General features: G+C 35.9%; 5 protein-coding genes and 1 non-coding gene across 12 annotated transcripts in view; 2 read left to right on the plus strand and 4 right to left on the minus strand.

The window, feature by feature from the left end:
• Positions 1-317, minus strand: part of LOC140871664 (arabinogalactan O-methyltransferase 1-like) — a 1600-nt gene extending 1283 nt beyond the window's left edge. Inside the window, exon 1 of the mRNA XM_073274278.1 lies at positions 1-317. This exon is cut by the window's left edge and continues 319 nt beyond it. Within this exon, the coding sequence (XP_073130379.1) occupies positions 1-220 (220 nt within the window). The 5' untranslated portion in view covers positions 221-317.
• A 5141-nt stretch (positions 318-5458) lies between these two features.
• Positions 5459-7718, minus strand: LOC140871836 (arabinogalactan O-methyltransferase 1-like). The gene is made up of 2 exons (XM_073274574.1): positions 6966-7718; positions 5459-6082 (listed from the first exon to the last, which is right to left on the minus strand). The coding sequence occupies exons 1-2, from the start codon at positions 7511-7513 to the stop codon at positions 5779-5781; spliced, it is 852 nt and encodes a 283-aa protein (XP_073130675.1). The 5' UTR covers positions 7514-7718; the 3' UTR covers positions 5459-5778.
• A 10516-nt stretch (positions 7719-18234) lies between these two features.
• On the plus strand, positions 18235-22362 carry LOC140871473 (ranBP2-type zinc finger protein At1g67325). Of its 3 annotated transcripts, none has more exons than XM_073274003.1 (10): positions 18235-18367; positions 18636-18681; positions 19755-19870; positions 20341-20611; positions 20770-20837; positions 21107-21158; positions 21247-21353; positions 21544-21568; positions 21681-21857; positions 22081-22362. In XM_073274003.1, the coding sequence occupies exons 1-10, from the start codon at positions 18359-18361 to the stop codon at positions 22143-22145; spliced, it is 936 nt and encodes a 311-aa protein (XP_073130104.1). In that variant the 5' UTR covers positions 18235-18358; the 3' UTR covers positions 22146-22362. The 3 variants fall into 3 exon arrangements, with proteins under 3 accessions (XP_073130104.1, XP_073130105.1, XP_073130103.1); XM_073274004.1 differs by having other exon boundaries at positions 21681-21832; XM_073274002.1 differs by lacking the exon at positions 22081-22362 and having other exon boundaries at positions 21681-22074.
• Positions 22363-23682: 1320 nt separating this feature from the next.
• LOC140871472 (squamosa promoter-binding-like protein 3) lies at positions 23683-26849 on the minus strand. Of its 5 annotated transcripts, none has more exons than XM_073273999.1 (5): positions 26732-26849; positions 24794-25511; positions 24546-24682; positions 24260-24460; positions 23683-24185 (listed from the first exon to the last, which is right to left on the minus strand). In XM_073273999.1, the coding sequence occupies exons 2-5, from the start codon at positions 25471-25473 to the stop codon at positions 23959-23961; spliced, it is 1245 nt and encodes a 414-aa protein (XP_073130100.1). In that variant the 5' UTR covers positions 25474-25511; positions 26732-26849; the 3' UTR covers positions 23683-23958. The 5 variants fall into 5 exon arrangements, with proteins under 5 accessions (XP_073130100.1, XP_073130101.1, XP_073130102.1 ...); XM_073274000.1 differs by lacking the exon at positions 26732-26849 and adding an exon at positions 26310-26707; XM_073274001.1 differs by lacking the exon at positions 26732-26849 and adding an exon at positions 26000-26226.
• A 15694-nt stretch (positions 26850-42543) lies between these two features.
• On the plus strand, positions 42544-43160 carry LOC140871954 (uncharacterized). The gene is made up of 2 exons (XM_073274694.1): positions 42544-42744; positions 42786-43160. Exons 1-2 carry the CDS (start codon positions 42544-42546, stop codon positions 43158-43160), a joined length of 576 nt encoding a protein of 191 aa, XP_073130795.1.
• An 11887-nt stretch (positions 43161-55047) lies between these two features.
• LOC140872378 (small nucleolar RNA R71) lies at positions 55048-55152 on the minus strand. Its single transcript, XR_012147798.1, has one exon. It is a non-coding gene; the product is annotated as a small nucleolar RNA R71 (small nucleolar RNA).
• Between the last annotated feature and the right edge of the window lie 16937 nt (positions 55153-72089).

The raw sequence follows: 72089 nt of genomic DNA on the forward strand, positions 1-72089 counted from the left end.
CGTGCTGCGTCGCGTAGTAGCGAATCGCTTCCATCTGGAGCGACGTCGCTTCGCCGGGATCCTTTGTTTCCCACGCGCCGCCCCCTGATCTGCTACTTGAGGTTACCTGCAGATAAGAAAAAACCAGAAACACGCCGCCGACCAATCCAACCACCAGAAGGAATGTCCTTTCAGGGATGAATTTCTTGTATTGCTGCTTTGGATGACTGATTTTATGCATACTTAAAGCCGAAATCAATGGCTTCTGACTTATAAGTTCAAGTTTGGAAAGAATGAGTTTGAATTGAATTGGAGTGGAAGATAGGGGTTTAGTCAAGGTCAACGCTGGCGCATTTCCCCACGTGTGCCACAATGTGTGGATCGATGCTTGACGATAAATATTTTTCATAATGTTGTTTTGAAATATTATCTTTTTAGAGATAATATGAAATTTTTCCTATGGGGCCATTTTTTAAAATAAAATACTTTCTAGGAATAATTAGAAGCTTTAGGATAAAACTATTGATTTCAAACTCGTTTTTGATTTATTTAAACTTTGGAGCTACTGATCGTGTATCTCAGCTTATTTGTTACAAGTACAAATAATACTTATATAACTTGTCATATTTAATCATTCGTTTTTTCTCGTCATACTATTTATTCATTTATTAATTATTTATTTTGCATCAATCAAATCATTAATCATTTATTTTATATCAATCAAATTATTGAATTTAAATTACTATATTACCTTATAAATAATATTATTCATATTTTATTTATTTTTAAAAATAACAAATGATAATTTATCATTTTTATATAAAATTCAATCAATCAAATCACATAAATTATAATCTATCAATCAAATCAAATAATATATTAACTATTATTTTTTATTTATTTTATATTATATTATATTATATTAGTTACTCAAACCAAACGATATCTTATGGTAGTTATCGATTCACATATTTGATCGTCACATATTTGATCGTGATAGTGAAAGTTGACCAAGTTTTCATTACCACTTACGCATTCGTACGGACCACTTTTCTCCTAGTTGCATGATGTTGGGTTTCATTCTTTTTATTAACATTTTCTTTTCTTTTTTTGAAAGGTAATATTTGCAATATATATATATATAAAACAAGACAAGTATTCCAAAAAGAAAAATATTCAATTTTTCCGCCCAAAGCTTACTTTAATTAGAATATTCATCCATTAATATAAAATAATTTAAGTACAAAATTATTCACCTTTCCAATATTATATAATATAAAATTTAAATTTAAATATTTTAAAAATATATGGATGTATGGTTGAATCATTAAGGCTCTTCGATTCCATCCACTAACAAATTTAAATTCAAATTTTCAGCAAAAGTACACCAATATATTATTATTTTTTTCTCATCTAATGATTTGAATTCTTTATATGTTACATCAAATACGAATTTAACGTATATCAAAATTAAAAATTATAAAAAAAATAATAATATATATTAAAAATATATTTAAAAATCTGGGCATGTTCTGATAACCTCATTATTAAACCTCTCGATTGTTGTGATAATGCATACCCAATCAAAGGTAAAATTTTTTTAAAATAAATCTTATTGATTTTTCTCTTAAAATACAATTTCAATATAATTTAGATTTAAATAATTTATAAAAATGAAAGAGACTTATTTATCTATGCACGCATTTGTATGTAAAAAAATTACACGTATTATCTACATTTTTACAGAATTTGATCAGGCAATTTTGGGAATTAAAAGTCCTTAAAATTAAAACTAATAATTATATAATTTCGAGAATCAAAATTATTAAAATTCATAATTAAACTGATAAATGCTATTTGACTCTTCGTTTTCTATATAATGAATCCATAAAAATATTTCTATTAAAATGTCATGGCAAAAGGAACATCACTTCGTGTTTCAAAATCTCCATGATCACATTCAACATCTCCACCCACTAAGTTTTTTTATCCTACAGTGAATTTTTCTCCTAACCATGACACCAATATTCAGTTTGATAAGAGAAGTTTCAGCAACCAAAAGAGAATGGTCACTCAAACTTCGTCTGATTCGATGCTACCAGTTGCCTACATTTAATGGCAAACAGAATTTCAGCTTGGAATGCATTTTTCATGATCAAAAAGTATATTTATTAATTTTTTTTTATCTCCGTACCTACAAAGCCACTTCTAACTCTCTATGTTTTCACTTTATCAAGGGTTCAAAAATTCATGGGTCAATTAAGAACAATCTATATCAATATATATATATATATACATATATATATATACATATATATATATATATATATAAACAAAAAAAGTCCCCCAAATAGAAATAAACAACGTTTCCCACCCAAAAGACATTTTCAAAAATAGTAAAGATATCATAAAATTAAAAAATACAAATAATATATGATTTAATTAGATAAAGATAATATTTAATATTCAAAAAATAAGATGTTATTATAAATGATAAAATATTTGATCTAAAAATTTTAAAATATAGATAAAAATATTATTTAATTTTTAAAAATTAAAATATATATTATTGTGATCAAACAAAATTTATTTTTTATTTTTTGTGTTGGTTGTTTTGCTTAATACAACGAAATTTGTACACCAAATTTTACAACGCAAAAAATTCAATACAAGAATTTAATATATCTAAACATCATGGTAAATTAATAAAAAAATATCGCGATAAAATATCATGATATTATTGTTGTAAATATCATTTTACATGATATTTTTTATACATTTAGCATTTTTATATATAAAAACAAAAAACTCAGCTACAAATAGTTAAACTTAAATTTTGAAAATATAAATAAAAAATATGATTGAATTAAAAATAAAAATAAAAATAGTCTTTATACAACATTTATTTTTTAATTTTTCATAAAAATACGATATAATTTTGTTTAAAAAAATTTCATTATGAATCAAAATTTAATTTAAATGTGTATATATAAAACTCAACAAATATTCAAAAAAATAATAATATTATTAGTGATATGTTATTTAATCCAAAATTTTTAAATATACATAAAATAAGATTGTAAAAAATTTAAAAAATAGTCTTTTTTATCAAATAAAATTTAACATTTACTTTTAATATGATGATTCATTTGTTTATATGCATATATAGATACACGGAACAAATATTCAAAATACAATGATGTTACGAGTAATATATTATTTAATGTAAAAATTTAATAATGTAGATAAAAATATAATTGAAGTTAACCTATTTATATATATATATATATATATATATATATATAATATTGAATATTCAACAAAATATAATATTTTTTTATCCAAAAAATTATAAGATATGATTGAATTCAAAACTATATATAAATATAATATAGGATATTCCAGAAATATAATATTATGATTTGAGTGATATAATTTTTTATCTAAAAATTATTAAAATATAGATAAATATACGTTTTAATTTTTAAATTGTTTTTCATTATCATACTTATAATTTTTTTGTTTATTTAACTTTATATACTTTATGTATTATTTTTTGTTAATATAAAGAATATTTTATACTAATTGTACAGAGTTTAATATAACTTATATTATCAAAAAATTATGTATCTATATTTTATTTTTATTTTTTTTTATATTTTGCTATTTCAACTTTAAAAATTTTAAATTTTAAAAAAATTATATTTTGTTTTTGTATAGAATACAAATATTTCATGCATCAAATTTATAATTATTGGATAAATAAATTCCTTATGAAATAATAAAATTTTAAATATACAAAGATAATATGAAGCAGTAAAATATTAAAATAAGACATTTTTAAAAAAAATAGGGGTGTAACAACTTTTTTTATATAAAAACATCTTAAGAGATGTCAAATAGCTTATTTCAACTGTTTAAAACTGTTTTCTAATAGTTTTCCAAACAAATTTACAAAACTTATAAACTTTGTCAAACACTCCTCCAACCACAATGAATTTAAATTGATTTCAATACTATAAGATTTGAAATCCGTTGTGATGACCTTAATTGTAGTGTAATAAATATCAAGATGAATTTTATTTTATTTTTTAAAGTTAGCTAAACAATGAAGATACATTTATATTGGTAGATTTCAAATCATTTAATCCAACTCAATTTTAATTTATTTGTATTTTAATTATTTATTCATGCACTCATGTTCTAATAATTTTGCCAAAAATTACGTAAAAATAATACTATGTGCATCGCACGGGTGAAATACTAGTATTATTAAATAATAACATTGTCTGATATTATAAGATTGACCAATCAATTCAAAAAATTAGCTAATTATATTCCCAGAAAATTGAAGAACATAAAGAAATAACAAAATGAGCAATAGTATGAGCTACAACGTACATTTGCAGATTTTCGATTATGAAACAACTTCACATTACGATTTAAACTCGGTAATTGTCGAACTTGAGCAACAACGGAACTAATATAGCTAAGATCTTCCTCCTGATTTGTGACTGATTGCACCGTCAAACTAGAGTCTGATGAGATCTGATGATTTGAAATCCCTATTCGATAACAATCTTCAATCCTTCACTAATGGCTACTAATGGAGATTGGATTGGAAATCGACTTTCCAAATGCAAATAACATCTGCCCTTCAGAATTACGAACTACTCCCCCTAGCAAACATATTATACATTGTTCGTTATGCTTTGTAGACTACTACATTGAAGTCAAATGTTTAATCTATGCACGCACTCAAAGGGAAACAATTAAATATGCTTTGTCAAGAACAAATTATTAATGTGATGGCCAACATAATTTGGCCCAAAACTAATCTTCAACCCCACCCAATAATCAGTATCTTGTTGTTGTCTGGCCCATTTATACCCACCCCCTGTCTAATTTTTTGTTAGATCGTGTTACATGTACAATAAAGTTTATACATTAAGTTACAAATTTGAAATTAAAAAACTAAAATGAATACACGTTTGAAAAAAAAAATTCAAATAAAATTCAAGAATAATGTTATAATTTCAAATACACCTTACTCAATATTATACGTGTAACATTTTACTTTTTGTAGTTTTTGAGGAACCCACACGACTTAATGTTGTCCCAGTCGATGTGATAACTGGATGAATAAATAATTATTTACGTGGTATGCATGTCACATCTAATGATAATAAATAATATCTTGAATTCCCCGCCACATGTTATGTCATTAGGTGACCATTTGTTTGAATTTGGAAGAGGCTGATATTCAGTGGCCCCTCATTTCATATTTACCTTTCAAAATCAGAAAAATCTAGTGCATTTCTGTCTCCATGTCTAATTGTAGCCCAAAACTGATGAATTTATTCAAACATATAGGAACAAACTTATTTCGTAGCTACAAACTCATAAAGTTATACCACTCACTTGACAAAACTTTTGCATTTATAAGTGGATTATATATTTGAAATAAACAAACATGAAACATGTATACCATATATATTCCAAAACGTAAGTTGAGATTCAGCAATGAAAACAGTAAAAGTAAACTAGCTCGATTGGTCCACGTTTCCTCATATGTTTACACAACCACTATAAACCACGAGTTGACATTTGTTACCTATTTCCCTGTAAAAAAAAGTATGTTTTTCCCCCCAAGAAAAGTGAAAAAAAAGAAACCCGCTTTCCTTTCGCCAAAAGGTGTACCAAAAGCGAGTTGCAATAAGGCAACTCCATCGCGAGGCCAAAAAAAAGAAAAGAAAAAGAAAAAGAAAAAACCATTCGAGGCACACGCATTGCGCATTTTTAGCAGAAGTCACCGCCCGCGGCCGCGGGCGGAATCTCAAAATGCCACAACCTCCCCGTGCCTTTCACCAAATACTTCTTACACAGAAACTTTTCGGCGTACTGCTTCTCCACCTTGCGATCCACGTCGTGCAAAAACACGTGGGTCACGCCAGGTTTCTTCCTGTTCCTCGCCATCACCGCCGCCGAATAAATCGCGGCCATCCTCCCCGGCGCCTCCGCGAAGTACCCGCGCGGCGCATCCACCATTATCAAGTCCCATTCCGTTTCGTACACCTTGTCTGATAACATGTTCAATGCTAATCTGCAAACGTACTTACGAATCTTAGATAACTAGTAGTTTCAATAGATCTCGTGAAATCCATGGAAAAGATAATCCATTCATTTAATGAGCCACAAAAAACAACAAATGCGTCAGCAATTTGCACTACAAATTAATGATTTCGCAAACGTAGATCTACTGCGAGCTCGTACCAGACATTTTATTCGAAGGTTAGAACTTAGATGTACTAAAGTTAATGTATCCAACAATTTAAAATGAGCAAAATGTACACGAAAGATTACACGTTGAGTTACACGTTGCACTTGAAATTAAATGAATATCTTTAATTTATTTTGAAAATATTTTTTTCAAATAAAATGGAAAGACAATTTTGTTATTTCACGTGCATTGTGTAACTAAATCAATATATACACGTCGCATTTCCATTTAAAATTTTGTACTGGTTGGAGTACATATTTAATAATAATATAATAATAAATAAACTATAAATCAACCAACACATGCAACGCATCTATTATATCGATTATTTAGAATATAATTGAAATTGATATTATTTTATCGATCACAATTTCCAAATAGAGTTATAGTTGTAATTACTGCATTAAGTAATTCCATTATGTTTGCCAAATTCACATGTAGAACCGTAGGAGCCGACCTTTCCCTTCATAAATTCTAACACAAAAACTCTTACCTAAAATTCTTATATGAGACATTGTTAATTTTGTGACGAACATATCTTTTGTGAATAAGTCGGGTCGAACAATTTCAAAATCATTTCGAAATGTAAATTGTACATAAAAATTATATATCGGATCTTCTTTTTTATATATATATATATATCACATTTGAGAAAAATAATGAAAATTATTTCGAAAATCGAAGAACTTTAATTTGTTGGTGTTACCTGCATTTCTCGTTGCCGCGCAGGAACGATTTCTTGACGGAGCAGTCGGGCTCCTGCCGGTAATGGCGGAGAAGCTCGTCCGCCTCCGACAGCTGAGTTCTGTACTTGACGGTATCCGCCCTCAGCGCCGGCGCGTCTTTCAACACAGTCTGAACCCACTTGGGATCCTCCTCCAGGAACAACGTGGTTCCGCGTGGATTCAACGACGCCCACATGAGCGAATCGTGGCCCAGCCCGAATACCAGGAAGTTGCAAGGCGCCGCCGTGCTCAGAACGTCGAACGACAGCGTGATCTCGTCGAAAGATTGCTGGGGGACCACGCGCGACGTCGCGTAGTGCCGAATCGCTTCCATCTGAAGCGACGTCGCGTTGCCGGCTCCCCACGCGCCGCCGCGGCCACATGAGAGCAGGGAGGAGCTGGACGTCCCCAGGCGTAAGGAAATCAGAATCACGCCGCCGATCAATCCAACCACCGCAAGAGCCAGAGACCACGTTTTCTCAGGGATGAACTTCTTGTATTGCAGCTGTTGATGATTGGTTTTATCCATTTCTATCCGGCGTCGGGAAAGCCCAAATCAACGGCGTTTGAAATAGGATCCCATGGATGGGTGTTCAGATTAAGAAAATGAAAGACTCCGAGATAGAGTGGACTTTGTGATAATAATGAAAATGGATTTCAAAATCTTTTCTTTAAACTAAAAAAGATGAGGTTTAATTTACAGAAGATGTTAATTGGGTTCACGTTCAAGAATGAAATGACTTTGGGATCCTAGCTTTAAATATATGGTGGGTCTACGAAAGATCCGTGTGAACCAATCCAAGGATTATGCTCACAAATACGTACAAAATATCATTTTTTAAAAAAAATAAAATAAAAATAAAAAGACTGGTGAATTTCAAATGTAATATTCAATTCCATTCTACCAAACTGGATGTAAATTGTTACTTTTTTCCGTGACATGCACCTCAAATGGGTCACGAGGGCTCTACAATGTAGATGCTAGTTGTGCTGTAAATAAAACAAAATAAAAGGTAGAAAAAACGTTAGATATACAGTAATACTCACACATCGTAACACATCGCTGAATATATAGAGTTGTATTTTGAAGTTATGAGAAAAAAAATCTCCGAGTAATTCTCTAGCTAGTAATATATTTTAGTAGCACAGTGTACATACATTAATTACGGCTGCATTACTTTACTTGCAGTATTAATTAAAACCAGTTACTGATCTATTTTAGATCAGTGCTAATCAAGTTGTTGCTCGCATGCCCAGATATATATCATCCCCTTGCTACGGTAGAGAAGCATTGGGAATTAGAGATTCTCTCCACTAACTAAAATGATTGTCATTTCGTAATGAAATCATTGCATCCTATACACAAAGTCAAGTGATTGTTGGTGCTCTCAATGGTGTCAATAGCAATTAGCATATATATATATATATATATATTTGGGAACTAAATCATTAAATCAAAAACGAAAAAAGGAATGACAAATGTTTTACATAGACACAAAACTCTATTACGATTTCACAGATCGATTTTATGAGATTGATATTTGACATGATGCGAATCGTAAAAAAAAAAAAAAAAAAAAAAATTTACTATAAATATGGATCAAAACAATTCATCTCATTATTAATGACAATTGACATAACCTAGTTCGTCTCACCAAAGAATTACATATAATCATAATGATCATGGGCGGATCTATTAAGGGGCAATGGAGGGCAGATGCTCCTCTTTGACTTTTGATATCAAAGTACTAGTATGTTTTTAGATTTTAAAATTAAAATTATGCACATAAAATTAAGCCAATGATTTAGAAGCCAAAGGTTACCACTCCTTATGTCATTTAAGAATCGTCTTCGTAATGCAATGATAAATAAATATTTGAATTATAGTTCAATTACGTGTATTGAAAATGAGATATTACTTATTTTGTTTGTGTCTCGATTATATAGGTCACATTTTTCTCAAATATATAGGCTTATATAATATATTTAGTGATCTTGTTTCTACTCTTTTACTAGTATATATACTCCTATTAAATAAGTTCTGAAAAAAGTGTAACCATTTTTGAATTAATTGAGTAGGATAAAATATGAATTTTGTGTGTAAATTTATTTTTTCAATGATTTTTCTTAATTTGTGAGTTTGAAAATTAAACATGTTGTCTATATAATTGAAACATATGAACTATTTTTTTTTCTTTGGTTCTTTGTCCTCCCTCAACAAAATTCCTGGATTCGCCCCTGTTAATGATACATATAATTTATTACTATATATGTTACTTGATCATTCTATCTAAATATAAAAATAATGTTGTCAGCCAAGACTAATAATTTTTCGCCAAACTTTATAAAAGAAAATACTTATAAGTATTAATGTATTCAATATTTTCACTGATCGCATTAAAATATTTGAAAACAATATAAAATAAATACATAATTAAACGAAAAATATTTTTGATTTCTTTTTTTAAAATTACATTTTGAAGATTGACCGCTTAATTCGGTTATCTAGCAAGTGCACTAGGTCAAGTAATAGTAAAATGGACAGAGAGTCCAAGTATCTATCCCACAGGGACTGCAGTCAATTCTCAAGATTTAATTATTTTACTTAATCTAGACAAAATCATAAAGAGCAATTTGATTTTAATAAAATAAAAATTTAAAATAAAAAACTGCTTAAGAAATAAGAATTAAAATAGTTGAAGAAAAAATTAATTAAATTGAGACAACCAAGACACACACAGGTACCAAAAAAATTATGCAAATAAGTGGCAAATCTAAGATCCAGATTTAATCTTTAATCACGGTGAATTCTTCTAATTTATTTAACAGTCTATTTTTAGAACAGTGAAACCTATTCAAATATTGACGGATCAATCTTTCGTAATTCAAATCAAATTCGAATGCATTGAGAATCGTGAGAATTCAGTTTTCACATAAAACCACATACTGAAACCGAATACTATTTCTAGTCGGTTTAACCATATGTCAATTATTGAAGTGATCGAAATCAATTCCTAACCTTTCGACTCGGAATCAATTAACATGCAAGTAAATAATTGACCAGGTTATTCACAAGAACAAAATATAAATCCAGCAATCAATAATTTGAAGAAAGATCCAAAAATCATAAATAAACATTCAAATATTCAACAAAAAATTGTTGGCTCAATCTCGTGGTATTAGTTGAATAAAAATTACTCAAATAATAAAATATAATTCAAACAAAAGTGTTATAACCTAGGGGGGGATTTAGGTTCTATTGACAACTTTAGCAATTTAAAGCAATTATGCTAGTACGCAAGCGGAAGACTTAAAGCAATCAAATATAAGTGCGGTAAATAAATGCGTAATGTAAATAAAGCAGTAAAAATGATAAGAGATGTTTATGGAAGTTCGATGAAAAATCGTCTACGTCTCCCCTTCTTGGTTAAGATCGATTAACCAAGGATCCACTAGCACTTCAACGTCTTGACCTTGATGGCTCCAAAGATAGCCGTATAACTCAACACGATCACCGCGCCGATACAACTCGAACACTTGGCCTTAAGGGCTCCAAGGATAGCCTCAACACAATACACTTGGATTCACACTCAAGTGTTTACAAATATAACACAACACACTTGACTTCACACTCAAGTATTTACAACAATAGCACAACCAACTCACAAACTATTTTTACAAACACTCTCAAATATTTGAATATATCACACACACACTTTGATAGAGAAGATAGCTTGCAAATGAGAGAGGAAATGAGTTGGGATGTCTCCAAATGACCTTGGATAACCTCTATTTATAGTTGGCGAAGATTTGAATCTGATTTGAGTGTATGGAGCATGTGTTGAGAAGTCAAGGAGTTACAAAAAGTGTTCGGCGCCGCTGCCTACTTTTTCCTAGCACTGAGCGGATTTTGTGGAAAAATCATATCTCACAATCTAACCGTTGGATTTATATAAAATTTAAACCGAAGCTTTAAAACACCTGGATCTTCATTCGGAACGGTGAAGATTTGATTTAAACAAATCAATCATGCCCAATATTTTTCGGAAGTCGCTTCATCATGTTTTCAAACTTGTTCTATGCAATAAATTTGAAAAATTCATATCTCCCAATCCATCCGTTGGATTGATTTGAAATTTGGACAGAGGTTGTAAAACATCCTAAATCTAAATTGGATTGGTGGAAATTTGATTTGTATAACTCAATCATTCCCAGTTACTTTTTGAATTTGATTCTTCATCATTTGCTTCATATTCTGCAGAAATAGGTATTGTGCAACTTTTGTGGAAAAATCATAACTCCATATCTAGCCGTTGAATTGATATGAAATTTTGATATAAGTTTGAAAACATCCTGATCTTGATGTTGATCGGTGGAGATTTTATTTGGTTGTCTCAAGCACGTCCAGTAATTTTCATAAGTTGATTCTTCATCCTTCGCTTCAAGTTCTGCAGAAATAGGTACTGCACAACTTTTGTGGAAAAATCATAACTCCCTATCTAGCCGTTGGATTTCTCTCATATTTTGACAGTACATGTAAAAATTCCTCATAAATATTATGACTGGTGAAGATTGGATTTCAATGCCTAGAAAATGCCCAGTAATTTTCGGAAGTTGTTGCTCCATACTTTGGCTTCTTCTTGTCTTTTTCTTCATATCTCTTAACATTGTTTCATCCATTCAATGAGCAATACAAGACTTTATAAATACATGTATAGCTTCAAAATAGCTTCCAAGAATTTAATCATCAATAAATCTAATCTGTAAAATCTCACTTTATATGGTTAGTAACAATTAACCGAGTTTTGTAATCATCAAAACATAATATTATTAGACTTGTTAATGCATTAAAAACATTAATCTCATATCACAAGATTTTGTATGCGTTTAAGGCGTAACAAAAAGTTTAATAATAAAAAGAATAAAGAAAGAAAAACTCGAATGGATCGTTCTTCAATCTCCAAGCCTCCTAGTCATCGCCTCTCTAATGCGATTCGAACCCAAATCTGCTTTTTTATCTTCTATTTATATGGCTTGAAAAGCCCATGAAATAAAGCCCGGCAAATCAAAAATTTTAATTTTCAAAAATTCTATATTTTCTGATTCTGCGACATGCACGAACCCTGAACATGGGTTCGTGCATAGGTTCGTGCATTAAACTGGAACGCCGATATTTTTACGAAGATGCACGGACCCTTATCAAGACCCATACACGGGGTCCGTGCATACCTCCCTGCAGTGCAAATCATATCTCGAGTTCTAGCCGTCGGATTGAGCTGAAATTTGGAGAGCAGATTCAAAACATCTTGAATTTAATTTGTACGGTGGAGATCGGATTTGGGCCTATCTATCATTAAAAATAAATTTTTGACCATTTTTGCTTCGTAATTCATTCTTGTGGCTCTACTCTTGTTCCAAATTCTTGATTTCTACAATATTTCCTTCAAATAAAACCTCGAGAGTGAAATGCACATGCATGAGATTATTTATAAATAAAATATATAAAAACACACATGAATAAATATGAATGCATGCCAAATATACATGAAAATAACACAAAATAATGCAGACAAAATGCACTTATCAAACATACTGTCTATTGAGAATACAAATTACATTTAAATATCTGCATTAATATCATCATTTCATTTAATTTCAATAAAATTTTGGAACTGTGTTAATTTTATATATTTAGTTTCCACTAATTTTTAAAATATTAAATAATTTTTTTAGTTAATATTATGTTTTACAACTTTTTAGCGAAGAGCCGTGAATTTATGGTATATTGACTATCTATGAATTGATAATATTGTTATGTATCTTAATCAAAATTTAATATAAAATATTTTATTTTAAATGTTCTCAAATTTAATTAAATTTTAATAAAAATATATTCATCTTGATGATTGACCGCTTAATTCGGTATTAAAAATAATTACTGACAAACGTATCGGGTCAAGTTATAGTAAGTGAACAATGAGTCAAAGTATCGATCCCACATGGACTGTTGTCAATTTCCAAGATTTGATTATTTTACTTAATCTAGACAAAATAATAGAAAGGATTTTGAATTAAAAAAACAAGAATTTAAAAATAAAAACTGCTTAAAAATAATAATTAAAATAACCGAAGATAAAATTAATTAAAACGAGACAATCAAGACACATGCAGGTACCAAACAAATTATGCAAACAAGTGGCAAATCTAGGATTCAGATTTAATCTTAAATCACGGCGAATTCTCATAATTTATTTAAAAGTCTGTTTCTAGAACAGTTAAACCTATTCAAATATTAACGAATTATTTTTTATAATTCTAATCAAATTCAAATGCATTATGAATTATGAGAATTCAGTTTTTACCTAAAGCCGCATACTGAAACCGAATATTATTTCTATCGGTTTAACCATGTGTCAATTGTTGGAGCGATCGAAATCAATTCCTCTTCTGTCGACTTGGAATCAATTAACAAGCAAGTAAATAGTTGATCAATTCCTCCTCTGTCGACTTGAATGCAAATTCAAATGCATTATGAATTATGAGAATTCAGTTTTTACCTAAAGCCGCATACTGAAACCGAATATTATTTCTAGTCGGTTTAATCATATGTCAATTGTTGGAGCGATCGAAATCAATTCCTCCTCTGTCGACTTGAAATCAATTAACAAACAAGTAAATAGTTGATCAGGTTATTCACAAGACATAATTTAAATATAACAATCAATAATATTAACAAAAATCCTAAATCCTAAATAAACATCCAAACATTCAACATAAAATTGTTTGACCCAATCTCGCGGTCTTGGTTGAAGAAAAACTACTCAATAGTTGAAAACAAAATTCAAACAAGTTTAATAATCAGAATGGAAGAAAGGAAGAAAAACTCGATTGGAGCGTTCTTCAATCTCCAATCTTCCTAGCCGCCATCCACTCTCTCTGATGTCGTGCGATTCGAACCCCAAATCTGTTCTTTTATCTTCTATTTATATGGCTTGTAAAGCCCATGAAATAAAGCCCGAAAAATCAAGGACTTTAATTTTCGAAAATTCTATTTTTATGATTCTGCGACATGCACGAGCCCTGGAGCCGAAATTTTCTTTTATTTATATACCTCTCTGCCAGGGCACAATTTTTTTGAAAAAATAATATCCCGAGTTCTAGTCGTCGGATGGAGCCAAAATTTGGACAGCAACTTCAAAACATCTTGAACTTGATTTTGAACGGTGGAGATTGAATTTGATTCTCTCTAGCATTAAAATAGATTTTTGACTAGTGTTGCTCCGTAATTCATGCTTGCGGCTCTTCTCTTGCTCAAAAAATCATGATTTCTTCAATATTTCTACAAAAATAAATCCGAAGAGTGAAATGCACACACATGCAATAAATCATAAATAAAAATTATAAAAAAACTATGAATGAATGCAAAATAAATATAAAAACAACACCAAAATATGCACACAAAATGCATTTATCAATGATTGACAAGAATTTTGAATTTTTAAAAAATATTTATTCATTTTTATAAATTTGATAGATAAAAATAATATATGATTGATTAAATATATCTTTCTATTGTTTTATTATTATCAGCTGCAACGGTAAGAAATATATTTAACAACAAAATATTGTTACCTTCATTTGAAAATTATCTTAAATAATATAAATAATTTCAATATAATAATTTTTAAAATCTGAATATATTCATGAATAATAATAATTATAAATAATGATGCAAACACTTATAGTTATTTGATGGGTATCACACATTTAATTATTTTAATTTTAATATAATTCTAATTAAAAATTAATAGAAAAGTTAAGTGACACAAATGGGTTCCCCCTAAAAGGGCTGAATGATAAAAATTAGTCCTATAGAGGTTTCACGTGATTTTAAATCCATCTCAATTTGTATATACATGACACTCAAATTCTCAATTTGAGGTAAGTGATTTTTTTAATATTCAAAAGCTTCGTACATCTGTTTATTTCAAGAGCTGATCGTTGACTTTAGCGTCACGAGATTTTGTCGGAGGATTAACCGACGTTTTTAATGTTCATTTGTGAAGCAAATGACATCCTTAAAGAGATCAAATATTGAATTTCAAATCTCGTAGATGATCCATTAAAAAAGAAAATCATTCGAATTCCGGACCTTCTGATTCAATGCACCACCCGAATTCCAATGATATTCGAGGAGTTAATTTATTGCCCTCGTCATTATTAAATATACCATCAATAAAATAATACTTCATGTACACAGATCAAATATCAAGTATTATTATTATTATTATTATTATTATTATTATTATTATATAGAGGTTGATATGATTTGCAATGTCAAGTCACTCAAGCTGTGTGGGCGGGATCTATTATTATTGCCATTTGAGAAGACAGCTGGAGTATAAGAAAACAATACTCGATACAATGACTGAGTAATTCCATATGCAGTCGTCACATCTGGGGCTCCATAATTTTTTTCAACTATTATCGTACATAATCCATGGTTAATAAGACAGTACTGTATTAATAATAATAATAATAATAACAATAATTAATATAATAATAATTATTATAAAATAAAACATGGTTTGGCGTGGATGATCATAAGGATGTGATTGTTTTTCTTGTCATCCATTTGATACAATTCTTGCGAATTATTTTGAAAACCAATTCTTATGAATTTGGATAGTCTAGAAAGCGCAAACAAGATCCTCATCGTTGATGTAATAATTGATTTTCCCGTCAACTTGTCTCGTTTTGACTAGGGCTGACATATCGTACAAAAATATCAAATTATATCAATATCGTACCGAATTTTTTTCGATGTACTTACATTTTTTCGGTATATCGACTTTTTTGATATTTATACGATATCAATATGGATTTTTTTTCATACCAAAATTTCAAAATTTTGATATCGATACTAATATAAATATTTTTGATATCGATACTTTTGTTACGATATAGCGAAAAATCACCCTAATCTTGAATATATGATAACGAATAGTACTGTAATTGATAAATCCCTATTGTTACCCCATCTCCGATTAAGTAAAATTTTCGGATCAATGGATGTTGGCCAACATCAATGGCCCAAATCATATTTGCAGATCAAATCAATTGATCTGCAAAGAAATCCGGTCCAGTTAATTGCTCTTCGGGTGGTATTAGATCGCCTTTGGGGCAGCCATCCGAAAGGCAACATGAACTTATCCCAAATTTTCTTCAACATTACATCTCATATTAAATACGGGGAGAAAATAAAGCAAAACCCATTTCTTTTAGAGTCGATGTGTTGAAATATAAGAGTATATATTATATTTATTACAATGTTATGTTAATTTTAAGTTAAAACTGCACTAAATAGTACAATGAGTTTGGAGGTGACCTAATATAACTATTGCAATAAAATATATTTGTATGTATATTTTATTATTTTGTACTATAATTTAAATTAAAATCAATAACTTTTTTTTAAATTAAGAATTATTTAAAATTTTCGTAAGTTGCAAAACTTTTCTTCTTCATTTTGAAGTTCGAAATTCTAAGTCATCCTATATTTTGCCAGCTCTTAAAATTTGAACAATTAACTTTGGTTAATAATTTTCATTTGATGCTATGTAGTTTCCTACATGTAATTTTGATTATATCGTTCAATTTTTTTGATAATTTAAATCATTTATATTTCAAAACTAGTATTGACGTGATACTACATATTATTATCGCATAATCGGAGGTGATTCTATGCTACATCGGGTGAAATACTCTCTAATTTTTTTGAGATGTTCGCGCGAACATCTCTCTAAATGACAAAAAATATCATGCTAAATGACAAAAAAGTACAGGCGGGGTCCACATGATTTTTTTTCAGCAAGATATTCGCGCGAACATCTTAATAAAAAACATAAAAGGAGTGTATCTCACCCGATGTAGCATAGAATCACCCCATAACCGTCACACTGGCACATATTGGAAAAGGATATATAAGTATATATATATATATATATATATATATTCACTGATGGTTCTTTGTGAACCCATGTCCGGTCTAGCAGTGTGGAATATATATAATATTAATATGTGAAAATTCATGCAAATAAAGTTTTGATGGAAGCGACAAAGATTAACGATAACCAACGTCGTAGATTCAATAGCCGAGGCGGACCTAACAATACTACACCATTATGCCTCATCTATGCGACAGTTTCAAAGCTTCACCAAATAAAATATGTCTTTTGTATTTGTAGCTGCAAGAGCTGTGGGTTTCCATTTCAGTTATTGCCACCAATTATTATTCCCAACTCTCAACTTTTCCATGTAATTCGATCTTCAAACTAAAATTAAATGTGATTTAATTCGATTTTGCAAAATATATGAGATTATCCAATTTCATAGCATCTGGGTAATCAGTCGATCTGGATAGACAAACTGCATGTTACTCCAACAACTTTTGAGGAATAAATTTTGTGACTCGTCACTTGCATCATGAATAACTATTAGATGATTCAAAAGTTTACCCAACAAAAACCTTTCGACAATCAAGTCAATGTCACACACAATGAAGTTCAAGTTTTAAAAAAATCTTGAAATATAATTTACGCCGAAAATATCCTATTTGTATGATTACCAAGGGCTTAATGGGCTTTGGACGTACATAGATGGATCACTAAATCTCGCTGCTTGACGTGTATATTAAAATTTTGATTGATTATTCATTTTTACTTGTTAAATATTTGGTTCAAGATCTACAAAATATTAATGTCATGCACATTTTTTTTCCCCAAAATATGTTATTTTATCATGTATCTATCATCATTTCATGCACGATCAAGCCGTATCTAAATATAACCAAGTCCAATTTAATTTGTTTGAATAGACTTAAATAATTTATACTATAGCCAATCAAATCTCAATTTTCAATAGAAAAAAAAATTTCATTTTAAATTCAAATTTTGATTCGAACCTAGCCCATTTTAGGAAAGGTAATTTTCAATACTGGTGATTTGTTTTTTTTGAGAGGATGATTTTTTTTTAAATTTTCCCTTTCTTTATAGAAATATAGACACATGTCATCGCCACGGTGTCATTTTTCGAAGTCATTACTCCGTTCATGGGCCGGCCTGTCCTATTTGACATGTCTAGATATATTACTTTTAGCAAAACCAAATAATAAGGGCCTCGAGGCCCATCTTGTTAGGGCCCGTTTTAATAGTGGGGATATCGTATATCATATTAGAAACGTTGTTAACTGGGGTGCTTGCGTTGCGTCACTTTCTTACCCTAACGTCGGGCTCGCTCGATCCCGTGGCAAAACCCTCGATACAAAGCAAGAAAATTTTCTCGTCTTCTTTAATTATTCAGATTTATTCATACAATGTCTCAGGTGATTCGATTTTTTTCTCACTTTGATTTTTTTTTCTCCCGAATCAATTTCGTTTAGTAACATTTTGTTTTGTAGAAACTGTTCGTTTAATCTATTGGTTTTGTGCTAGTTTTCGCCACTAGTTCTGATGAGTTGATTTGGTGTTTCGAATTGTTTAAATTTTTTTTTTGTGTGGATAAAATGGCTACGAGAATCTGTGTTGCGAAATTTGCCCATGGCTGCGTTGATTTCTGATAAAAAATAATAATTTTTTTGGTTATATTTACAGGTTGATAACAGAAATCCTTCAGCATCTAAGCGAGCCCGAACTGATGGTATAAGTTTTATGTCTTTGATTTGTCATGATTTTGTTTAAGGTTGTATTGGCGGACCAAAAGTGCCTGTGGAAATCCAAACAAGGCATTTCCAATATGTAGATTAGTCATTAGAGCACCTGAAGTAATTTGAACGGCGTTTATAATCTATTTTATTTTTGCATATCATACATGCACATGTTATGTTTATGCTCAGGCAGTGAGCAATTGTCTATGGTGTCTGGAAATTTGGTTCCCTTGTTATTAGTTGATATTGTTGTCAAAGAGGAGAAGTCATTATTGGATGGTTTCTCTTGTAGCGAAGTTTCATATGTTATGAATCTCCAATTGTATGTGAGTCGTGACATATTTGTTTAGAAATACAATGTTCTAAAAGGCGGTAGGTGGTAGGTGGGCAGTCACCCACCGCCTAATTATCTAATTCTTTTTGTTCATTTCGATATTTCTCCAATAATTCCTTTTTGTCGAATTCAAACTCAAAGTCCACCTGCGCACGGGTTAATATGTCAAATAATCTTTAATAAAACTTCAAAATTTTGGAAAAATAAAAATATGCTATGCATTAATCTAGGCAGCCGATTAATATAGCAACACTCAGAGGCATCAACGGTCTCAAAGGCGAAGCGGTGGGCAACCGCCTAGCCGGTTCCTTTTAGAATACTAAGAAATCTCAAAACAATTGTGAGCTGTCTGGCCAGCGTTGTCTTTTGTACAATTGAGACTCTAATGTTTGAATATATGCATGTGAGCGAGCGTAATTACTTTCTTATTCTTTGGTGGCTAACATCTACCTGTCTGAAATTTACCTTGGTTTTTTAAATGGTATCGATATAATATTCTTTGGTGGCTAATCTACCTGTCTGAAATTTACCTTGGTTTTTTAAATGGTATCGATTTAAACCCATGTAAGATTATTACCTTTAGGATAGTGTTGTGTCAATTACAACTAAATTATCTCAAAATCTATTTTTGTATCTCTGATGTGTAGTATTAGCCTTGTTGAGTAGCTGGACTAAATTTTCAGGAATGTTACAAATGATTCTGGTACTCATCAGAGCCTGTTGTGTTTTTAGGTGGCCGGAGGGAAGATGATTGGACCTGTCCTAGCTGTGGCAATGTGAATTTCTCGTTCAGAACAACTTGTAATATGCGTAACTGCACCCAGCCTAGGCCAGCTGATCACCACGCTGTAAGAACTGCATATCTGAAAGGAATCTGTGATCATATGTGTGCAGGAAGAAGAGATGATTGTCTTAGTACCATAAATTTTAGTTGATTTTTCCGTCTGGTGCACTACTTCGTACTGTTTTCTTCTTGTATCACAGCTGTATTTGGCCTTGAATTTTTTTTATTACAAAAACGTGAACACCTTCATGTTACCCCCCTCCTTTTTACCAAGAGAATAAATTCTCGTCAAATCTTTCAGTACTCTACTTCTCCGCCTGAAACAGGGTGTGCATGCAAAATAACATCGATTATTTTAGATATTCTTTCAGGCCCACATAATATCATGAACAAAATAGCTTTTTCACTATGGATTCGGTCTATGTATCTGTTGTTGCGGGGGCCAGTTTTACTCTTTTGAATTTGATTGCTTTCACTGTATCTGTAAACTTTTGTTGCCTTTATATTATTTACTTATGGAAGTATCTGTTTCAGAAATCTGCTGTCAAGCCAATGCAAGTACCTCAGGGATACTCATCTGCTGCACCCTATGTGGGCTCTGGCACACCCTCAATGTATATGGGTCTATCACCTTATGGTTCTTCTATGTTCAATGGACCATCTATGCCTCCTTATGATGTTCCATTTTCTGGGGGCTCGGCATATCATTACAACTATGGCAGTCGTCTGTCTGGTGGCAGCCCATATCGACCCTTGCATTTATCTGCCCCCCCTCCATACACTAGTGGATCATTGATGGGAAATGGTAATCTGTTTTTTTATCGGCATCCTTGTAAATTTGATAGCAACCATGATTGTATCCTCATGTGCTTGTTGTGGATTTGTTGCCCTTTTCCTTTATTTCCTTGTATTATCATGCAGTAATAGCATTCTTTGATGATTGGTGTCCTAATCATTCTCCAGGTGGAATGTATGGCGTGCCTCCGCTGATGGACCGATATGGTTTGGCTTTACCTATGAGCCCTGCCATGGTAATTTATGTTTTTGAACCATCTCTTTTACTTCTATCTACAAAAGTTATCAAGGGTTTATTATGCGACACGTGTCTGGCTAGTTTGGGCATTGGTAGACGCCTTCTATTAATAGCCATGTTGTATCGAGATCTCTCATTATGATGGTTAATAAGAGGCATGCTGGATGGTGATTTTTGTTCTGATTACCTGTTTCCTTCCTGGGTAAAAAAACCAGTGATAATACTTGTATTTTGGAAACTAAACTTTGGGATAATGATCTGTTGTAGGGGCCTAGACCTGGGTATTTCCCTGAAGATAGCTCTCAAAGGAAACCTAGTGGTATGAGATGCTCCTTGTAAATCTTGAATCTGGTTTCTGAATTAATTTTGTATTCATTTAATAACCACATGTTTTTTTATCATCTTAGATGGAACTCGTGACAGTGACTGGGCTTGCCCAAAATGTGGCAATGTCAATTTTTCGTTTAGATTGGTTTGCAACATGAGGAAGTGCAACACACCTAAACCTGGACAGGTTGAATTCCTACCTTTTGTCGCATGCTACCCATGAATGTTTGTCGTATCACCTGTTAACCTTTGAATTGCATATGTTGATACTAGAATTAGTTATCTTTTGAGTTTTGACAGGATTGGATTTATATGAATTTTTGTTCTTATTTGTATTTTTTTGGTTTCGAAAGTAACTTGGGAATTCCTTTATGCAGGGTACCAAATATAACAAAAATGCAAGTATGTATAGCATAGTTTTCCCTTTGTTCAATAAATCCAAAATAATGATTATAATAGTAATGGTAAGTAATGATTCTGTTACCCTTATGTATTGGTTAATTTTGCGATTTAGAACAAGATATGCCTGAAGGAAGTTGGAAATGCGAAAAATGCAACAACATAAACTATCCATTCAGAAGCAAGTGTAACAGACAGAATTGTGGAGCTGATAAACCCTCCGATACAGTGAACTCCCCGCCCGAGGTAGCTGGTTCAGATGATCAGGTCTGTCGTGCGCTATGTCTAATGTGTATGACTGCTCCTTCAAAATTGCTTGTTTCATCTAGTACTCTCCAGACATGTATCAAATTCGGAAACCACTCAGAGTGGCAATTTACACGCGAACACTACTTTTGTTGGCAGCTCTTGCTGAATTTTTATCTCCGGTTTATTTTGGTTCTTAAGTGTTTACTTGTACATTTTAGTTTGTTTTGTGTCCTTTCATCAATTAACTAAAGTTGTCTACTTTCCAGTGAGTACTAGGCATGTTGAGAAGGTCCAGAGTTGTCGTCCAGCGTTGCTCAGTATGGGTGTCTGAAAGTCAGTCATGTCATCTTCCTGTTGCAGCGGTTGTCAAGTTACCATGCCTTCTCCCAATTCGTGTCAAATTGTGTATTAATTCTAATGAATCCTAAGGTCTATATCCTTGTGAAGTTGCAACATGTGTCTGCAAGATTGTCTTTGCTAGATTTACATATCGGTTGCCATTCTCTAGAATTGCGTATTTAGTTTATGAAGACATGCATTTTCAGCTATATTCTGTTGGCCAATTCGGTTTGAATAGTCTCTGTTTTGTTGAAGAGTTCTTTGTTCTAGAAACAGGTCCCATCAAAGTCTTCTATAATTTTAACCAGGCCTTTCTTGTCGAGTGAAAGTTTCATGGCCATTGTATCAACAGCTGGCACTTGTTTGAACCTTCCATGTTGTCTATCTCAAACTTTTTTTAGCTCTTGTATCTTCGTGGTAGCTTTCTTGGCGTGTTTCCCCAGTTTTCATTCTGAAATGTGAATCGATCCGTTCCATGAATCGAGCTGGCTGCGCCTTATCTCTCCTTTGATTAGGAGTATAGTGAGAGTACCTCTGTTTCCATAAATAATGGTGTTGTCCAAGTATGAACTTCGAGCAGAGTTCTCTTTTGTGTCATGGGTGCCACCACTTAAATAGATCAATGCGTATAGGTGATTCAGTAAACTTTCAGGTTTATTTGTTACTTTCATGCTGGTGTCCTAATGCACGAGGGCTTCTTGAATCATACCTACTTTTTCGTACGTAAGTGAAACTTTTGGGGTGCAAAATTTATCAGTCGACGCACTTCTCGCTGTGGGGGGTTTAATATGGCCTGGTTTTTGAGGAAAATTTGATTCCTCGATGCATTTTGAATTTGGTACCATCCCATTACTTGATTACGTGGAAAATTTTGCTTTGTTTTTCAACTAATTTACTATTTGGTATTGGTTGGCAATAAATGCCCATATGGTTTCTCTGTGCCCGCTAACCTCTACTTGTTTTCCCCAACGCTTGACATGTTTTCCCCAACGCTTGATAAACAAAAATACAAAATTTCCGATTTGAATTTATTAAAAGTTTTGTTCGTGGCTGGTGGTTGTCGCAATACCCTGCATGTGAATTAAAGTCGGCTTGGCTGTATTATATTAAAGCTGGTGGAACTACCAATGTACTTGAAAGAGGAGGCCCCATTTGTTCAAAATTTTTCCCTTGCCGACATAAGCTTGATGTGTATCATACATTTATATGCCATCGTTTTTAAATTTATGGTATGGGACGCGATAGTGATTGAAATGGAAGAAGACAGGAAAGCGCAGCAGGCGTACACGTGAGAATTCATCTGTTTATTCAGTTTATTTGTAAGATATTTAATGTGGCTTAGTGTATCCGGTGTATGTTGAAAATTTTTACAGGTGGGGGTCTTCCATGATATCTTGTAAAATCACTGACATTATATTAATTTATTCCCTGAAGAGATATGAGCTTCATTCCAAGTAAATAACATTTTTAGGAGTATCTATAACACAGCTTCTCTCGCAAATTTTTTCTTCATTTTTCTTTAAAATGTATGTTAAAAAGTGAATGGCATTCTAGAGAGGAGCGGTAAATCAAGCCTTTCTCTGCTTGTAATGTAACAAGACGCGGGTTGTCTAATACAATAAAAATATTAAAAACAGAAGTCTGTTGGAATCAAACTGCTAAAGAATATGAGGCGCGAATTCCAGATGATAAAGTAAGGAACAATCCCTACAGTCGCAATTTGTTCAAGACTAACAGAGAAGCCGTAATTTAAATTCTACGGGAGGCGATGAAAAGGTTGCGATGCTTGAATATGCTGCTACCCATCAGTTCAAAACATTCGGGTAGAAGTCGGCTTCATACGGAGATCTGAAAACGGGGAATTCCTGAAAGTAGTTGGCGGGCACACGAGGATGCAGTCCGGTCATCCAGAATTCTGAAGAAGGGAGAGGCAAGGCTTCTGGTTCACCTGAACCCCACGAATTGCTTGACAGAAGAGAGAGAGCATGATGATATTCCGGTGCAGCATCTGTGTGGGAAGTGATCTTGGAACCTGAATTATTGAAACTGCATAAATTATGTGAACATCATTCATTATAGTCTGGCCCGTGAAACAGGAAAACCAACCTGAATTCAAAAACCCTGAAGTGGAATTCTTGGGGGCGCTACCGTGTAGAGCATCAGTGCCTCCGTCTCCAAGAGACTTGGAAGCATATCCTTTAGTGATGGTGAACTCCGAGCTATCCCCCATGGAATTTGCAGGGATTCTAGGATTAATAAATGGGGCACTGTTCAGTAGAAAACTTACCTGTTGCCTTCTGTCTGTGCCTGGAAATCGAAATCAAACAGAACCCTATTAATTGAGCAAATTTTTGACAGAATTCAAAACATAAAGTTTTAAGTACACCATTACCATGAAACGGGGATGAGAGCCTAGCTGAATCAAATCGGACGGTTTCGTGCTGTGGCTTGCGGCGCCTAGCGTTATGATCAGAAAGCCTTCTTCGACAACTGCGTTTCTTTTCATCAAATTCAGACAAACTATGGAACCTGCAAACAGAAACAAGAATTCTACACTTTAAAAAATCTTCCCACATTCGCTACACAAAACATGTGCAAGAAACTGACGAGAGACATTTTGGGATATGGAAGTTATTGTACCTGCTACACTGCTGGCAAAATCGACGTTCATGGCCTCCAACATAAACCTTAGGGCATTTGGAATGGCTTTCACAAACCCTATGCTTTTGGTGATATTCTTTAGCCATCGAGAGATCAAGATTGCAGTCCTCGACTTGACAACGCGGTATTGGAGCATTCTGGCCAGAAAATTTAGTTTTCTTGGGTATGGCTTTATTACTGGATGGAGAAGGCATCGAAGATAAGGATGCGATCTTACCATTTCCTCCACCTCCACTATTCTCAAAATAAGTCCGTTTTCCGAGTTTCAGACCAATCAAAGGTTCCACAGAGCCAACTGTAGCTCCCATAGGTGGAGAAATCCCAGAAACCCCGGCTACTTTCATTTCCATTTTCTGGCTAAAGTTTCCATTAGAACAATCAAATTTCATGAACCTGAAGCTATCCTTCGTAGAAGAGTCGGTAGAAGCAGATGCGGAGCTCTTTGCTGAGGATCCATGACCACCATCAGAGCCAGATGCAACACTATTCCCCCCGCCCCATGAGAGATTGAATGATCCAGCATCGATTTCTCCATCATCAACAATCATCCAATCTGCTAATTGGAGCTTCTTGGGACTGTCAATTGGTTTCGAACAAAAAGCAGCAAAGTTCTCGCAATCCCACTTAGTATTCCAATCCATCTCAGAACAATAGCTCATCAATCAGTTTACTTCTTGTACATGGAGAGCATTATAAACTGACTCATGATCAGAGAATGAAAATTAGAGCACGATCAGAAAATGCTCAAAAAGTATGAGACAAAGCAATAATTCGCATAACTAACACGACACTGAGATACAATATTTTTGGAAGCATGACTTATTAAAAAGGAGATTCAAGAAATTATCAGGTAACTTTTACTCTCGAAACACACGATTTAACGGATAAGTAGCAAGAAAAATCAACACTCACCATACATAAAACCACAGGTTCTATTAAACACCATCATAATCAAACAAAAATCAACTAACAAATTCCACAATTCAAAGTGACCAAATAAATAAATAACTCCAGAATCGATGGAATGCAAAAATACTCCAGCCACCTTCTCTCTGTTTGTTTGTATATGTGTGTGTGTGTGTGTGTCGCTGATGGCATACCTTATCATTTAAAGCAGAGCATTTCTTGTTTTGATAATAGGTACGCCAAATGAAATAATGCTTGAAAGTTGGGAAAGAATTTTACCATTCACTGTGTATCAAGTAACATCTTATATACAGTAAAGGAACTGTGTCATTCTTTCTAGCACGAGAGCGATTGATTAAGACCCACCAAAACCACAGAAGAATAGAAAAAAAAAAATAAATAACGAAGAAGCTTATCTTCGTCCATTAAAGTAATCAAAAAAGATGAAACTATGAGTCCAACAACATACGTCAAAGTCCCCCCCACCACTAAATCTGATTAACAGTTAAATACAAAGAAAATAAATGGCTAAAAAACAAGGTGTTTGTCTATAACATTAATTAACTCACTTAATAAGAAAGATATATACCAATAAAATAAAAATGGTCCCCCCACCTAGGGTTTGTTAGTGGAATCAGGCAACCTAAAAATAGAAGGAAAAGCTTTTCAGTTCCACGCAGAATGTCTTTTCGGAACGATAAACAAAACAAAAACACCATTAAAGGACACCGTTGCCACAAAACCCACAAGCTCAACTACGTGGAAACACCTCAGACACCACCATCACCACCAAAAACAGAAAAACAAAAAATAAAATCCAAAGAACAAATTTTTCCCCTTTTCACAGAAAACCCTTCATTAAGAACCGAATTTATCTCCATCCTCGAAAAAAAACAAAACCATTTCATTTCCCCATTATCATCACGGCAACAGAGGGGTTAGTTAATCGGCTGTACACGAATATAAAAAGCGAACAGACAGATTAAACGAAAAGGAGAAGAGAATTTTTACCCGATAAGGTATGGGAATGGATTAGAATAATAAAAAAAAAATTAAAAAAAGGGAAGCGAGAACCAAAATCTGCGAAGGCAAGGGGAAAAGGAGAATGTGCAAAATGATTTGCTTTACCAAATGAAGAAAGTGAGAGTGAGTGAAAATATAATGCGAGTGAGGGTGTGAGCTGTGTTTTTACTGTGGGGACCATTTCATATTAATTAATAACAATAAAGAACATGTCTTGTTATTTTGACACACACATAAATATTCAATTATAATAACAAATTTATTCATCATAATAAATTCTCTTTAAAAATCCACACTGAACCCGTATTTTAATATTTTTTATCCAGTAAAATAAAACCCAATTTGTAAATATTAGTTGATTACATTTTTTTTTTTACTATTTTCATGTTAAAGTATTAATTTTATTTAAAAACTATTATTTATGTTATAAATTTTGTGGAGAAAAATGAGAAAGAAAATCAAAGACTACAGAAATACAATAGAGAAAAAGATGAGTGGAATCAATTAATTCTCATTTCAACTATACACCTCTATTTATAGGGTAGAGGAAATGTTACACAAAAAGAATTATACAATCAAACCAATCACCTAAATATCATCTATATATAACACTCCCCCTTAGATGATTGGTGGAGATTCTAATGTTGCCTCGTTAAAATCTTGTCAGTAAAACCCAGTGAAAAAAACCTGAACGAAGGAAAAAAAGTACAACATTTGATACTTCCCCTGATTTCAATCACCGAATGTCCTTTGATTGATGCATCTCTATCTTGTGCACCAATTTCTTGAATATTGATGTTGGTAATGCTTTTGTGAATAAATCAGCTACATTGTCATTGGAGCGAATTTGTTAGACATCGATATCACCTTTCTTTTGAATTTCATGCATGTAGAAGAACTTTGGCGAAATATGTTTCGTTCGATCGTCTTTAATATATCCTTTCTTTAATTGTGCAATGCAAGCAATATTTATCTTCGAATATAGTCGTCAGAATATCTCTCGTTGTTGGTAGTCCACATGATTCTTGAATATGTTGTGTTGCGGACCTCAACCACACACATTCTCGGCTTGCTTCATGCATTGCAATGATCTCTGAGTGATTTGATGATGTCACTGTTAAATTTTGCTTTGTCGACTTCCATGATATAGTAGTGCCCCCTCGTGTAAACACATAACCTGTTTGGGATTTGGCTTTATGTGGATCTGAGAGATAACCTGCATCTGCATATCCTAATAAAGAAAAATTTGATTTTTTCGAATAAAACAAACATATGTCAGTTGTACCACGAAGGTAACGAAAAATGTATTTTACACCATTCCAATATCTTCGGGTTGAAGAAGAACTATATCTCGCTAGAAGGTTAACAAAAAAAGATATATCTGATCGGGTACAATTTGCAAGATATGATAATGCACCAATTGCACTCAGATATGGTACTTTTGGACCAATGATATTATCTCCATCTTCAAGTGGACTAAAAGGATCTTTCTTAGTGTCAAGTGATCTAACAACCATTGGTGATGCTAATGGATGTGCTTTATCCATGTAAAATCGTTTTAATATTTTTTATGCGTATGAGGATTGATGAACAAATATTCCTTCTTGTAAATGTTCAATTTTCAAGCAAAGACAAAATTTTGTCTTTCTCAAATCTTTCATCTCAAATTCACTTTTTAAATAATTTGCAGTTTTGGTATGTTCTTTGGGAGTTCCTATGAGATTTAGATCATCCACATATACTGCCACGATTGCAAAACCTTCATCCGTATTTTTCGTAAAAACGCATGGACAAATAGCATCGTTTGTGTAACCTTCTTGTAATAAATACTCACTAAGGCGATTGTACAACATGCGCCTGGATTTTTTTAATCCATATAATGACTTTTGCAGTTTTATTGAGAACATGGTCTTAGGGATTGTATCACTTGCTTCTGATGGCTTAAATCCTTCAGGGATTTTCATGTATATGTCGTTATCAAGTGAACCATATAAATATGCAGTAACCACATCCATAAGTCGCATGTCCAATTTTTCTGATACAACCAAGCTAATCAAGAATCGAAAAGTGGTGCCATCCATTACAGGTGAGTAAGTTTCCTCATAGTCAATTCCAGGTCTCTGAGAGAAACCTTGGGCTACAAGTCTGGCTTTATATCTTACAATTTCGCCATTTTCATTTCTTTTTCGTACGAACACCCATTTGTATCCTACAGGGATTATATTTTTAGGTGTTTGAACTAAGGGCCCAAACACTTTACGTTTCTCTAAAGAATCTAATTCAGTTTGTATAGCTGCCTTCCACTTTGGCCAATCATTTCTTTGTTGGCAATTTTTAACAGATTGTTGTTCGGGATCATCATTGCCTTGCATAATATCAAGGACTGCGTTTAAAGTGAAAACATCATCGATGTTTGTATTACTTCGATCCCATATTTTACGAGATATCAAATAATTTGTCGAAATCTCAATATTTTCATGTGATTGTGATTCTTCATGAATCATGTTTTCCACATCTGTTTCATTTATTTCTCTTGTTGTATCATGTAAAGTTGCTTATTCTGGAGCTGTAACTGCGTCTTTATCTTGCATATTTCTTTTTCTAGGTACTGTATCCTTCGAACCAATTGGTCGACCACGCTTCTGGCGTATTTTAGATTCGTTTGCGGGTAAAGTATTACATGATCCTACATGGACATCAATCTTTACTGGAGTATTCTCTACTTGTGTGTATGATTTTGTCACATTTTTTGTATTAACAAAAGCATCGGGTAATTGATTTGCAATTCTTGGCAAATGAATAATTCTTTCAATTTCTTGCTCACATTGATTGTTTCGAGGATCATAATGAGATAATATTTTCTCATTCCAACAAATTTTTCGTTGTTCCTCAGGATACAACTTTGCTCCCCCTAGAGTTGGAAAATCAGTTTCATCAAAGTGGCAGTCTGCAAATCTTGCAGTAAATAAATCATCTGTTAAAGGCTCCAAATATCTAATGATAGATGGTGAATCATATCCCACGTAAATTCTAATTCTACGTTGTGGACCAATTTGGTCCGTTGTGTAGGTGGAATAGGGACTTGTACCGCACAACCAAATACTCGAAAATGAGAAACTTCAGGTTCTTGACCATATGCAAGTTGCAAAGGTGAGTATTGGTGGTAATTAGTTGGTCTCACACGAATCAATGATGCAACGTGTATTATAGCATGACCCCAAGCTGCAGATGGTAGTTTTGTTTTCATGAGTAGCGGTCTAGCAATCAATTGAAATCGTTTAATAAATGATTCTGCAAGACAACTGAATGCTCAACTGAAATCCCGATCGACATACAAAATTCATCAAATGCTTGTGATTTGAATTCAACAGCATTATCAAGACGAATTGCCTTGATTGAGTGATCAGGAAACTGAGCTTGTAATTTAATTATTTGCCCAAGTAATATAGAAAAAGCTATATTTCGAGATGCTAACAAACTAACATGTGACCACCTAGTTGAGACATCAATCAATGCCATGAAGTATCAAAATGGCCCACATGATGGGTGTATAGGCCCACAAATATCCCCATGAATTCTTTGTAAGAAGGTTAAAATTTCAATATCAACCTTTGTTGGGGAAAGTCTTATAATTAATTTTTCTTGTAAACAAGCCACACATGAAAAATCATCATGTAAGAGAATCTTCTGGTTCTTTAAGGGATGTCCACGAGAATTATTTATTATTCTTCACATCATTGAACTCCCAGGGTGACCAAGTCGGTCGTGCCATAATACAAAATCTTTCTTGTCAACAAACTTGTTGTTTGTGACTGTATTTGCTTCAATTGATTTTATTATTGTGTAATACATCCCAGAGGGAAGTACACATAATCTTTCTTTTATCTTCTTTTGGCTAGATATAATGGATGTAATGCAAAGATATTCAAAATTATTTGCATTCAATGTTTCAATATGATATCCATTTTGGCGGATATCTTTAAAGCTAAGAAAATTTCTACTGGATTTGCTTGCATATAGTGCATTTTCAATATACAGGCTTGTCTCATTTGGTAAAATGACTTTTGCCTTACCATGAACTTCAATAATTTTTTATGCACCCGAGATATTTATAACATTATTTTCAGCTAATGTTAATTCCAAAAAATACCTTTTGTTTTGAAGGATGGTGTGTGTTGTACCACTATCAGCTAGACATTCATCATGATATTTCTTCATTAATCTAAAAATAAATGTATAATTTAGATAAGTTATAGCTCAAAGATAATTACATCCAAGACATATATAATTTAATTATGCAACAAAATAATATAACTTATATAATTATTTTTATGAAGGATGTGAATATCTAAAAGATTAAATAATGATCTACCCAAAAAAATAATAAGTTAAATTTATCTAAGGTATAAATCATGATTTGTGCAAAAAAAATATAAATAAACATGGTATCATGTAGAATATGAAAATATATATAAACTTGTCATGTTGCTATAGTTATTAATCCATCAAATATAATATATTAGCAACTTGTTAAATCAAAAAATTTAAGAATGCAAATAATAAGAAAGCATGTCAAGATATGATGAGGAAATTTAAATTAAACAAGAATATATTTATAATTCATATTGAATTAATATTATTTAAGAATATTGACAAATATTGAATCTTTAATCAAAATTCTGCAGGAATATTGATATATATTAGATCTCGAATCAATATTATTTGTTAATATTGATAAATATTATATATTTTTGGCGATCTAATATCAAAGTCATTATCGTTTTGGCAATCTTCAAAATTCTTATAGAATTTTGGCGAATATCGGAAGATTTGATTCTTCATAAATATTGACAAATTTTATATCTTGGATCAATATTCCATCAAAAAATATTGATAGTTATACCAAAATATGGACAAATCTTAAATTTTGAATCAATATTCTTCAGGAATACAAACAATCTCTTATTTAAATATTAAATCATAAGTTGCTATTTTTTTAAAATCAAATCAATATTCTTCCGAAATATTGTTGAATATTAATATATCATTCTATCAAATCAATATTCTTCAGAAATATTGTCAAATCTTAAATTATCTATTAATATCGATAATTTTTATATCTTGTATCAATATTCTTCGGGAATATTGATAAATATTGTATCCTTAGATCTATCAAATATCAATATAAAATCATGTTGTGTTTCATCAAGAACATCAATACAAAATCAAACGCTGTGCTTCTTCAGGAGCATCAATGATTAACTAGAAGTATACACATAAAAGTAAAATTTATGCGATTTCGAGGAGCATCAATATAAGATCGAAATATTGTGCTTCTTCGAGAGCATTCATACGAAGATAATAATATATATATTTTTCCTACCTTGAAGAGCACTCGTGCTGATAACGTGTTATAAATTTAGTGGAGAAAAAGGAGGAAGATAATCAAAGACTAGAAAAATACAATAGAGAAAAGATGAGTGAAATCAATTAATTCTCATCTCAACTATACACTTCTATTTATAGGGTAGAGGGAATGTTACACAAAAAGAATTATACAATCAAATCAATCACCTAAATATCATTTATATATAACAATTTATAAATTATTAATTATATTTTGATTTGTAACAGATGAATCTAACTTACCTTTTCTTTTTCTTTTCTTTTTTTTTTCCCAAAAAAATTGTGTGAAATTGAGAGAAGAAGATGTAATAGCATGCAAATCATATAAAGGTTTCGTTTGAACATGTATTTTAAAAATGTTTTTAGTGTTTAATAATTGAAAAAAAAATTAAAGTATGTGTTTGGATAGATTTTTGTAAAATATTTTGGATTTCTAAATATCGTTATTCAAGTATAGTTTTTAAAGAACAAATGAGAGATGTTTTTATAATTAAACTATGAAAAACAGAGATGAACAACATTACCGTTGAAATGTTAAAATGTTTTTTATAGAATAATTGTCCAAACATATATTTATTCTTAAAACAATTTTTAAAATATTTTTTTAAAAAAATTTAAAAAAACACTTTTATAAAAACATTTTATAAATATATCTGCCAATGAGACCAAAAGGTGCAAAACAACTTATGTATAATAAACTCTTTCAAAGAGGTGAACTCTTGGCCGCTGACGTTTATCTATTTGTTCACCAGCTCAGACTTGATACATAATCTATTTGGCCGCTGACGTTTATCTATTTGGTTAAATTGATTAATTTTTATAATAGCAAGCTGGAACGTCTCTCTTGATAAATAAGAGAGATAGACACACATAATAAGAGGCATGACGAGTGATGTCCAATGGATTTCCAAGCTTTCTCGGATGATATTTAATAAGATATTTTATATATTAGAATTTTAAAACCTTTTTTTGAAGAAAAAATTGCATTAATCTAAATTATCCGCAGATACAACTTCTTGTACGTAAATATACAAACATCAATCCATTCCATGGATTATGAACTTGAGCATGCGAATTTTGCCATGATAAAGTCCAGTAAATTATCTAGCGTCCAGAATTGTAAGCCTGTAGTTTGATCATGAATCTGTACTGCTCCACTTGGCCCAAAAAAATCCGAATCTGAAGTATCAAGTAACTGATTGAACAACAGCCACTGAATCAAAGAATATCCCAATAATTACCTTAGAGATATTGAGTCTTTTACAGCTAGAATATATAATAAACCGTGCAATAAGGCCCACTAAGCCTCATAAATAAAATTACCCTCTAAGCCTCAACATCCAACCGAAACTGTCCTTGTCGAGGTTTCATCTGCAGACACCATTTGGTTTGAGTGATAGGATAAGTAATCTATAGATAAGTAATATAATGTAAATTAAAAATAAATAAGAAAAAATAGTTAATACATTATTTGATTTGATGGAGAGATTATAATTTATTTGATTTAATTGATGTAAAATTATTAATTTATAAATAAATAAATAATATGACGAAGATAAAGCGAAATTAATTGGGATAAGTTATACATAGATTAATAATATATCAAACCAAACAATGCCGATCATAACCATGAGATGTCATTAATAATTAAACTCAGCAAACAACAAGGAAGCATGCCCACTTAACATGCATAGGCAATTCGTCAATAAAGACTCATCATGCTTTCGCCGACAAAGTTCACCCCAAACCGCCGTCGAGCTAGCTTCTACCTGAGGCAAGTCCCGGAATCCATGCATCCTTAAAAGCTGCAATATTCTTACCATCACCCATGCACTCTCCATCCAATCCCTTTACCAATAAGCTCCCTATCAATTTATGCAATTGCAAGTGTGATTGTGGTATATTTCAAATACACCCAAACTTGTATTGCTTGAAATCCATCCGCAAGTTAATTCTCAAATCAAATCTCGTTCAATCTAAATAAAATCAATCAATTCAAATGCAACCTCATATATATTCGTCGTTCAGAGTCAAGTTATTTCTAAAATAATAGACTTATAGCAATTTATGCATATATTTTTATTATATGTGATGTATTTATTATGTAATCCAATCAGATTAAAACAAAGATGAATGAGGGTGAAGCGCAGTTTTATGGGATTATGTGATTCATTTGGTTATCATTCTGCGACGCATTACCTTAGTCGCGTCGCCACAAGACACAAAAAAACGGGAACATTTGGTGACGCAGATAATATTAATCGTTGCCAAAAGGGTACATTCAGCGACGCTTACCGCGCAACACGTTGCGAAAAGTCATGATTCTTGTGGTGCCAATTCGAAATTAGAACTTGCTTTAATTATAAATAAATCAATAGATGATATAATCTAAAATTATTTAAATTAGTTAGTTGAAACCAAATCGATCACACTTTTGTCTCCAATATAGTGAACATCAAGTAAAAAGAAGATAATTGGCCAAAGCCTAAACTTATAAAAACAACTTTATAAATTTATAAATTATATAAGTGGTTTTAAAAGCTTAAGTATTTTCTCACAAAAGCTCATAATTGTAAGTTTATATTTTCAAAATAATTTGTTCATGTATTTATTAAAAAAAACAAGACAATGAATTTTAAACATGTTGATGTGTTTTATATTATAAGAGTTTTTAATATGAAAATTATCATACCCGACCTAACATTATAAAAAAAATACAATAATTAATTTAACACATTAATTATTAAATATAATTATAATAATTATTAAAAATAATATTATATATTAATATTTATATTCATAATATTTTAATAATCAATATAGTAGTAAATAATAATTATAATTTTATATTAGTAATAATATGATAAAATAATTATTATAGTAATATAATTAATTAAATATGTATAAACTAATTATAATCATAATCATAAATGAATATATAGTCACTTAATTTAATTGAAAAATTAATAATATTAATATTAATAATGATATTATTCATAATACTAATATAAATATAATAATAATAATAATTATTATTTGAAATTAACTTGTATGATATATTATACCAGGGTAGATTTGAGATAATATTAAAATTGATAAAGAGATGTTTCAGAAAGACTTTATAAAATACTTTAAAACAATTTATAAATAGTCAAACGACTTATTTTGACAGCATATATATTTTTTAATAAAAAATGTTTCCAAACAAAAAGTTGAAGACACCATTTTTAGTTAAAAAATAAGTTGATTATTAAAAACAGATTTTTTTAATTCCTTTTTCATTTCTTCCCGTACCAATAATTGAACACAAAAACTCAAGTGAGATGGTTTGAAAGTTTAATTTTGTAAGACAAATCTCTTACTTGTGTCACTCATTAAAAATATTACTTTTTATTCCAAAAAATTTAATTTTTATTTTAAATATGAACATAAATTACCCATCTCACGTTATAAAGATCCGTGAGACAATCTCACAAGATACAAAATCATAATTGAAATAAAATTAGACTATCATTGTATCTCCTTTCATGTTTCATTCCAATGTTTGATTCAATTAGTTACTGTTTGATTTATATGTGAATGTGTTATAGTTGGTACCACACGAAATTGAAAGGTGGAAGAGGGGGTCCAAAGTATAAAAAATAAGGAGGATAAAAAAAATAAACAGAGTTATTTTGAGAATTCTAAAAATTATACCGATCACCATTTTGTTTATATTATGCCTAAAATATTATATAGCAGTATACTAGTATTAGTATATCATAATTTTTTTTTGTCGATAATGATTGTTAACTATTAATTTTTTGCATGTATTTTTTTATTATTAATATTGTTTTTAAAGTCTAAGAGATAAATTGATAATCATCATTTTGAAAATAATTGTAAAACTTTATGGTACCGTACATGATATATATATATATATGTATGTATAAATTAAAAAAATTTTATATACTATGAAATTTGTTGATATCGTTCTGAAAAATAAATCGTGTTTTCAAGTTCAATAAATCTTGCTTAAAATAAAAATCTAATGACTCTAACGTGCATAAAATATTTGAACAAAGAATGCAACCTTACAGACAATGTTTGGCTCTTATACGGGCACGCCAAAAACTACTACTTACAAAAAAATCTTGCGCGACAATTAAAATCTTAAAAAGGCAGACGAAACGTGAGTTTCGATAAAATAAACTTAGGACGAAAAATAATTTACAAGAGTTCGTGAAACTGAACATCAAATTCTCATAATGAACTAAACAACATAAAAACTTAAAAACTTAAAATCATTAAAACTTATCATCATGAAGCCGTCAATGAAAATACTAACTCTAAAATTTTATTTAATACTGGCTTTTAAAGGTCACACATAAAATAATGTAACAACAAAATATTAGTAAACATATGCAAAAATTTTCGCTTTAAAACGTTAGAGCTTCGAAATCAGTCGTGACATGTAATACCTTCACCTCTTAGACTCTTCAGTCTTTCCACCAAATCTTTTAATTCACTTACATCTCAAATCTAATTGTATCAATCAAGTATAGTGAGTCTAAAGACTAAAAAAGAATATGCAAACATAACTCGTGTATAAACTTGAAACTTTAAAGAAATGACATATCATGAACATATTAAAATAACTTATCATTTAGGAGTGATGAAATACATGCATTTGTGGCAACCGGCGTTATGAGCGCATATTTTGAAAAGGTCATCTCCGGAGCTCATCCCTTAATGGATTAAGAGATTAAATTGAATTTAATTAAAAAAATTGGAAAATGGACACGTAGGAGATCGGAGCGTCCGAACTGGGTTTGGAACATCCGATCTAGTTAGGCCATGCATTCTTGAGGTGTCAAATTTTGATCGACACGTGGTAGAGATCGAAGCATCCGATAAGGATATCAGACCGTCCGATGAGGTGGCAGAACAAGTTTCAACGAGATCGTGACACGTGGCTGGGGCCAGCAGATCGGAAAGTCCGATCTAGTGATCGGAGCGTCCGATCGTTGCCTATAAATAGGCCATCCGAGATTCACATTTTCACACCAATTTCACACTTTATCTCTCGGTTATTGGATGTTTTAGGGGCTTCCTAGCCTTAGTTATCTAGGGGCGGGGCCTTGGCGAGGCGTCGAGAGGTCGCAGCGGAGTAGTGGTCAAGTTCTGGGCCCATCATCTTCAAAGTGCTGACGACGGACAGAGGTATTCCTAAGTTCCCTATAAATAGTTAGGGAGTATGAAATAGAATAGTTAAGGCTTTTAGAATAATATTATGATGCATGAGTATTTTTCATTGTAGTGCGGACTATAGTCTTGGACATAGAACTGATGTAGCTTGCGTAATAGAATTAAGGTACGAAAGTACTGTTCGAGATAACCTGACTAAGTATGCATGTATTATGTTTTGAATTATTTATATGACATGATTTATCTGCATATATTATGACATGTTATTATGCTACATTTCATGAGCATCTTGAGCTATATCCTTGGGATATCCGGAATTAGGGTTTTGACCCTATCTTGTTAGTTGATGATTGGACATGATGATCAGTGTCAGGTCACCGGTATTTGGTTGGACACATGGACTCATGTCAGGACACCGGTATTATTTCCACTGTCGGGTATGTGAGCCACCTCTTGGGGCAACGACGCAGAGTGCTACATCACCCAGGGCCCATGTTTGATCTCGATATTCTTTACTTCATGTCTTGGTAACCCGTACACTTGCATACATGCACATATAATATTGCATACTCATACTCTCGCACTGATCGTTTTATGCTCACATCCTTGTACTATTTTTTTGACACCCTATTCCACGGGGCATGTCACAGACTTGATGGAGCAGGAGGCTTTGGGAGACCGTAGTTGCAGGATGGCAGTAGTGGTGGACTTAGGTTCCAGTGGTCTCTTCAGTGTTTTGTTTTGAAACAGTGATTTCGATTTGGTTGTATAACTTTAGTATGTACATATTCCTTTCCTTGGGAATTGTATTTTGTTATGTTTTTCGCTGTTTGATTCTGATCTCTGTTTATTTAAGTTATAATGCATGCTTTAGTAGGTGATCACGGTGCGGGTCACTATATTGATGGTATCAGAGCATGCATAGAAATCTTGGGATCTAGATTTTGCATTGGGATTAACCTTTTAATCATCGTGTAGATGACGGGATATAATGATGATAGTAGCCATGGTACGTGGGTGGACGCTGGGGCATTGCATACGATCGCGAACATCATCGCCATGATGATCGTAGATGCTTCAGTATGCATCGATTATGCAGATATGTCCTAAGTCGTTGGCTGGAGGTGAGTATTCGGAAGATGCAGAGAACATGCTAGAATGCATGGAGAACTATTTTCGAGAATTTAATTGCACAAAGGAGAAAAATATGGAGACAATCAGTGTTTTGGTTGATTGGACTGCTAGGAAATGGTGGATATCTACGTCTGCGCCTATCATTTGAGCACGAGGAGTTGTTACCTTGGCAGATTTTCGCACATCTTTCCATAATTTGTATTTTTCTCCAGCACTCCGACAGGCAAAGGCCAGTGAATTGCTGAGTTTGAAGCAAGGCTCGATGTCAATTGACGAATACCAGCATAAGTTCTTAGATCTGTTGCCTTATTGTCCTCAGATTTATGACAACACTAAGGCAAAGTATAATCTATTTCTCCAGGGTTAATCCGAAAATCTATGACAGAGTAGCTGTGGGCGATGACATGACTTACGAGAGATTGGTTAGTCTATGTCTCCAGGCAGAGGACAACATTCGTTGTAACAGGTTTTTTCCTTTGTCTAGACTAGGGGTGCAAACGAACCGAATTGAGCCGAATAATGGTAAAATTTAAGGTTCGAATTTGGCTCGATAAGAGTATATTCGAGTTCGAGCTCGATTCTAAGTTCGATAATTTCAAATATTTTGGCTCGAGTTCGGCTCGAAATGAAGTTCGAGTTCGAGTTCGGTTCGAAATATTCGAACTATTCGTGAACTATTCAGATATTATGGTTTGAAAGCTCGAAATGTATATATATATTATTATATAATTATATTATATTAATTAAATATTAAGGCTCGCGAACTATTCGCGAACTATCGAACAGAGTAATTTCGGATCGAGCTCGGCTCGAAAAAAAGTTCGAACATGTTCGAATTTGGCTCGAGTTCGATAAGCTCGAATACGAATCAAATATTTATCGAGCGGACTCGTAAAGCTCACGAACAGGTTCGGTTCGTTTGCACCCCTAGTCTAGACCCACGAGTTCTTTGGGTCCCTGCAGTCAGTCTTTCAAGAAGTCAGCTTCTTCTTCTTCTTCTTCATCCAGATCTGTGGGAGTGATGTGTTTTGGAAGCAAGGGTTAGTGTAACCATTGTGGAAAGAATCATCCATCTGACAAGTGTCGGAAAGCTTCAGGATCTTGTTTCCTATGTGGGGAGATTGGTCATATTAAGAGGGATTGTCCACAGGCTGGGGGTGTAGGTTCTGGTTCTGGTTCCCAGACAACATTGAAACAGAGACCACCAGAGCAATCATCGAGAGGTTCCAATCTGATACCTCATGCTTCTGGTCAGGTGTTTGCTTTTAGGAATGACCAGGCAATGGAGGAGAATGAGAGGGTTATCGCAGGTACTTTTCTTTTATGCGGTATACTTGCTTTTGTACTTATTGATTCTGATGCATCTCATTCCTTCATATCTGCATGATTTGTCAACCACAATAAGTTATCATACATTAACCTAGATGTAGTAATTTCTGTTTCTACACCGACGGGACAGTTTGCGTTGGCTAAGCGTCTAGTGGTTGGTTGTCCTTTAAAGTTCGAAGGTAATGTTTTGAAAGCGAATCTTATGATATTAGAGATGGAGGATTTCAATTGAATTTTGGGAATTGATATGTTGAACACGTACCGAGCTTCAGTAGATTGTTACAAGAGATTGGTATAGTTTCACCCGGTTGGTGGTGATAGATGGTTTTTCTATGGTGAGAGAGCGCGAACCCCGATGCCACTGGTATCAGCTTTGAGAGCCTGTCATGCTCTGGAGTCTGGCGGGGAAGGCTACCTCATCTATGCGATTGATCTGTCCACTGAGAGTGTTGGTATAAGGGATCTGCCAGTTGTGAATGAATTCCCTGATGTTTTTCCTGATGAGATTCCGGGTTTTCATCCTGTCAGGGAAGTCGAGTTTGGTATTGAGTTAATGCCAGGGACTTCGCCTATATCACGAGCACCGTATCGTCGGGCTCCGTCAGAGATGCGTGAGTTGAAGCAGCAGCTTCAGAATTTGTTGGACAAGAGTTACATTCGTTTGAGTGTTTCTCCTTGGGGAGAACCAGTTATTTTTGTGAAAAAGAAGGATGAGTCTATGCAACTGTGCATTGGCTACCGACAATTGAATCGCGTGACCATTAAGAATAAGTATCCTTTGCCTCGTATAGATGATTTATTTGATCAGTTGCTGGGTACTTCAATCTATTCCAAGATTGACTTGAGATCTGGATATCACCAGATGCGAGTCAAGGATCAAGATATATCCAAGACTGCATTTAGGACCAGGTATGGGCATTATGACTTTTTGGTGATGCCATTTGGATTGACTAATGCGCCGACTGTATTTATGGATATGATGAATCGATTAGATAATTTTTGGACAACTTTGTAGTTGTCTTCATTGATGACATCTTGGTGTATTCACGTGACGTGAATGAGCATGCTTATCATCTGACGATTGTGTTGCAGACTCTGAGAAATAGTCAGTTGTACGCTAAGTTGAGTAAGTGCAAATTCTGGCTGGATCGAGTGGTATTTGTTGGCCCCGTTATATCCAGAAATTTAATTGCTGTAGATCCGAGAAAAATTGAGGTTGTATTGAACTGGTCACGTTCGACGATGGTAGCTGAGATCCGTAGTTTTTTGGGTCTGGCTAGATATTATCGTCGTTTCATCGCGAATTTCTCGCAACTAGCTCGACCCATGACACAAATTACTCTCAAGGGCGTAACTTTTGAGTGGTCCTCAGATTTTGAAGAAAATTTTTGTGAACTTCGTCGACGGTTGACTTCTGCACCTGTGTTGGCATTATCGTCAGGATCTGGAGGTTATGTGGTGTATACTGATTCTTCATTACAGGGGTTGGTTTGGGTTGTGTCCTGACTCAGAATGGGCATGTGATCGCATACGCTTCTGGGCAGTTGAAGGTTCACGAGGATAATTAACCAGTGCATGATCTTGAGCTAACAGCTATTGTTTTTGCATTGAAGATCTGACATCATTATATGTATGGTGAGAAGTTTGAGATATTCACAGACCATAAAAGTCTCAAGTATTTGTTCACTCAGGCAAAATTGAACATTAGACAGAGACGTTGGATGGATTTTCTAAAGGATTATTATTGTGAAATTAAATATCATCCAGGAGCTGCTAATCTCACCGCTGATGCATTGAGTCGCAAGGTGAGAATATCGGTACTTCAAACCTATCTGGTATCCAATGCGATTGAAGATTGTTGTTCATCAGGGTATACCTTCAAGCATAAGAAAGGTATGCAGAGTATCCAGATGTTTGCGATTTTATCTGAGCCAGCTTTGCATTCTTGGATTCGAGATGTTCAGATGTCTGATCCGAAGACCCAGCGTTTGGCTCGTCTAGCCAACGAGGGTAGTATATCTAGATTTCACTATCAGTAGAATGGTTTTCTTTATTTGTCTGGCCGTATTGTAGTTCCAAAGGATGATACTCTGAGGGAGGAAATTTTGTCCCAGGCTCATCAAACTAAGTTGAGTATTCACCCAGGGAGAAACAATATGTACAAGGACTTGCGTACTCGGTTCTGGTGGAAAGGAATGAAGCGTAGTGTGTATCAGTATGCTTCGAAATGTTTGGTGTGTCAGCAGGTCAAGGTAGAACATCGATGACCTGGAGGTTTGCTTCACATTTTGCCTATTACTGAGTGGAAATGGGAGTTTATTACGATGGATTTTATGACTCATTTGTCGGTATCCTCGAGGAATTGTGATGCTATCTGGGTTGTGGTGGACCGACTAACCAAGTCAGCGCATTTCATTCCGTGTAGCCGAGACTATAGTTTTGACAGGATGGTTCGCTTGTACATCCAGGATATTGTTCGACTTGACGGAGTGCCTGTGAGCATTTTCAGCGATCGAAACCCGAGGTTTACTTCTAGATTCTTGGGGAGTTTGCAGCGCACTATGGGTACTACTCTTAGTATGAGTACTGCTTATCACCCTGAGACTGACGGGCAGTCGGAGTGCACTATTCGTACTCTTGAGGATATGCTTAGAGCATGTTCTATAGATTTTGGTCCGACTTGGCAAGATCAGTTGTCATTGATTGAGTTCGTGTACAACAACAGTTATCATCACAGTATTGATATGACACCTTTTGAGGCGTTTTATGTGCGACGATGTCGAACTCTAATGTTCTGGGAAGAAGTTGAGAAGGGACATGTGGAGGGACAAGAATTAGTCCAACATGCTTCTGATATCATTGGACAGATTAAGAAGCGGATTAAGACTACACAGGATCGACAGGCTAGCTATGCTAATGTCAAACGAATACCTTTGCAGTTTGAGGTAGGCGAGAAGATTTTCTTGACAGTTTTTCCATTTCGCAGGATTCTGAGATTTGGTCTCAAGGAAAGCTATTTTCTAGAATCATTGGTCCGTTCGAAATTTTGGAAAGCGTTGGAGATTTGGCTTACAGATTGGCTTTGCTGCCGTACTTGTCTAATATCCACGATGTGTTCCATGTATCACTGTTACGACGGTATGTAGCAGATGAGTCACATATCTTGCAGCCGTCTAAGGTCCAGTTAGATACAGATTTGACATATGTGGAGAGACTTTTGCGAATTTTGGATCAGAAGGTGAAGATGTTGCGTACTAAAGTTATTCCTCTTGTTCTATTTCAGTGGCAGAACCAAGGCACTGAAGAATCCATTTGGAAACTTGAGAGTCGTATACGTGCAGATTATCCAGAGTTGTTCTGATTGTTTTGTATTGCAAATGTATCTAGTAAAATATCTAGTTTGAATAAAGGATGTTATTCAGTATCTTGTTTTGAGTACTTAAGATGTAATTTCGGGATGAAATATCTTAAGTAGGGGGATAATGTAGTAGTCCGATTCAATTTTACAATATTAATTGGCTTATTATGACTAAGAAATGGATTAAGGGATTAAATTGGATTTAATTAAAGAAAATTAGAAATTGAATCGGAAGAGATCGGAGTGTCCGAACTGGGTTCGGAACGTCCAATCTAGTTAGGCCATGCATTCCTGAGGTATCAAATTTTGATCGACATGTGGCAGAGATCGGAGCGTCCGATCAGGAGATCGAACCGTACGATGAGGTGGCACAACAAGTGTCAATGAGATCATGACACGTGGCTGGGGCAAGCAGATCAGAGCGTCCGATCGTTGCCTATAAATAGGCCATCCGAGATTCACATTTTCACATCAATTTCACACTTTTACTCTCGGTTCTTGGATGTTTTAGGGGCTTCCTAGCCTTAGTTATCGAGGGGCGGGGCCTTGACAAGGCGTCCAGAGGAGTAGTGGCCATGTTCTGGGGCCATCATATTCAAAAGATTGACGACGGACGGAGGTATTCCTATGTTCCCTATAAATAGTTAGAGACTATAAAATAGCTTAGTTAAGACTTTTAGAATAATATTATGATACAAGAGTATTTTTCATTGTAGTGCGGACTATAGGCTTGGACATAGAATTAGTGTAGCTTGCCTAGTAGAATTAAGGTACGAAAGTACTGTTCGAGATACCCTGACTGAGTATGCATGTATTATGTGTTCCATTGTTTATATGACATGATTTATCTGCATATATTATGACATGTTATTATGTTGCATTTCATGAGCATCTTGAGCTATATCCTTGGAATATCCGGAATTAGGTTATTGACCCTATCTTGTTAGTGGATGGTTGGACATGATGATCAGTGTCAGGTCATGGGTATTTGGTTGGACACATAGACTCATGTAAGGACACCGACATTATTTCCACTGTCGGGTATGTGAGCCACCACCTGGGATAACGGCGCAGAGTTTTACATTACCCAAGGCCCATGTTTGATCTCGATATTTATGACCTCGTGTCTTGGTAACCCGTACACTTGCATACATGCACATATAATATTTTATACTCATACTCTCGTACTTAGCGTTTTATGCTCACGTCCTCGTACAAATTTTTGGACACCCTATTCCACAGGGCAGGTCTCAGACTTGATGGATCATGATGCTCTGGGAGACCGTAGTTGCAGGATGACAACAGTGGTGGACTTAGGTTCCAGTGGGGTTTTCAGTGTTGTGTTTTGATACAATGATTTTGATTTGGTTGTATAACTTTAGTATTTACAAATTCCTTTCCTTGGGATTGTATTTGGTTATGTTTTCCGCTGTTTAATTCTGATATCTGTTTATTTAAGTTATAATGCCTGCTTAAGTTCTTGATTAGTAGGTGATCACGGTGCGGGTCACTATAACAAAAAAGGTCGTCCATCCGAGGTTCTCGACGATATTCACGAACTGTCGTTGATGACTTCTAGGAGATAGTCAAGAACCAACGATCGACTTTTGAAATTTTTTATTTTTCTTTTCTATACTTTTCCGGATCTGAAAATTTCTGAAAAGTTTATACACGATTAGTTTTAAAGGAAACGATATAATAAAAGTAATTATAAAACAAATAGAATGCTGGAGATTTATGAATCAAAGAACAACATAGCTCTAATACCATTGTCAGCTTTCTTTGGAACCCGAATAAAAAACGCAATGGAAATTCAAAAAAAATTTCGACCTATCGTTCCCGAAGACAATGGTGGATTTACTTTGAATCATAACATGCATAAAATACTTTAGATGCACAAATAGACATTATGAAACGAACTTGGTTGTAGATGGATACTCCTGTCTTGTCCCACTTTGACCCGAATTTGGACTTTTCTGCAACCATCAAAAATTTGGTCCACCATCAAATGGATCTACCACGGATAATGGGCACTAGACATCTATTCTAATTCTACGAACAAGAAATCTAATTCCGTAAGAAAACCATCGTCGAAACGGTACATAGATTATATTATGAACAAAAAATAAATTCTCAATTTCTTGGAGAAGGCACTCGAGATTTTCTTTCGTAAAGCGAATCCCCATTTTTGAAATTCTCATTCTAGTTTTCGAAAATTGCATTGATTAAAAATATTTGATTTCAAAATAATCAAACATATTTTTACATTTTTATTATTCATATATGCTTATGTAGATACTCCTAAGATAAGAAAATAAAATCCTTCCATTTCCTTTTCTTTATCTTGTTTGTTATGGTATATTTGTTAAAATTTTATTTAATTTAATACTATCTAAATAGTATTTCAGTTACACAATTAATTAAAATACTTATCGCAAAATATTTCATAACTCTCATATTGTAGTTAAGAAAAAATAAATCAAATGTATTTTCCCAACAAAAATTTCGTGCTAGTTACTACAATACTCATGTCAATGTTTTCAATTTTCAGACCTTCTAAATATGGAAACATTTCAAAAATAGAAATTTAATTCGAATTTTTTGCCAATTTAAAATTAGCCCATAATCAATATTGTAATCTTAATTACTAATATAATCATATTGAATTTATAACTCTTAAATTAAACTCATTGAATTTAATTATCTTTTTCGGGTATATTACAATTAGTATTTGTGTTCCTCAATAGTTCAGATGTATGCTAGTAATGAGATCACAAATAATTACTTTAGATTAAAAACATTTAATTTTTTGTGGAGATACCTTAATTGTTCGTATCAATTAATTAAACTATATCAATTAACGATGTCTGAAATCATTTCAATTTAACCCAATGAATCATGATTAGCACCTATAAACGTCGCGTCACGATCTCTTGATACAAACTGATAGTGATTACAATAACCTTCAGTTACTGTTAACATGCAATACGATCCATTCAGCTCATATGTCCCGATTGTATCTTGGAAATTAATTGGTTTGTCGAGACCCAAATTGATTTCAATAACTATGTGTATGTTTCAGCATGACATATCTCGTTGCATGTACTAGAGAAAATCTTATCTATAAAACATATATTCTATTATGGCTAGAGATTCCTTGAAATATTCTTTTGATAAAACACATTGGACGTCTACTAAAATAAGTGTGTAGCTGAATTCTAAACTACAATGCACAAACTCCTATCCTATTTACAATACACTGAACTTGCCAACTTATGATCCTCAAGGAATTGGAAAACAAGTCACAATGCAGTTCTCATCAAATAGAGCTACAATGGTGTATTGGGTTGTGAGGATTAATGGTGCACAACCATAACTATAAATTCTCTACTCGACCAATGGTAACAACTTAGAGAAATTAGAGAGGGTAGTTCGGTGTACTTATCCAATAAGCACTTATTTGAGTATACAGATGTCCCTACATCCATGCTGATGAAACATAACATCTACATAATATGAATACCAGTCTCGATCGAGCTTATCAATATACATTTCTTTGAGAGCTCATTTACCAGAAACTAATTTATAGAATACATTCACTTCTAAGATATTTGATCATTAGTTCAGAATCTATTATTTGGGATCATTCCGCACAATATCATGTTTCCCAATTAATATCTACACTGAGAAAGACAAAGCTCAGTTGATATAGTGACCCAACATTGAATCACCTACTAACTGGCAACTATGACATGCATTAAACTTAATTAAAGCATAAATACTAAACAGAGAAAAACATGCGAAAACATAACTCATAATTTACATATCAGCTTAGTACAAAAGTTTCAAGCTTATTTTCAGTAGTGATACAACCATATCTAAATAACTTAAGGTAAACATTATACAACTATATCGAATTCTGATATATAAAATATCCCCTGTAAGCTCCTGCTCCCTAGTCCTGCCTCGAACTACCGGCTACATCCATCATGCGACCTGCCCGTGGAATGGGGTGTCCAAGATAACAACTAGGACGTGAGCGCTAACGCCCAGTACATAAACATGAGTAAACATATGTATATGATGCATGCAACCGTGATGGGTCATCTGATAAGTCATGCTAAGTACATGCGCTAAATGAGTGCTGTAACCTCATAGATCAACCTCTGGGTACAACCACACTCTTCTAATACACTAGAGTAGTCAGACATACATATCCCTGCCATCGCGGTACTCTCAATGACAGACTATATAACAAGTATAGAGCTGAGCGGCTCTATAATCAGGGTATAACAAGGTATAGGTTCAACGTGTATGTGCACATGACATATGGATATAGAAAGCTGTAAAACATATATAATGCCACATAATAATTCCAAGTAAATGCAACATATAAACATGTATACTCGCTGGAAATCTCATTCAATGTGTACGTACATAACACCGAAGTCTAAACTAAGCTGAAAGAATACAACCCCTAGCTGTCCTAGGTTAAAACCCGACCCGACCTGGTCTCAAGCCCGACCCAACCTGATCAGCACCTGGTCAAGATCGACCAGACCTGGCCTCTCGGTCCGACCTCGAGCTCTTCCTTCCCGAGCTCCCGAGCTACTCTTTCCCGAACTCCCGAGCAGAAATATGAAGTGAGATGGAAGTGGTGTGATAATATCTGAACCATCAGCTCCTATTTATAGACAAAAAATCTGGGGTGTTTGGGATTCTCGAGCCAATGTCGAGACGTCTGAGCTCCTGAATTCTCTCCACGTATCAAATGCTTGAGCTGAGTTATTACCATTTTTGACACCTCATGCTTAGGCGCCAGCTGTCACTCATGAAAGCGTCCACACACCTGCCTGCCTGTCCTTGAGGGTTCGGCTTCTCTAATAGCAGTTCGGGATTCCCTAGCAGCAGGTCAGGATTCCCTAGCAGCTTTTCAAACTTCCTTATTAACAAAATTCCCTAGCAGCAGAATTCTCTAGCTAAAGAATCCCTAGCCGTATAATCCCTAGCAGCAGATTCCCTAGCTAAAGAATCCCTAGCCGTATAATCCCTAGCAGCAGATTCCCTAGCTGCTCATGTTTCCCTAGCTACTCGAATTTCCCTAGCTGCTATATTCCCTAGCTTCTCAGTTTCCCTAGCTGCTCATGTTCCCTAGCTGCAGTTCAGCAACTCAACAGTTCAGCAGTTCAGCAACTCAACAGTTCAGCAGTTTAGACAACGACCCAGATAGCATCACACTGACGTGAAGTCATAGGCAAATGGGTGACAAAATCCATAGTCACATGATCCTATTTCCATTCGGGAATCTCAAGATTCTGCAGTAATCCACCTTGTCGTCGGTGTTCAGTCTTGACCTGTTGACAAACGAGACATCGAGAAACAAATTGATACACACTCCGCTTCATCCCCTTCTACCAGAATCTAGTTCGCAAGTCCTTATACATTTTCATACTTCCAGGATGAACTGATAATCGAATCTTTTGAGCTTGAGAAAGAATATCGTTCCTGAGCTCCGCATCATAAGGTACAACCACTCGATTCGATAAGCACAATAAACCATCTGCCTGATAATGGAATCCAGATGTATTAACTCCATTGGCTAGATGTACCAAACGCCGAGTCTTAACATCAGATATCTGAGCTTCTCTGATCCAAGAGTACAATGTTGACTCAGATAAAATAGTATACAAACGAATCTCATTTCTTCCTTTCTTGTGCTTGAGTGTAAAACTTGTTATGGATTATGCCGGAGTGATCATGACGATAATATAATGCGGAATAAAATAATCAATAAGGGCACCAAAGATTTACGTGGTTCACCCAATATAGGCTAAGTCCACGGAGCTGCTGCAAATATTTATAACCGGAGAAATATTACAAGTGTATACAAAACACTATATCTCTCACACGATCCCAACACCCGAGTATTACCGAGAAAAATATTTCTCTAACTCACACAAGAGAACACTCAAGAAAACCCAAGAAACTCTTTTTTCTTAACTCTCTTTTCTTTTGCTCTCTCGCTCTGGGAGATATAAAACTGAAGAAATGGAGCTCTATTTATAGAGCTCCCGGTACGCGTGAATTTAATTCACGCGTCCTCACCAGCCATCTGCAGTCCACCATCCAACTAGCATTAAATATGTTTCCCGACAAACCATTTAATGTTGACCTAACATTTCTCCCACTTGAAGACTTGATCTCAATCATGGCTTCACACAGTCAATACAACAGCTCATGCCTTCTTTATTTATGCTTGTAGTCCAACTGAAGTCGAGCACAACTTCAGTTTGTCAGTGGTCACCACATTCGTAAAAATATCAGCAGAATTTTTACTTTCAGGAATCTTCTCAATCTTCAAGACTCCATTCACCCGATCTCTAAGGATCCCGATTCCAAGGATTTGTTTTGCAGCACCCAAATCCTTCATAGCAAATTCTATATTTAGTTTATCAATCTCCTTCAGACAAACTCCTGCTATCAACATATCATCTACATATACCAGTAGCATGATATAAGAACCATCAAGCTTCACATAACACCAGTGATCAGCATGATACCTGGGGAAACCATCATTATTCATTACACCATCAAACTTCTTGTACCACTGTCTTGGAGCTTGTTTGAGACCGTACAAGATTTTCTGAAGTTTGCACATCATTTTCTCTTTTCCTCGTACTTAAAATCCCTGTGATTGATTCATTTCTTCATCTAGCTCACCATGAAGAAACACAGTCTTTACATCTAACTGCTCCAGATGCAAATCTTCTTTTACCATCAATCCATGTACAGTCCTGATAGTAGTTAACTTTACCACCAGAGAGAAAATATCAGTGTAATCAATGACTTCTTTTTCACCTTTTACAACAAGAATTTCTTTGTACCGCTTGCTACCATCGTGTTCTAACCAGTACTCCCACTTTCTATGTAAAACCTTTTTACCTTCAGAAAGTTCTGACAACTCCCACATGTGATTGGATGACAGTGAATCCATCACATCTTTCATGGCTAACTCCCACTGTTTAAATGTCTCATAAACATCTGATTTATTTTTCAAAAAATAAACCCAAAATTTCATGCTCGAATCGTCAACAGTAGTGCCATAATATCTTGAGTGATCTCCAAGGAATTTCACAGGAGATGGTCCACATACGTCAGTATGTACCAGCTCCAAATCCGCCGATTTCGGTTCTCTAACCTCTTTTGAAAAGCTCACCTTTTTTTGCTTTTCAAAAAATACAGCTTCACACGGCTTGTGTTCAACGATCTTTAATACCGGTAGCTTTCCATTTGAAACAAGCATTTTCATTCCCTTCTCACTCATATCTCCAAAACTAAGCCATAGACTTGAATTAGCACCAGCATCCACAGCTGCTAATATGTCTCTGCAACTAGAAGTCATGTACAGGGTTCCAGTTTTCGTTCCTCGAGCAATAATCATGGCTCCTTTGCTCACTTTCCAAGAGCCATCACCAAAGGTCACTTTATGACCTTCGTCATCGAGCTGTCCTACTGAGATCAGATTCCGCGTCAGTCTTGGTACATGTCTGACTTTATTGATTTTCTAGACAGATCCATTTGACATTTTCAACCGGACATCTCCCATACCAACAATCTCCAAAGGTTTTCCATCAGCCAGGAAAACTTTTCCGTAATCTCCCGCAATGTAATTATCGAATACATCACGATTACCAGTGGTATGAAACGAAGCTCCCGAATCCATAACCCAAGAGTCAATAGGGCTTTCCATGGATAACACTAAAGCATCGTGTACTTCCTCAGTAACATCATTTGCATTATTCTTGGGTGATCTGCAGTCCTTTTTCATGTGACCAGTTTCACCATAGCTCCAGCACTTCAATTTCTTTTCAAAGTTATTTTTGTCTTTTCCAGTTCTTGATTTGGATCTGCCACGCCATCGGTTAGAACCTTTTTCACTGCTCCTGCCCCTACTTATGTTTTCAAGATTTAGGGCAGATCTCAATGATGTTGCTTCTCCCGAATCCCTCATGCGAACTTCTTCACCAAGGATTCGATCTCTGACATCATTGAATTGTAAATTTCCTTTTCCAGCAGAATTGCTAACCGCTGCCCGCATCGGCTCCCAAGCATTTGGTAAAGACGCCAAAAGAATAAGTGCTCGAATTTCATCATCAAATTTAATTTCAACCGATGTTAGCTGGGAAACAATCGTGTTGAATTCATTGATGTGTGCCGCCACCGAAGCACCTTCCTCCATCTTCAAGTTGAATAACTTTTTCATGAGGAACACTTTATTATTTGCTGATGGCTTCTCGTACATGTTCGATAAAATGGACATCATCTCCTCTGTGGTTTTTGCCTCCGCCACATTGTGTGCCACGTTCTTTGTTAGGGTCAATCGTATTACCCCTAACACTTGTCGGTCAAGAAGTTCCCACTCATCATCCTCCATCTTTTCTGGCTTCACCCCGGATAGAGGTTGATGTAGCTTCTTGCTATACAGATAATCTTTTATCTGTAACCGCCAGAACGTGAAATCTGTACCATCGAACTTATTGATTCCCGGTCCTGATCCGTTATTTCCGGCCATCGCTTCTACTGCCTTAATAAAATTTCAAAAAATCTTTTCTGATGTGGAAGATCAGACAAAGCTGCGACCACAGAGCATACTCAGAATTTTAAGAAATTTTTCACCAAGGCTCCCGGACACCGTAACTGCTCTGATACCAGTTGTTATGGATTATGCCGGAGTGATCATGACGATAATATAATGCGGAATAAAATAATCAATAAGGACACCAAAGATTTACGTGGTTCACCCAATATAGGCTACGTCCACGGAGCTGCTGCAAATATTTATAACCGGAGAAATATTACAAGTGTATACAAAATACTATATCTCTCACAGGATCCCAACACCCGAGTATTACCGATAAAAATATTTCTATAACTCACACAAAAGAACACTCAAGAAAACCCAAGAAACTCTTTTTTCTTAACTCTCTTTTCTTTTTCTCTCTCGCTCTGGGAGATATAAAACTGAAGAAATGGAGCTCTATTTATAGAGCTCCCGGTACGCGTGAATTTAATTCACGCGTCCTCACCAGCCATCTGCAGTCCACCATCCAACTAGCATTAAATATGTTTCCCGACAAATCATTTAATGTTGACATAACAAAACTCAGTAAACAACATTCCTAAATCATATGAGATAATTCACTAGTCTGAAGTGCAGAAAGTCTCACCTGCCGACTCAAGGCATCAACAGTAAGGTTGGCAGAACCTGGATGATACTTGATCTCGCAGTCATAATATTTCAGTAAGTCCATCCATCGTCTCTGTCGCATATTTAATTCCGCCTGAGTGAATAAATACTTCAGACTCTTGTGATCCGTAAATATCTCAAATTTCTCTTCATAAAGATAATGTCTCCAGATCTTGAGCCCAAATACAATGACGGCTAACCCGAGATCATGCACTGGATAATTATTCTCATGCGTCTTCAACTGCCTATATGCATAGGCAATAATATGTCCATGATGTGTCAAGACACATCCTAACTCCTGACCAGAGGTATCAGTATAGACAATATAACCTCCTGATCCAGGAGGTAGAGCTAGCACAGGTGCAATAGTAAGACGTCTACACAGCTCATGAAATGATTCCTCACAATCCGAGGACCATATGAAGGCAACATCTTTCCATGTAACCTGAGTCAAAGGCCTGGCCAACTGTGCAAAATTCTCGATGAACCGATGGTAATAACCCGCTAAACCCAAGAAACTTCGAATCTCAGCAACCGTCGTTGGACGAGACCAGTTCAGCACTGCCTCTATCTTACTTGGTGATAAGTGATTTTTATGCACTTAATTTATATATGATTTGAATTGGATTTTGTGATGTATTGAGTGAATATTATGCGTATTTGTTGTTGTTTTTGTTAGTTGCAAGGATTTGAAGAAAAGTAGCAAGAAGAAGCGGAAAGCCGAATTACGGGACAACAAACTTCAGAAAATTACTGGGAATGTTACAGACATCTAAATCCGATCTCCACTGTTCAAATTGAATTTTAGGATGTTTTAAAGTTTCTGCCAAAATTTCAGCTCGATCCGATGGTTATAACTTAAGTTATGATTTTTACAAATATGCTGCGCAGATGGTGAAATGGAAGAACAAGTAGCGCCCCAGCTCTAGTTTTCCAGCGCTCCAGCGCCCATAAATTCATGTCCAGAGCGCCTCAGCGCCGTATTTTTAGCGCTCCAGCGCTAGACGTTCGTCATTGAAAAATAAAATACGAAACTTGAGCACCCCAGCACCGAATTATTAGCGCTCCAGCGCTGCGCAGTCTCCAAAAATATGGAAAGTCTTTAATCGAGTTTTAAAAGGGATTTTATGAATTATTCTGGAGGATACGATGGTTTAGAGAGTTTTCAGAGCATAGAGACGACTATTGAGAGTTTTGAAGTGCACAAGAGCTCGAGAATTTGATACGAAGACGGAAGACGGCGGCATCCGGCTACGGAAAAGCTTAATTTTACTTCGTTCTAGTTTTCCTTTAAACTTTATTTTTCTAGTTTGATGGATTATTTGAAGAACAAGTTTTGTTTGATCTTTGAATTTGTTATGAACTAATTTCTTAGTCTAGAGGTAGACGGATCTTGACTGGAAACCATGATTGAGATATTTTGATTTATATATTTGAATTCTTCGCACAGTTTATTTGTGTTTTTCTGATTTTAATGCTTTCAATTTACTGGCCATAGATTGAATGATAATTGATTTAGAATCTATCACTCGAGAGAGGAGATTTTGAATACGACATAGGAAAATACATCTTTGGTGTTTATACTGTTCGAGAGGCATATAACTGCATAGAAGTTATTAGAAAAATTCTTGTGCTCTTTACCGGATTTAATAGTTAAACTTAGATAGACATATTGAGTTTGCTATTGAATACGAATTTCTGCTTGACACTCGAGAGAGGTAGTAGAAAATAATAGGAATTCTTGGCTAATAAATTAGAAGAATTGATAATTGAACAATCATTAGAAATAAATTGTGGTGGACAGTCAAGTGAAGTCGAACCTCTAACATTCATCGCTTATTGAATTTTCTCTCGTGAACTCGTGGTTATTTAGTTTTGTTTCTTGAAAATTTTAGTTTTATAAAATCAGATCAATTTCGTAGCTCTACATAGGATTAGGATTTTATTAGTTACAAATATTTGATATAATATCATTTATTCATTCTCCGTGGGATCGACTTGGACTTAATTCCTATATTATTACTTGACATCGTGCGCTTGCGAGCGAAAAACACGCAACAAGTTTTTGGCGCCGTTGCCGGGGATTGAATTTTATTTGATTTATATTAAATTGTGCTAATTAGTCTTAATTTTGATTTAGAGCATTTTATTTTATTTTGTTGGTTCTAATTTAAAAAATTTCCCTGTCTATGCAGTTTATGCGAAAAAGCCAAAGTTACGACTCACTGCTATTTGATCCGAAAATCGAGAAAACTGCTAAAGCTTTGCGAAAATCTAGAATGGAAGAGTTGCAACAAATGGTTGAAGAAAGAAAAAGAGAACGCGTTGTCAATAATGCTCCGGTGCCGATTAGAGATCACTTTCGACCAGTGATCAATGCTCATTATTTTGGGATAGCTCGGCAGAACATCACGACAAATAATTTTGAGTTGAAGCCAGCTCTGCGTACTTTTCTGGAGATTGCTGACACAGTGAAGAATCATGGTGTTACTAAGGACACCATCAGACTACGATTGTTCCCGTTCTCTCTTAGGGACAATGCTCGTAGTTGGTTGCAGTCACTACCTCTTGGGAGTATCACTACATGGGAAGACATGGCATCCAAATTTCTGGTTAAGTACTTTCCTCCTGCCAAGTCTGCCCAGCTGAAAATTGAGATCACTAGTTTCAAACAACAAGATTATGAGTTACTGTATGAAGCTTGGGAGCGGTACAGGAATTTCTTAGGAAATGCCCGAACCATAATTTTCCGGACTGGGAACAGATCGAATTATTCTACAATGGTTTGAATGGACCAACTCGTATTTCTGTGGATGCTGCAGCTGGAGGTTCAATATTTTCTAAATTTCCTGAACAGGCTTATGATATGCTTGAGCAAATGACTGTTAACAGTTATCAGTGGCCGAGTGAGAGATCTGCAATAAGGAAGCCTGCTGGAATTCATGAGGTTGATGTGTTCACTGCTTTGACTGCTCAGATGGCTACTATTTCTACACAGTTGGCTGCACTGACCAAAGTCAATCAAGTTTCTATTAAGACAGCATCGCTGGCAACTACCGTAAATTCTGCTGATGGATTTGAGAGTGTGGAGCAAGCTCAATATGTGAACAACAGAAATTACAACAACTATCGAGGTAATCCTGTACCCAATCAATATCATCCTAGTTTGCGTAATCATGAGAATTTTTTATATGCAAATAATAATAATGTGTCCTCCTCCGGGATACAATACAAATAAGGGTGAGGGTAAGCCTCCTTTGGAGGATGTTGTTAATGCTTTTGTGCAGAAATCGAGCAAGAGGATGGCGAGGACTGAGACTCGCCTTGACAGCTTAGAGACGAATGTGGCCAACATGGGTGTTGTATTGCAATCCATGGAGACTAGCATTGGGCAATTGGCGAACTCACTGAAAGATAATAACAGAGGCCAATTCCCAAGTAATACTAAGGTGAATCCCAAGGAGCAGTGTAATGCTATCATGTTGAGGAGTGGGAAACAGGTGGATAATGAAGAGGGCAAATCTGAGAGCCAGATGTCTGAAAAAGTTGCAGTTGACGAGAATAAGGTTGAGGAGAAAGAGTCTGAACCTGAGCAGAAACTGATGTACAAATCTCCTCTTCCATACCCCCAAAGGTTGAAGAAGAAGGCAGTGGATGAGCAGTTCTCAAAATTCTTGGAGATTTTCAAGAAGATACATATCAACATCCCTTTTGCTGATGCTTTGGCACAAATGCCGAATTATGCGAAGTTTATTAAAGAAGTGATGTCCAAGAAAAGGAGGCTGCAAGAGAATGAGGTGGTGAGCTTAACTGAAGAATGTAGTGTCGTGCTCCAAAAGAATATGCCACAAAAGCTGAAGGATCCAGGGAGTTTTACTATTCCTTGCACTATTGGTTCTTCTTATTTTAATAATGCACTTTGCGATCTAGGAGCTAGCATTAATCTGATGTCTTTGTCTGTTTTCAGGAGCTTAGGACTTAACGAGGTGAAGCCCACAATGATCACATTGCAGCTAGCTGATAGATCTATCACATATCCGCTTAGAATCATTGAAGATGTTTTGGTAAAAATAGATAAATTTATTTTTTTGGCGGATTTTGTTGTGCTAGATATGGAGGAGGATGCAAATATGTGTTAGCTATGTTTCATATGCATATTTTTACTGTTAGTTTTGCATGCATTCATATGTTTTTGTGGTTGTTTTAGTTAGTTTTAGCATCTTTAATTCATTTATTTGCATAATACTCCTCTTGGTCTGTTTTGAAGGAAAACTTGGCATTATTTAGATTTTTGGACAGAATGTTGCTCGCTCGAGCGAGAGGCAATGCCCGCTCGAGCGAGCTCGAGGTTGCAAGTTTGTTCCAGAAGGTTGCTCGCTCGAGCGAGCTAGACGGGGCAAAAAGGATTCCGAGACAGAAGATGGCTCGCTCGAGCGAGAGGCTATGCCCGCTCGAGCGCGCAAGGTTGGAAAATTTATCTCCCGGACAGAGAACTGCTCGCTCGAGCGAGACCCTATGCTCGCTCGAGCGAGACCCTATGCTCGCTCAAGCGAGAATCGCGCACAGAGTTTTTAAAAACGGAAAGTATTACTCGGGAAGGATACCAACTTTTGAAGACCCTTGGGCATATAAATATGATTCTTATCAGCAGAATAAGGGTTTCACATCAGATTTGAAGGCAAGAGGCGGCTATCACCATCAACTCGATTCTTCTTATTTTTTATTTTATTTTTGGATTTGATTATTGATGTTTAGAGTAAAAAACTTTTGTTCTTAAATTATGTTGAACGTTGAGTAGTTTCTTTCGTTCGATCAAGGCCACGTGATTGGGCCATACAGTTTATGTAAAAACTTGATTTGTTTATTTGAGATTTTCAGACTTGATTGAGTTTATTGATTATCAAATTTATCTTTGTCTTACAAATTTCCTGACCAGTTGTTTGTTTGCTCGTTAATTGATTCCAAGTCGATAGAGGAGGTATCGAATTCGATCACTTTGATTTTCAACATAGTGTAAAACTGACTAGAAATAGAATTCGATTTCAATATGCGGTTTAGGTGTTTACTGAATTTTCACAGTGATTTATGCATTCAAATTTGATTAGAATTACGAAAGATTAGTTCATCAATATTTGAATAGGTTTGATTGTTCTAGAAATAGTCTTTCGAACAAATTAGGAAAATTCCCGTGAATTAAGATTAAGTCTGATATCTTAGATCAACTGCTTGTTGCATGAATTTTCTGGTACCTACGTGATCCTTGATCGAAATTTTCCAAAATTTTAAGTAATCCAAAGTTTTCCAGCTGCGTTTTAATTAAATTGATTTTTATTGCAATTTTAATCTTTAGTCTAAAATCTGAAATCATTATTTTTAATTAGTCTAGATTAAGTAGAAATAAATATATTTTGGTAATCATACTTTTAAAGTCTCTTTGGGTTCGACATCCGGACTTTTGTCCACTTTATTATAATTTGACCTGGTTCGCTTGCCAGTAGAATTTATTCATACCAAAATAGCCGGTCAAGTTTTTGGCGTCGTTGCCGGAGACTGTTTTTGATATCAGAATTTTTATTTCGCTTGAGTTTAGACCTTATTTATTTTCTAAATTTCTAACTAGAATTTCTTGGTGGCTTTCAGGTACCTTCTGTTGTGCATGCATAGCATTCGATCTAGAAAATTATTACCACTTGATTTGGAGATCGAACGCACGCTTAGCAGAATTCGAAAAGCCAAGAAAGCTATCAATCTTGAACTAGAGTCAGAATCAGAATCTGAAGTAGAGATGGCAGACAACCGCACTGTTTGGGATATCATCCGTCCGCAAATTGAAGGATATGGATCTAGCATAGTTCGCCCCGCTGTTGAGGCGAACACTTTTGAGCTGAAACCCTCTACTATTCAGCTAATTCAACTACAAGCTAGATTTGGGGGTACATCTGTGGAAGACCCCTACGCTCATCTGGAGCATTTTCTGTCGATCTGCGACACGTTCAAGGTGAATGGAGTAACATCTGATGCAGTGCGACTACGGTTATTCCCATTCTCTCTACAAGGAGAAGCTGCTGAATGGCTAGATGATCTGCCTGCTGGTTCTATCACTACCTGGAACCAACTTGTTCAGACCTTTCTAAATAAGTATTTTCCCCCTACAAAGATGGCTAAACTGTTCTCCGATATCATCTCATTCAGGCAGAAGGAAGCTGAATCTTTACATGCTGCTTGGACCCGATTCAAAAAGATGTTGAGGATGTGTCCTCAACATAACCTTACTCAGAGCCAGCAAACTCAGAATTTCTACAATGGGGCTGATCAATCTGTCTGATCCATGTTGGATGCCGCTGCTAACGGAAGCCTATTCAGGAAGACACCAGCAGAGGCATGAGAAATCATTGGAAATATGGCTGAAAGCAACATTGGATGGCCAGATGCTAAAAAGGAGAGAAAATCTGGAGTTCTAGAAGTCGACGCACTAACATCACTGAATGCCAAGATTGATGCTCTTACTCATCAGATGGCAGCTATGCAGACATCTTCAGCCAGCCAAGTGCAAGTTCAACAGCCTGACGAACAACAAGTATTTGAAGTTGATGCTGCGAACTTTATGGGGAATCAAGGGAGACAGCAGTACAATCCATACAGTAACACTTACAATCCTGGATGGAAAAACCATCCAAACTTCTCTTGGAAAGCTGCAGATCCTACAGCTAATACATCGAAGCCAGTCGAGAAGAAGCCTTCCTTTGAAGAAATTATGATGAAATATGTAGCTGGTACTGAGACCCGTCTACAGAATCAGGAGGCAATGTTGCAGAAGTTAGAGACACCGATGAGCCAGATAGAAACACAGTTGTCTACTCGGCCAGCAGGATCGTTGCCTAGCAATACTGAGCGGAATCCCAAGGATGTCAATGCTATTCTGGCGGTGACTAGATCGCAAGCAGACATTGTAGAGAAGAATACTAAGGATGAAGAAGCAAGTGAGCTAATCAAAGAAAAAGAGCTGGAGGAAGCATCAAATCCGTCAGACTCGACACCTACGGGCAAGAAAGGTAAGTCCTCTCACCCAGCTATTAATGAAAATATTGACTTGAGTAAACTTCCTTTCCCCCAAAGAGCAAAGCAACTGTAATTGGATAATCAATTTGCAAAATTCTTAGAGATTTTCAAAAAGTTTCATATTAATATTCCCTTTGCAGACGCTTTAGCTCAAATGCCCAGTTATGCAAAATTTTTGAAAGAAATTTTGACTAACAAAAGAAAACTTGTGGATTTTGAAACTGTGAAGTTGTCGGAGGAGTGTTCTGCTATTTTACAAAATAAACTCCCTTCGAAACTTAAGGATCCCGGTAGCTTTTCAATTCCATGCACTATTGGAAAATCATTTTTTAATAAGGCTTTATGTGATCTAGGTGCAAGTATTAATATTATGCCTTATTCATGTTTTGAAAAGCTAAGAATTGGTGAAGTTAAGCCAACTACTATCTCCCTACAATTAGCTGATAGATCTATAAATATCCAAGGGGGATTGTAGAGGATGTGTTAGTGAATGTTGATAAGTTTATATTTCCAGTGGATTTTGTTGTGCTTGATATGGAAGAGGATCGTGAGATACCTCTTATTTTGGGTAGACCGTTTTTAGCCACTGGAAAGACATTGATTGATGTGCATAAGGGAGAGTTGATATTGCGTATGAATGATGAGAAAGTAATTTTTAATGTTTTTCATGGCATTCGATATCCTGCAGACAATTCTGATTGTTTCAGAATTGATGTTACTGATGATTTGGTTGAGTGTTCTCTGCAGGAGCAGTTGTCGGTGGATCCACTAGAAATATGTCTGACAGGTACACCTGATGAAGAGCATGCTAGTGAGGAAGTTCATGAAGTAGCACGGTATTTGGATTGGAGTCTACCCTTCCACAGACTCATCAATACCAAGATGGGGGAGCTCAACCATACTCCAAAACCGATGAAGTCATCCACCGAGGAACCCCCTACTCTTGAACTTAAACCACTGCCTTCTCACTTAAAATATTTGTATTTATTAAAGAACGATAAACTGCCAGTAATTTGTTCATCTTCTTTGACAGGTTGCGAGGAGGAAAAGCTGTTGCGTGTGATTCGAGAGAACATAAGAGTCATAGGATGGAGCTTGCCCGATATCAATGGGATTAGTCCAACCACGTGCATGCACAAAATCTTGATGGAGGCAGAGCACAAGACATCGACTCAACCACAGAGGCGACTCAACCCAGCGATGCAAGAGGTAGTGAAAAAGGAGGTAATCAAGCTCCTTGATGCAGGTATTATCTACCCTATATCTGATAGTGAATGGGTGAGTCCAATTCAAGTAGTGCCTAAAAAGGGAGGGATGACTGTAATTGAAAATGCCAACAATGAATTAATTCCTACTAGAACTGTTACGGGGTGGTGGGTTTGTATTGATTATAGGAAATTGAATGATGTCACCCGTAAGGATCACTTCCCCATTCCCTTTATTGATCAGATGGTTGAGAGACTTGCAGGGCATGCGTTATTATTTTTTGGACGGTTATTCCGGATATATGCAAATTCCTATAGCACCTGAGGACCAACACAAAACAACTTTTACTTGTCCTTATGATACTTTTGCATATAAACGGATGCCTTTTGGGTTGTGTAATGCCCCTGCCACTTTTCAGCGATGTATGATGGCTATTTTTCATGATATGGTTGAAAAGTTTATAGAAGTGTTTATGGATGATTTCTCTGTGATTGGATCGTCATTTGATGCATGTTTGCTTAATCTGAAAAAAGTGTTACAGAGATGTGAGGAGAGCAATCTAGTATTAAATTGGAAAAAATGCCACTTCATGGTGAAAGAGGGCATTGTTTTAGGACATAAAGTGTCTGAGGTAGGTGTGGAGGTGGACAGAGCAAAACTTGAAGTAATTGAAAAACTGCCACCTCCCGCGAATTTGAAAGGAATTCGAAGCTTTCTTGGGCACGCGGGTTTCTATAGGAGATTTATTAAGGATTTTTCTTCTATTTCTAAACCCCTTACTAATCTGTTGATCAAAGAGGTGCCGTTTAGTGCTTGCAGGCTTTCCAGATTTTGAAGCAGAAATTAACAACTGCACCAGTGATAGTAGCACCTGACTGGAATTTGCCGTTTGAGTTGATGTGTGATGCCAGTGACACTACATTGGGAGCCGTGCTTGGACAAAAGAGGGACAAAACACTTCATGTGATTTACTACGCCAGTATCACCCTGTCAGCCGCCCAACTGAATTATGCAACTACTGAAAAAGAGCTTCTCCCAGTCGTGTTCGCCTTGGATAAATTTAGATCTTATTTAGTGGGAAGCAAAGTCATAGTTCACACGGATCACTCGGCATTGAAGTATTTGATGAGCAAAAAGGATGCTAAACCCAGGTTAATTCGTTGGGTTTTATTGTTGCAAGAATTTGATTTGAAAATTGTTGACAGGAAAGGCGCGGAGAATCAAGTTGCAGACCACCTTTCACGCTTGGAAAATCAAGGAGCTGAAGCGCAAATAATTCATGAAGATTTTCCAGATGAGAAGTTGTTTGAGGTAACGAAACTACCTTGGTATGCAGACATAGTAAATTACCTCTCAAGTAAGTTTCTTCCCTCACATTTAACTTATCAACAGAAAAAGAAATTTTTCGCTGAGTTGAAATATTTTTTGTGGGAAGACCCTTTTCTGTTTAAGATATGTGCAGATGGCATAATTCGTAGGTGTATTCCAGCGGAGGAGGTAAGCCCTATACTCTCACACTGTCATACAGGTCCGACTAGAGGTCACTTCGACGCGGGTCGTACCGTCGCTAAAGTACTTCAGTCGGGATTTTATTGGCCTTCATTATTTAAGGATGCATATACCTATGTGCTTGCTTGTGATTCTTGTCAGAAAGTGGGTAATATTTCTAGGAGACACGAGATGCCCCTTAATAATATTCTTGTTTGTGAAGTTTTTGATGTATGGGGTATAGATTTCATAGGACCGTTTCCTGTGTCTGAAAGGAACAAATATATTTTGGTTGCGGTCGATTATGTGTCTAAATGGGTTGAAGCACTGGCTTGTAGGACGAATGACTCTAGGGTGGTTATAAAATTTTTGAAAAAATTCATATTTTCTAGATATGGAATCCCTAGAGCCATAATTAGTGATGGAGGAACCCACTTTTGTAACCAGCAATTTGATAAGCTTTTGACAAAGTATGGGGTCACTCCCAAGGTGGCAACACCTTATCACCCCCAGACTAGTGGGCAAGTTGAGATTTCTAATAGTGAGTTGAAAAGAATTTTGGAAAAGACTGTGAATTCCAACAGAAAAGAGTGGTCGAATAAATTAGATGATGCATTATGGGCCTATCGAACTGCTTTTAAAACACCTATAGGAACTTCTACCTTTAGGTTGTTATATGGCAAAACATGTCATCTTCCTGTTGAACTTGAGCATAAATCACTATGGGCTACTAAATTTCTAAATTTTGATGTGCAGGCTACAGGTGAAGAACGTTTGCTACAATTGAATGAACTTAACGAGCTTAGGTTGGATGCCTATGAGAATGCCAGAATTTACAAAGAAAAAACTAAGAAATGGCATGATAAGCGCATTGTCTCACGTGAATTCGAGGTAGGCCAAACTGTTTTATTATATAACTCACGTTTGAAGCTCATGCCAGGAAAGCTACGGTCGAGATGGTCAGGACCGTTTACTATCAAGCAAGTGATACCGTATGGTACTATCGAAATTCATAGTCCTACAACAGGAGCTTTCAAAGTTAACGGGCATAGGATAAAAATTTATCGAAGTGGTATAGTGGATCCGACACAGACCACCATCGACTTGCAAGAGCCGATAAATTAAAAAGGGAGGTACAGTCGGGCTATAGACTATAAATTTAGCGATGTCTGAGAGGCAACCCAGTATTATTTTTCCTTATTTTCCTTGGTCTTATTTATTGCTTTTTAATTAATTATTGAAGTTTTTGTGTTTTTTTTCGAAAATTTTTGAAAAAAGAAAAAAATAATTTTTATTTTTCTCGCTCGAGCGAGAGCCCCATCTCGCTCGAGCGAGTGCTTCTCTGGTTGAAGCCCATTTTTTTTTATTTTTTATTTTGGCTCGCTCGAGCGAGATCTCTTTCTCGCTCGAGCGAGATGAGTTCTGACCCCGAAATCATTTTGGGCTCGCTCGAGCGAGCCTCCTAGCTCGCTCGAGCGAGCGGGGCGTTTACAGAATATAGTCGGGACCCCCTTTCTTCTCCCCTCATTGTTTTTTCTCTCAAATTCTTAGAACCCTAAATCCCCAAATCGCATCTAATTCGATCTCACCAATTTGCAGGTTAAATTTGCCGCTTCCGTTTGCTCTTCCACTCCAGTTATACTCAATCCATTCCCCTCACCTCCGTCCGGCTCTCTCCAGGCCGAATTCCTGCACGCCGTTCACTCCTCCACACCGGGAATCTACTTAGCCGCCACCCATCTGTTACTCTTCCGTCTCTCCTCCACTCCAGGTATAATCCAAGCTTCTACATAGTCCGCAATCTCTCGCCGGAATTTGCTCAGATTACTTTCAATTCAATGGGTCCTAAAAAAGCACGATTGGATGGCGCCTCTACATCTCAGCGAGCTCCGGCATCTTCATCTTCCTCGGGCATCGCCGGAAAATTTGTTAATACCGCTGCAAAAGAAAGGTACGACCGTGCTAAATTGAATCGCACCCCTATTCCTAAGAGGGGTGTCGAATTAACTCATAGGGATAGTGGTGTTGCGATTGATATAATGAATAGGAATTGGGAATTTTTCTGCCAACAACCAAAGGCGACGGTTGTGCCTTTAGTTCGAGAGTTTTATGCTAATGCTGCTGAAAGAGAGGATGGTAAAGCCTTTGTTAGAGGGAAAATAATTTCTTTTGATGAACATGCTTTGAATGCTTTACTTCAAACTCATGCGGTTGATGATAGTTTTTATCAGAATTTGAAAGTCGACCCCGACTATACTGAAATTCTGGAGCAATTGTGCTATGAAGGGGCGGCTTGGCATGACCCGGTTGCATTTTTACATTTTCCTGAAAAATATATGTTATTGGACTCATCCACCTGGTTCGCATTTGCCGCTAAACGTCTGATGCCTATATCTCACACGAGCAGTGTGAACATGGCAACTGCCATTCTGTTATATGCTTTGAGTTTGGATTGCCCGATCAATGTCGGTAGGCTTATTCATAGTGAGATTCGTCGCTGCATCTATACGCCATCTCCTCTGGGTCTTTTCTTTTCTAGAATTATTTCAGAGTTATGCATTCAAGCTGGGGTCCAGGTTCGAGCTGACGAGGAATGGCTGCAGCCACGACAGCCCATTGATGCTACACTTGTTGCAAAGAAGAAATCAAAGAGGAAGAAGGACTTTCCTTGGGCAGGACACACAAGTTCTAGTTCTGCTCCGGCACCTCCTCCACGACATCCCCGTCGTAGGCCATTTCCTGAGGCCATTCATGAGCTCACTGCTTTTGCTCATGTTCAGAATGATTTTATGGCAGCTGCGACCGCGAATTTCCAAAGGATAGATGCTCTTCTCTCTGGCCTTACCACACAAATGAGGCTCGACACCTCATCTATTCCTGATGCTGTGCCATTCCCGCCTCCATTCCATTTTCAGTACGCTGCTCTAGACCCATCATATCAGGAGCCACCATTCCAGCACCCGCCTGCACCACAGGATGCTTATGTTCCACAGCCTCCTCCAGAATATGAGGAGGATCCCGATGCTTTTGCACCGCAGTAGACCAGGGGAGTTCCTTTTTATGTTTTGTGCATTATGTTTTCAGTGTTGTCCTTTGCATTTGTTGTGTGTTTGTCAGCGTTTTTGAAGTATTGAGGGCAATGCTTTAGATTATTAGGGGGGGTGTTTAGTTATAATGTTTTGTGTTCATTTTGTTTACATTCATTTTGTTTCGTCAGTTGCATATAGTTCATTTACATAGCATATCATTTCGTTACTGGTGTGTTGAGTCAAGAACAAATTGGATAGCATGGCCAATGATGAGATTGTTTTTGCTCTGTTTTGAAACCGTAATCCATGTCCATCTGCCTATCTGACCACTGCGAAATGGTGAAACCAAGTAGATGAATGATCTCTAATTTACTCGGTGATTTGTACTAGAATATGAGTTTGAAAAATGCAAACCAAAAGATGATTGAGGCGTTGTTGTGATTTTTGGGCCTAATTTTCTTTGAATTCATTATCTCTAGTGCCCTCTTGAGCCTTCACTTATATGAGTACGTGAGGTACATTTTTTGAATTTGTTGATAATCATCGTTCACTGTTGATAATTGGTTGTTTCTGCACTGATTGAATTTGTATGAGTTGATGGTGAATTGAAACGTGTCTAGAACTAGTTCGAACACTCTTCGAGGCGCAATACGGGCAAAACTGTGATTAGGGATGATTTAGGCAATTTTTCTGTGAATCGTTTGAGCTTTTCAAGCTACACATTGATACATTCTATCCCTAGTACCTTATTTGAGCTTTAATGAAATCGAATGGCACGCATGAAAACGTGTGGTAAACCCCATTTGTCATCTTTTTACGGACCTACATTCATTACCAACTACTAGCTTAAACACTAATTCCCATCTTAAAAGGAGTAAATTGCATGTGTAAATGATATGTCCTCCTGCGTCTGAATTTGAAGAGTGGAATAGTATGAAAAAAAAAAAGAAAAAAAAAGGTAGAATGGATTAGAAAGGAAATTTGAAAATATGTGAATCAATGGTTGGATGAGGTGATTTGGAATGAAACAAGAAAAAGGAGGTGAATAATAATGGTGTAGTCATAATTTACTCCTTGCTTTGAACTGTTATCCTTCATTTGTAGCCATAAGTCAGGCCTAACGTTACAAGCTTATTAAGTCCTCTTGACCGAGTCACATTTGCCTAATATACTAGTGGAGAAGAGTTGCAAGAATTTAGCATATGGACTGTTGATAGACACTATTGATAAGTATGAATTTTTAATCAATACACGCACACACTATTTCTTTTTGTCTTAACCTGATTGTGAGTGTGGCGATGCCAGCTGTTTGATTCCTTGGTTACCTGTAAAAGTCCTCATGAGATAGGAATGTGTGGATGGGATTTATATGAAGGTACTTTGAAACATGAGTTGAAGATATTATAAGTTTATGCGGTGATCCAGTTTATTTATAAACTTTTACGAGTTAGTAGGTTTGATGTGATTGGATTGGATTTGATTTGTTTTTGAAAAAAAAAAAAAAAAATTTATTGCTGAGGCCATTGATCCATAGTATTTCTTGATTCTTGATTGTGTGTTTGTTTAGTCTTGCTCAAGGGCGAGCAAGATTTAAGTATGGGGAAGTTGTTAGCTATGTTTCATATGCATATTTTTACTGTTAGTTTTGCATGCATTCATATGTTTTTGTGGTTGTTTTAGTTAGTTTTATCATCTTTAATTCATTTATTTGCATAATACTCCTCTTGGTCTGTTTTGAAGGAAAACTTGGCATTATTTAGATTTTTGGACAGAATGTTGCTCGCTCGAGCGAGAGGAAATGCCCGCTCGAGCGAGCTCGAGGTTGCAAGTTTGTTCCAGAAGGTTGCTCGCTCGAGCGAGAGGCTACTCCCACTCGAGCGAGCTAGACGGGGCAAAAAGGATTCCGAGACAGAAGATGGCTCGCTCGAGCAAGAGGCTATGCCCGCTCGAGCGCGCAAGGTTGGAAAATTTATCTCCCGGACAGAGAACTGCTCGCTCGAGCGAGACCCTATGCTCGCTCGAGCGAGAATCGCGCACAGAGTTTTTAAAAATGGAAAGTCTTACTCGGGAAGGATACCAACTTTTGAAGACCCTTGTGCATATAAATATGATTCTTATCAGCAGAATAAGGGTTTCACATCAGATTTGAAGGCAAGAGGCGGCTATCACCATCAACTCGATTCTTCTTATTTTTTTATTTTATTTTTGGATTTGATTATTGATGTTTAGAGTAAAAAACTTTTGTTCTTAAATTATGTTGAACGTTGAGTAGTTTCTTTCGTTCGATCAAGGCCACGTGATTGGGCCAGACAGTTTATGTAAAAACTTGATTTGTTTATTTGAGATTTTCAGACTTGATTGAGTTTATTGATTATCAAATTTATCTTTGTCTTACAAATTTCCTGGCCAGTTGTTTGTTTGCTCGTTAATTGATTCCAAGTCGACAGAGGAGGTATCGAATTCGATCACTTTGATTTTCAATGTAGTGACCCTTACCCAGATCACCTACTAAACAGAACTTATGCATGCAATTAACTTAATAAAACAGATATCAGAATAAAACTGCGGAAACCAATAACATTATACAATCCCAAGTAAAGGAATCTGTAATTATCCAAAATTATACAACCAAATCGAATAGCTGTATAAACCCAAACAACAGTAATAAAGCCTAGACGAAGCTCCAGCTGGCCAACCACTGACTAGCCCCTCCTGGATCCACCCTCCTCGTCCAATCGCAAACCTGCCCCATGGAATAGGGTGTCCAGAAAATACAGAGTACGAGACGTGAGCATAAAACGCTCAGTGCGAGAGTATGAGTATACATGCATGCAAAGTGAACTCCCTATAGACTCGAGGTCAAGGATCAGATAACAGAGACAGACCGGGCCCTGGTATGTAGCACGCTGTGCCGTCGCTTCAGGAGGTGGCTCCCATACCGAGATAACTGTGGATACGCCGGACCCAAATCGATGGAAGTCCATCCACTAACAGGATAGGGTACAACCCTACTACAGACATCTCGAAGGAGATACAGCAAGATGCAAATGAATGCAGCATAATATCATGACATATAAATCATGCAGTCATATAATACATGCATACTCAGTCAGGATATCTCGAACAGTACTTTCGTACCTCAAATACCAGGTAGGCACTACCAGCTCTAAGTCCAAGCCTAAAGTCCGCCTACACAGCGAAATGATACTACTATCATTAAAGTGCTCTAAAAGCCTTAACTAAGCTATTGCATACTCCTAAATATTTATAGGAAGCAAAAGCTATACCTTCGTCCGTCGTTAGCCCTTTGATGTCGATGCCTCCAGAACTTGGGCACAACTCCGCTACGACTATCGAACGTCTAGACGACTCCCGGTTCAAGCCTAAGAAGACTAGAACAGCTCCAAAAGGACTAGAAAGGAAAGGAGAACTCGGAATTGGCAAAGAGAAATGAAGTCTCGGCCTTCTATTTATAGACAACGATCGGAACTTCCGATCCTCGATCGGAACATCCGAACTTCGATCGGAACGTCCGATCCTGCCATCGGAGCTTCCGAAGATCCTGATCTGCCACGTGTCAAAATATCACTTGTTGACTCCGGATAGGGGTGATCGGAGCTTCCGATCCCGATCGGAGATTCCGATCGTCCCTTCGGAGCTTCCGATCCGTCCAATCCCCAATTTATTTGATTAGCATTAATCCTTTAATTACTCAATTAGGGCACGGGCTACTACATTCTCCCCCACTTAAGATATTTCGTCCTCGAAATCAGATCTTAAGTACCGAATGCAAATACAGAAATCAGAAACATTCTTTATTCAAACAAACGTTTACAGAGTTTGCAACTGAATACAACTTAAAGAATGAAATCAAAACAACTCAGGATGGTCTTTACGCATCCTGTCCTCAAGCTCCCAAGTAGCTTCCTCAGTGCCTCGGCGCTGCCACTGAACTAAAACCAAAGTAATGACTTTGTTCCGTAAAACCTTATCCTTAAAATCAAGGATGCGAAGAGGTTTCTCAACATAAGTCAAATCCTTGTCTACCTGAACCTCAGACCGCTGCAGAATATGGGACTCATCCGCCACATACCGTCGCAACAGAGATACGTGGAACACGTCGTGAATACTGGATAGATGCGGTGGCAATGCTAGTCGATAAGCCAAATCGCCAATGCTCTCCAAGACCTCAAACGGACCGATAAATCTGGGAGACAACTTGCCCTTAAGGCCAAATCTGAGAATCTTGCGGAAAGGTGACACTCTCAGAAACACTTTCTCCCCGACCTCGAACTGCAAAGGCCTACGCTTAATATTAGCATAGCTGGCCTGACGATCCTGTGCAGTCTTAATCCGTTTCTTGATTTGATCAACAATGTCTATCGCCTGCTGGATAAACTCCGGTCCTTCAGCCTGTCTCTCCCCCACTTCTTCCCAGAAGAGTGGAGTACGACAACGTCGCCCATACAACGCCTCAAAAGGTGCCATCCCAATACTAGTGTGATAGCTGTTGTTGTAAGCAAACTCGATCAACGGCAAATGATCCTGCCAGGCTGAACCAAAATCCATGACGCACGCTCTAAGCATATCCTCTAACGTACGGATAGTGCGCTCTGACTGACCATCAGTCTCTGGATGATAGGCTGTACTCAAACTGAGAGTAGTACCCATCGCACGCTGAACACTCCCCCAGAATCTAGAAGTAAACCTGGGGTCCCAATCGCTGACAATGCTCACAGGCACTCCATGAAGTCGAACGATCTCCTGAATGTACATCCGTGCCATGCGATCCACAGAGTACTCTCGGCTATAGGCAATGAAATGCGCTGACTTGGTGAGTCGGTCCACCACAACCCAGATAGCATCACAGTTCCTCGGGGATACCGGCAAATGGGTCACAAAGTCCATAGTGATAAACTCTCATTTCCATTCAGGAATAGGCAGACTGTGAAGCAATCCTCCAGGTCGTCGGTGCTCTGCCTTGACCTGTTGACACACCAAACATCTGGAAACAAACTGATAAACACTGCGTTTCATTCCCTTCCACCAGAAACGAGTACGTAGATCCTTGTACATCTTGTTGCTCCCAGGATGAATACTCAACTTAGTGCGATATGCCTGAGATAAAATCTCCTCTCGTAACTCTTCATCCTGTGGAATCACAAGCCTACCAGACAAACACAGAAAGTCATCTGACTGATAATGAAATCCAGACGAGCTACCCTCGTTAGCTAGACGAGCTAAACGCTGGGTCTTTGAATCAGACATCTGAGCATCTCGGATCCGCGAGTACAAGGCTGGCTCAGATAATATCGTAAACATCTGGATACTCTGCATACCTTTCTTATGCTTGAAGGTATAACCTGAAGTACAACAGTCACTGATCGCACTAGACATCGAACAAGTCTGAAGTGCGGATAGTCGCACCTTGCGACTCAAGGCATCAGCGGTGAGATTAGCAGCTCCCGGATGGTACTTAATCTCGCAATCATAGTCCTTAAGAAAGTCCATCCAACGTCTCTGCCTCATGTTCAACTCCGCCTGAGTGAACAAATACTTGAGACTCTTATGGTCGGTGAAGATCTCAAATTTCTCGCCATACAGATAATGACGCCAGATCTTCAAAGCGAACACAATGGCTGCTAACTCCAAATCATGGACTGGGTAGTTGTCCTCGTGAAGCTTCAGCTGTCTAGAAGCGTATGCGATCACATGCCCATTCTGAGTCAGGACACAACCTAACCCCTGAAGAGAAGCATCCGTGTAAACTACATACCCTCCAGATCCTGACGGTAATGCTAACACCGGCGCAGAAGTCAACCGCCGTCGAAGCTCACGAAAATTCTCCTCACACTCGGAGGACCACTCAAAATTCACACCCTTGCGGGTAAGCTGCGTCAACGGTCGAGCTAACTGAGAGAAGTTCAGAATGAAGCGACGATAATACCCTGCTAGACCCAGAAAACTACGGATCTCAGCAACCGTCGTCGGACGTGACCAATTAAGTACCGCTTCAATCTTGCTTGGATCAACAGAAATCCCCTCCCTGGATATGATATGGCCAAGAAAAACCACTCTATCCATCCAGAACTCACACTTGCTCAGCTTGGCGTACAACTGCTCATCTCGAAGAGTCTGTAGTACCAACCGCAAGTGAGAAACATGCTCTTCCGTATTACGCGAATACACCAAGATATCGTCAATGAAGACCACGACAAACTTGTCCAAATACTCCCTGAAGACACGGTTCATCAGATCCATGAATATAGCCGGCGCATTGGTCAAACCAAATGGCATCACTAGGAACTCGTAATGCCCATAGCGAGTACGGAATGCAGTCTTGGCTACGTCCTGATCACGGACTCTCAACTGATGATACCCAGATCTCAAGTCAATCTTGGAGGAAATAGAAGTACCCTGCAGCTGATCAAACAAGTCATCAATACGAGGCAACGGATACTTGTTCTTCACAGTGACTCGATTCAGCTGCCGATAGTCAATGCACAGCCGCATCGACCCATCCTTCTTCTTCACGAAGAGAACAGGAGCTCCCCAAGGAGATACACTAGGACGAATGTACCCCTTGTCCAAAAGATCCTGTAGCTGATTCTTCAACTCACGCATCTCTGACGGAGCCAGACGATACGGTGCTCTAGAAATAGGCGAAGTACCCGGCATCAACTCTATGCCAAACTCGACTTTCCTAGCAGGAGGAAAACCCGGAATCTCATCAGGAAACACATCTGGAAATTCATCCACAACAGGAATGCTCTCTATCCCAAAACTCTCAGCGGACAAATCAACTGCATAGATAAGGTAGCCTTCCCCGCCAGACTCTAGAGCTCGACAGGCTCTCAAAGCTGATACCAAAGGCATCGGGGGTCGCGCTCCCTCACCATAGAA

This window comes from Henckelia pumila, unplaced genomic scaffold (genome assembly GCF_033568475.1).
Source record: "Henckelia pumila isolate YLH828 unplaced genomic scaffold, ASM3356847v2 CTG_461:::fragment_3, whole genome shotgun sequence".
NCBI classification, from domain to species: domain Eukaryota; kingdom Viridiplantae; phylum Streptophyta; class Magnoliopsida; order Lamiales; family Gesneriaceae; genus Henckelia; species Henckelia pumila.

What these genes read in the sequence shown, in the direction of transcription:
- LOC140871954 (XM_073274694.1), top strand. Translation starts at nt 42,544, where the DNA reads ATGACACCTTTTGAGGCGTTTTATGTGCGACGATGTCGAACTCTAATG. An exon ending in GAATACCTTTGCAGTTTGAG is followed by an intron (nt 42,745 to 42,785) that starts GTAGGCGAGAAG and finishes TCCATTTCGCAG; the next exon opens with GATTCTGAGATTTGGTCTCA.
- LOC140871836 (XM_073274574.1), bottom strand. Translation starts at nt 7,513, where the DNA reads ATGGATAAAACCAATCATCAACAGCTGCAATACAAGAAGTTCATCCCT. An exon ending in CGCGGCAACGAGAAATGCAG is followed by an intron (nt 6,083 to 6,965) that starts GTAACACCAACA and finishes GTACGTTTGCAG; the next exon opens with ATTAGCATTGAACATGTTAT.
- LOC140871473 (XM_073274002.1), top strand. An exon ending in TAAGCGAGCCCGAACTGATG is followed by an intron (nt 18,682 to 19,754) that starts GTATAAGTTTTA and finishes TTGTGTTTTTAG; the next exon opens with GTGGCCGGAGGGAAGATGAT. An exon ending in ACACACCTAAACCTGGACAG is followed by an intron (nt 21,354 to 21,543) that starts GTTGAATTCCTA and finishes TCCTTTATGCAG; the next exon opens with GGTACCAAATATAACAAAAA.
- LOC140871472 (XM_073273999.1), bottom strand. Translation starts at nt 25,473, where the DNA reads ATGAGCTATTGTTCTGAGATGGATTGGAATACTAAGTGGGATTGCGAG. An exon ending in TTTTGCCAGCAGTGTAGCAG is followed by an intron (nt 24,683 to 24,793) that starts GTACAATAACTT and finishes TTCTGTTTGCAG; the next exon opens with GTTCCATAGTTTGTCTGAAT. An exon ending in GCTCTCATCCCCGTTTCATG is followed by an intron (nt 24,461 to 24,545) that starts GTAATGGTGTAC and finishes TTCGATTTCCAG; the next exon opens with GCACAGACAGAAGGCAACAG.